General features: G+C 42.0%; 2 protein-coding genes across 10 annotated transcripts in view; one reads left to right on the forward strand and one right to left on the reverse strand.

Annotated features, from left to right (window-relative positions):
- The first annotated feature begins 31,814 nt into the window (after positions 1 to 31,814).
- On the forward strand, positions 31,815 to 40,188 carry FGF16 (fibroblast growth factor 16). Its single transcript, XM_036840378.1, has 3 exons — positions 31,815 to 32,300; positions 38,348 to 38,451; positions 39,814 to 40,188. The coding sequence occupies exons 1-3, from the start codon at positions 32,027 to 32,029 to the stop codon at positions 40,057 to 40,059; spliced, it is 624 nt and encodes a 207-aa protein (XP_036696273.1). The 5' UTR covers positions 31,815 to 32,026; the 3' UTR covers positions 40,060 to 40,188.
- Positions 40,189 to 62,128: 21,940 nt separating this feature from the next.
- Positions 62,129 to 72,089, reverse strand: part of ATRX (ATRX chromatin remodeler) — a 241,231-nt gene continuing 231,270 nt past the window's right edge. For 7 of the 9 annotated variants that reach the window (XM_036839559.1, XM_036839556.1, XM_036839558.1 and 4 more), the window contains 5 exons: positions 67,613 to 67,762; positions 66,628 to 66,753; positions 65,792 to 65,887; positions 65,149 to 65,277; positions 62,129 to 63,803 (listed from right to left, as the gene is read on the reverse strand). In XM_036839559.1, coding sequence (XP_036695454.1) covers positions 63,525 to 63,803; positions 65,149 to 65,277; positions 65,792 to 65,887; positions 66,628 to 66,753; positions 67,613 to 67,762 — 780 coding nt within the window. In that variant the 3' untranslated portion in view covers positions 62,129 to 63,524. The remainder of the gene's footprint in view (positions 63,804 to 65,148; positions 65,278 to 65,791; positions 65,888 to 66,627; positions 66,754 to 67,612; positions 67,763 to 72,089) is intronic. The other 2 variants (XM_036839565.1, XM_036839560.1) reach the window with 2 other exon arrangements.

Here is a 72,089-nt window from a genome sequence, read left to right on the forward strand (position 1 = left end):
AACAGGGTGAATAGATATCATTTATAAATGTTTCCTTTCTGTTTACAAAAGCATAGTCTACTAAATTGTCATGTGTTATAGATAACTTAAGACAAAAGAAAAGAGGGTTCCTTATATATCTGGGAAAGAGAACATTAAAACATTAGTAGTATTCCAAACAAAACCCACAATCTGGGAGTTCCCTGGTTGCCTAGTGGTTAAGATTCTGGGCTTTCACTGCCATGGCCTGGGTTCAATCCCTGGTCAGGGAACTGAGATTCCACAAGCCGCACGGCATGGCAAAAAAAAAAAAAAACAATAACCCACAATCATCCCATATCTGTTCATTCAGGTCTATGTATTTGTTCTTGTTCCATGTAATCTTGGTTAGTGATCTCATGGACCCATCTGTTTTCTGACTGGAGTTCTGGAAATTCAAACTCAGTATATTGGTATGTCTCAAAGTTGTTTAAATGGTGCCATCAGAACTCTGTACCCAGTAGTACCTGGCATAGTCCTTCTCAAAGGAACTTTGAGACAGTCCTTTGTTGAAGATGAAGCACTCTGGCCTGTAGCTGATTGCAAATGCTTTCAAGGAAGCATCAAATTAAAACATTTTTTTAAAGTATTTGTAGATTACAAAAGACTTACATTAGCTGTGGTTTACTACTGATCATTCTTGAAAGTGAAAGATCTAATGAGAGTTCATTACAAAAATAAAATAACTGTCAAGGAAATTTGGTTGTTTCTGTGGCATGCAAAACAAGACAATAAAGTCAATCCCCCAAAAAAGTTTTAAAATATCTATAAACATAATGATTAACACAATTTTCAAAGAAGAGTGAATGTTGCATCTAAGTTATAAAATAAAAATGGATTAACATAATCTTTACAAAGAAAAATTACTCAAATGTAACATAGTAATCCTAACATAACATGCATGAATATGTTAAGAATATATGGAGAATATCAAGTAAAGAGTTTCTACAAGTCTAGAGTAGGTCTTAAACAGGCTTATATTAATAAAACTCCATGGCTAAGTGACGTGAATCCCCAATTAACAATCATTGGCTTAGAAGATGCTATATTCAAATTAAATAAGCAAAGTTGCAACCAAATTAACATTTTTTAAAAACTGAAATTATGACTGATAATACTATACTGTTGATTTCTAGTATCAGGCAAAGCAACACTAGGACTCTGACAAATAGAAACATTTCATGGACAGCAAGGACATTGACGATTCTCTAGGAATTTCCCATACAGCATACAATTTCTGAAATATTTAAATTAATAACATTTACCTATACCACTTTAACCTAGAGAAGGCTGAGGATCTCCTCTGTTTTAACCACCCTTCTCATGCAACTCATCAATAGTAATATATCAAAGAAACCCAATTATTTCTAGTAATTCTAGTTTACAAGATAAAAGAACAAATTCTTTTTTTCCCCCAGGGCCAGGGACCCTCTGGGAAATCTGAAAGGCAATTGTAGGTGCAAAAGATATCATTTAGGATTAGATTTTGGGAATCCAAAATATCAAAAGTTGTCAGGATATTTGAACACTTAAAATAAGATCATGGGTTACTGAAAAACAGTACTTGGATGCCTATTTGACCAACTAGACAATAAAAGATTTGAAAAGTAAACATAGGAGGTAACATGATTGTAAAGAACCATAGCTCTTTCCTAAAAAGGGAAATACTTTGTTTTCTTAAATAATCAAGGACATCAAAAAGTCAACATAAACCATAGAAAGTTACTCTAGCAAGACACAGAATCTTTGTCTACTAGGCAGATTACACAGAAAGTAAAGAATAATCTTTTACAACCTCTTATTAAGAGCAGACCAATAGGGGCTTCCCTGGTGGCACAGTGGTTAAGAATCCGCCTGCCAATGCTGGTGACACTGGTTCCAGCCCTGGTCTGGGAAGATCCCACATGCCGCAGAGTAACTAAGCCCATGCACCACAACTACTGAGCCTGTGCTCTAGAGCCGGTGAGCCACAACTACTGAGTCCATGCACTACTACTGAAGCCCGCGTGCCTAGAGCCCGTGTTCCCCAACAAGAGAAGCCACCACAGTGAGAAGCCCGCGCACCACAACGAAGAGTAGCCTCCACTCACTGCAACTAGAGTAAGCCTGTGCGCAGCAACGAAGACCCAACACAGCCAAAAACAATTTTTAATTAAATAAATAAATATTTTTTTTAAAAAAGAGCAGACCAATAATCCAAGAAAAAAATTGATGTTTTAACAGAGAGAAAATCCAATTCTACTTTTGCCTCAGTAAGATATTTAACACTAAAGCTCTTTTTGAAAATCTTATAAACAAGCACATCAAGCCTTAGCCAGCTTTGAACTCAACAAAATAAATTCCCTTTCCACAAACCTTCTACAACTTTCTATATCCATATACAACCTTTACATTACTTTTCAAAGTAGCAAAAGCCAACACATTTATTAAATTTGCAAAGTATATATAGCCTCTCTGTAGTATGTAAAAATAAGAAACAAAGGTATATAAACTTAAAATTATGCTTAGTAATTAATATTTCAGTATTCTATCTTGGAAATGATCTAAGGTATTTAATGAATATCCATTAATCAACTCGATTTAGTATCAGTTCAAGGTTTTAAGTTACCTAAATATTTTGGAAATTATCTTCAAGCTAACATGCTACAAAACATAATTACTCTTGAAATGAGTTTGTCAGAATAATGATTTGATTTGGTTAAACACAAATTTACAGTTTTCATAATCTTAAACACTTAATAGAAGTAATACTAGCTTACTTGATCAGTAAATTTATATAAATTTAGGAAGAACATACCCAAGTAGAATAATAATGGATGTTTGTAGCATATTCAACACTGATAAATAAGAAAAAGCATAGCTCTTTTTATTAAATCAAAATATTAAACTACTCTCATTTGCTATATTTATCTAAATTATCTGAACTTGAATTCTTAAAATATTTGAATTAGTTTCTGTTAAAACACTTCTGTTTAGCATATTGAAAGTGTCTAATACAATACAATTCCTTAATTTCTGGGAATTCTAGGAACATTCAATTTATACAAGCAATTATTTATCTCTAAGCCAATCAGAATAGAGCTCCTTTAAGAGATTTTACAATCTAATTTGGTAATACCATCCAGAAGTAGAAAAATATTACATGATCACACAATGAAAGGTAAAGGCCTTTCTGAATTACATATAAACATACAGACAGACATAGATAGAAAGACAGCTCATTGCTTTAATTCTAAAATTTTAGTCATGGGTCAAGTGTAAACACAGATTACAAAACTCCCTGATCCATATTAAACAGCCATTCTCTTCCTGATGGGCACGGAATTCTTAATTGATTTGAGCTCAAAACAGAAAAGACTAACCATCATCTTTCACCCAACAGAGATAAGATCTCTATAAACCATTACAGACGGTCCCGGACTTATGATGGTTCGACTTACGTTTTTTGGTGTTATGATGGTATGAAAGCAATATGCATTCAGAAGAATCCATACTTTGAATTTTGATTTTTGATCTTTTCCTGAGTTAGCAATATGTGGTGCAATACCCCTTCATGTGCGGCACTGAGCCACAGCTCCCAGTCAGCCACACAGTCACAAGGGTAAACAACTGATACACTTATAAGCATTCTGTTGTTCATTTTCAGTACAGTATTCAATAAATTACATGAGATCTTCAACACTTTATTATAAAATAGGCTCTACAGATGTATTAGATGATTTTGCCCAAATGTAGTTTGTAAGTGTTCTGAGCATGTTTTTAAGGTAGGCTAAGCTATGATGTTTGGAAGGTTAGGTGTATTGAATGCATAATTGACTTACAATATTTTCAACTTATGATGGGTATATCAGAATGTAACCCCATCATAAGTCAAGAGCTGTAATCCACTTACAGAGATCACTGAATGGTCAGACCACGAAACCAAAAGAAGCCAGCACCAGAGATCAAGCAAACACTCAAAGATAATCAAAATCAAATCCTTAGAGTGCTAACAGTAGACAAGAGTCTGAAACCCAGGATCTGGAGCTGGACTCACTGTTGGATCCTCTGATCACCAGTCAGGAGAGGAGCACAAGCAGCTCTGAGAGGCCTTATTACCTGGGTGGAGTAAATATGGATCTGAAGGTGAGGTCCAATCCCATTCAAATCATGGCACCAAAACCATGAAAAACAAATGCAACAGACAATTAAGGAGATGATTTTATTCAGGCTATTGCAATAGGGAGAATGTTCATGAATGAGGACTATATCAAAATAAATGGAGAAAACTTGGGGTGGAGCTTATCTGAGTCATTTAGAAAGGGTTAAGGAGGGTCTTGTCTTATAATTTGTGAGGGTGGGGTGGTCCTTTGCTGTTAGTCATTTCTCCTAACACAAGAGAGTCACAAAAAGATAAGAGGTTTTCTAGAAGCATGGGGCTCAAGATAAACTTCAACATCATCAGGCCAAACCATGCAGCACCTTGCTGACCATAGTAAAGCTGTTTGTCTTTATCCTTAGAACAAAGGGAAGTCATCGAGAGTTTATGTAGGACTATGGTGGAGTCACTTGACCTCAAACAGTCTGGCTCTATCCTCCTACTTGCAGAATATTCTTTCCCTCAATGCTTCCTGCCCGGGTCTTCACAAGATGCTAGATTCTGGGCTCCCTTTTGCTGTGATCCCTCTGCCTGACAGGATGCCAAATCATGATCTCCAGCTGCCCCTTTCAGGTTTTCAGGCTTTCTCATTATTTTCCAGCCCTACTACTCATCTGGTTTCCCATCCCCTGCAGCAGAATCTCCCCCTAAGGCCTATTCCACCATGATGAGTGTTCAAAGTTCAGGGATCACAAACTGGTCTATAGGAGCCAGACAGGTAGTCTAAGTGAGAGAAGCACACAGGGTATAATGCAACCGATAAGGAAATGGGGGACTATGGCAAACTGGAAAGTACAGATCCTGCCCAAATGTGGCAGCCACTACTCAGTATAACTGAGTACTGTTAAGCAGGCAACTTGCCCAGTGTTATGTGATCCTATTATTTTCAAGTTTCTGAATTTTTAAATGGGGAAAACAATTCAAATGTTTTAAAACACTGTTCAAGTCACATGGGGTGTGAATGCTGGACTTGGCCTTCAGATTCCCACTTGGCAGCTAGTACCCTCATCAGGAGATCCTGTCCCTCTTAGCCTGCTCCCAACCCCCACCCCAGCTGCCAATAGAGCTCTGAGCTCCTGTTCTGATGCCCTTGGCCCAACAAGGAATTAACCTACAATCCCACTGCACTGAAAGCAAATCACTTGTCAATCCCCTCCTGGCCCAGTATCCACATGTATATATTAAGCCTGCCCCATTCAGAGAAAAGATCCATCTGAATCTACCACAGAGAGAGGGTACAACCTGCTGACCACTGACCCTACAAAGACTGGGAAATGAGACATTTTCCAACTGAAGGGAAGTGATGTTCACCTCTTTCCCTCTTCAGTCTTCCTCTGGAGAAGTGAGCAAGAGGCAGACAAGTAGAAATGGAAGGCAAGCCCTGCGATAACCTATCAGCCACAAGACAACCAGCCCCTGGCAAATTCAGGTCCTCTGATCCAACCTCACCTGGGTCACTTTCCCCAAATTTACCCAAGGTCCCCACATTCTGAATGGAGAACATTGATACCTAGAGTGGCAACCTATCATGCCCTGGGTATTTTCAGACCTCAACACAATCAGGAACAATGCTCTAAGAAGATTAGGCGGTGATTTTACTTACATATAAGGCAGCAAGGAAGAACCATTTCTTTTCATAGCAAACTCTTAAAGTAGAGAATCCTGACAAGAACCAAAGGGCAAATTCACAGAGCATGAATACAGCGCATGCACACTCAAAATACACACTTATGCCCACAACCCACAAAAGAACATTCCCCCACCCCTTTGCCCTGCCCGTACCTACAAACTAGCCTCAGCCAGTAACTCCCTCACCTTCACCCCCCACCCCGGTCCTCAACACACATGAGATCCTTGGCATTGATATTTCAGGCACAAAACTTATTTCTGTTCAACATTAATAGCACCAGAGGAACTTTTAACTAGGAATTACACCTCTCTCCAAAGGAGTTTAACACTAGGCCCCAGGCTATTCTGTGAGCATGTGAAAAGCCTCAGGAGCTGCTTAGGGGGATTAGCAGAAATAATCTTTCCAGACTAATGGCTTTTCTGGGCCCCAGGTCTGATCTCCAAGCCTGGAACAGAGCTCATCAGGACTCTTGAGTCAGTGTGACTCAAAACTCAGGGAAGGAGCAGGTCAATTGCTAGAAATTGGTTCTTTATGCTCTCGGAGGCCTCACACGAGAGAAGACCCCAAGGTGGTCCTAGACACCTCAGGCATTTTCTGCAAACCACAGTGTGTGCTGCAGGGCAAGTCCTATGCAGAGGAAAAGTAGGTGGCCCCCTACCAGGGCAATCTGAGAAATGCCTTAAGAGGCCCCCTAACAACAGCAACTAAACCCAGCCCTCCCCTGAATGAGCACCTGGAATCCACCATTACTCACTCCTCCTGAAGCAGGGAAAGCTCCCTGTTGAAATGTAAATATATCGTCCAATTAACAGCCGTTAACACACTAGCATGGAATCCTTTTCCAGATTTGGTGATAAAATAGCCTAGAGAACAGAAAGTAGAGTCCTAAGGCGATGGTAAATAGGTTTAGGTAAAGGTCAGCAGGGCTGGGTGGGAAGGGGCAGGTAAGAGGCCTGAAAGGCAGTAACTGTGATTCTCTTACAGGTTACAAAGTGCTTGGGCCTCACAATAACCCTGGTAAATTGTTTCTCCATCCTCCTCTTATAGGCTTAAAGAGGTTAATTAATTTGCCCAAAGCTAATCAATGGCTAAACTCCACAGTACATCAGCTCCTCACTTGAATTGAGCTCTATAAACATTTCCTGCACATCTGCTCCACTCAGGCAATATGCTGTTTGTCCAGGACACAGAGATGGTCAAGACATTGTCCTCACTCTCAAGGAGCTCAGTCTACTGTGGATGACAGTTGGGAGGTAGTGACAACAGAAGCAAATACCATGATAAGGGAAATAGTAGGCACTGTGAGAACGAAGAGACAAGGCACCTGACCCAGATAGGGAGGTGGGATACCGCGAGGTCAAGGAACGCTTCCTGCAAAAACTAAGACTTGAACCCAAATGTTCTCACTCCAAAACCCGTACTCTCTCCATATCGCTGATGGTAAACATCATGATGCTTTGACACTCCAGTTTTCCCAGCCCACGGATAAGGTACATGGATAAAGTATAGCATGTTCCAAGATCCCAGACCATCATTCCCAAGTTCTAAGTTAGGTCCTCACAGCTGTGGCTGTCAGATCAGCCAGGCTGCCAGGCCCTGCCCTCAGAGTCAGGCCTCTGTGAGCTTCCCAAAACATTGATTTTCTTCCCCTTTAACCTGTGGGCCAGTGGGAAAGGGGGAGACCTGAGGAGTCTAGGATATGGTTGAAGTTCACATTCTGCCTCATTGGAAATCAATCATTTGCTCCTCATTGGGATGACCTAATTAAAAACAAAGGTATTTTTTAAAAAAAGGTATTGTTTACTACGTGCCAGACACTGTGCTAAGCTTTTTGTAGACATTATCTCATTTCATCCTCCAACAGCCCTATACAGTAGGTACTATTAACACCTCCAATTTACAGATGAGAAAATGGAGAGTTGGAGAGATCACATGACTTGGCCGAGACTGGGATTCTAACCCAGGCCTGTAATGTGGTTCACTACACTATTGTCCCTGAATTGTCATAATGTCCCCCTCTCCTGCCTTCCAGACACTCACTCCATTCAGTCACTCATCGGCTTTTATTAAGCACCTCCTACATTTAAGGTACTACACTTGAATATGCTGTAATTAAGATTCTAAGATATGTAAGCCAAGGAATTTACCTTCCAGGATTTCATAGAATATAAACTTGCTGATTTTTAAACCTGAAAGGTCATATTGCCCAACCCTTTCATCCTACAATGAGGAAATAAAAGCCCAGAGAGGACAAGTGAGTCACCCAAAGTCACATAGCTGGTTAGTAGTGACTGAGCCAGGATGAAGATGGGTCTCTCTAAATCACTGGCACTCAAACTTTGTGCATCAGAAGGATCTTCTTTCAAATGCAGACTCCAGAGTCCCACCCCAGACTACACATTTTGAACCTTTGGAGATAGCACCTGGGAATCTGCATTTAAAGAAAGGCTGCTTGGATGTAGAGAATGGACTTGAGGACATGGGGAGGGGGAAGGGTAAGCTGGGACGAAGTGAGAGAGTGGCATTGACATATATACACTACCAAATGTAAAATAGATGGTTAGTGGGAAGCAGCCTCATAGCACAGGGACATCAGCTGGTTGCTTTGTATCCACCTAGAGGGGTGGGATAGGGAGGGTGGGAGGGAGACACAAGAAGGAGGGGATATGGGGATATATGTATACATATAGCTGATGTACTTTGTTATACAGCAGCAACTAACACAACATTGTAAAGCAATTTTACTCCAGTAAAGATGTTAAAAATAAAGAAAGAAAGAAGGGCTGCTTGTCTTCCTTGGACCGCACATAGATAAACTGTTTCCTGTGTCCTGCTGCATCATTTGTATCACTGAATAAGAGCAAACTCATTTTTACTGCAAAGTAAGACAGAAGAGCTAGACCAGATCAAAAGCACAAAGTACTGTGGACACGATCTACTTGGAGAGGTAAGACCAATGCAAAGGAAACAACTGGGAAGGAATACATGACAGTAAAGAAAGAATTAGCAAAATACATAGCAAAGACAGTCAGGGCTATAGCAGTCAGAGAAGGAAAAGCTCTCTGTGGGCTGAGGTGATCAGGGGGGCCTTTCAGGAAGAGGTGGGACTTGAGTCCAGCATTGCAGGACAAGAAGGATTGGACAAACAGGGAGGAATACATTCCAGGGATGGGAAATACTTTAAGCAAAGGTACAAAGTGGGCACATGCATGTTGTATTCAGGAGACAGAGAAGAGGCCTGCTCAATTCTGGGGACGAAGTGGGGACCAAACACAGTCAGTGCCTGCTCTCACGGGGCATACACGGGACAGGAGGATGGGGAGGGACAAAAAACAAGCAAATAACCAAATGGTGATTTGAGGTAGTAATAGGTGCTATGAAGACAATAAACAGAGTGATATGGCTATAGGTGTTGGAGGAGCTATCAAACTAGTGAAGTGACGGAAAGCCTCTGAGGAGGTGTCACTTTTGCCACAACCCAAATGAAGGTAGATGTAGGAGAGCAGTGAAGACTACGATAGGAAAAATGTTCTTTGAAACCATAACTGGAGACTCTCCACCCTAGCTTTCATCTAAGCCCAGGTGAAAGACACGTAGGGTAGCACTGAGCCTGTTTTGTTTTTTTTTTTTTAATATACAGCAGGTCCTTATTAGTTATCCATTTTATACATATTAGTGTATATATGTCAATCCCAGTCTCCCAATTCATGCCACCACCACCCCCTCCCCCGTCACTTGAGCCTGTTTTTTTTTTTGATTTGTTCAAGATAGGGTGGGGTCCAGAAAAAGGGAGAATGTGTTTCTGGGTCAGTGGATACAATCAGGCTTGGAGGGGGGTCTAGCCTGGCAGAATGGGCTACATCTAAGGGCACACTTTGCTCCAACATTCAGGTCTGTCACTCAGCCCAAGTCTTCACACACTCTCCTCCTCCCCTCAAATACCTAGAAGTTCCCAAGCTGGTTCAGCTCTCTCAACTCAGTGGGAACCAGAGGTCCTACAGCCAAAGTGTGACCCACAGAAATTGCCCAGTGCCCAGGGGCTCAGCCTAAACTGGCCCAAATGCATGAGCAAGCAGTCATCTCTCTCCTTTTTTTGAGGCCAGGGTCTGTCACTCTAGAACAAGGGCCTGAGGCCCATGCTGGGAAAATGGCTCATTAAACTTAAGTGCATCTTCTTTTTACCTCTCTCCCCTTACTGTCCCTCTACCTCCCAACCCCCGCCCCACGAACAGACCCCCTGCAGTGGTAGCCATGACCTCTGTCTACAAATAGTTTGTGGAAAAACCGTCAGGTTGGTGATTTGTTTGCAGTGCTCCAACATCCCCTTTGTATGTCTTTCTCTTCCCTTGAGGGTGATCTCTCCCTGGCCAGGTGTCCAGGACCCTCATGGTCTCTCCTTTCAGCCCATCTCCTTCTCTCAGGAAACAATAGTAAAAGCCCATTAATATTAAAAATCGAAGTAACTAATGAGGCATTTGAATTTTGACAGAGTGGAATTGTAGGTCTTAGTAAATAGATGTGGAGTTTTTTTTTTAATTAGGTACTTTACTGCATCCCTAAAAATGATATTAGAAAGACAGTGGCCTAGTCTGGCAATATGGAGTTAAACTCTGGTTCCCTGAGGCAGGAGCTAAAAGAAAGACAATGCAGGGGCAAGAAAGAGCCAAGACACAGATTTGTCATAACTGCAGGATGAGTTTATTTGTTTTTAACCATAATAATGATTAATATTATGGCAACACCCTGTATTGCGGGTATAAAAACACAATCCTCTCCCAAAATATGACTCAGCCTCTGTGCTCCCAGATACACTGAAATTCCTTGGAAGGCAGCTGCAGGCCTTTGTGGAGACTCCCATTCTTGCTTCTTTCACAGTTGGACAAACCAAAGACCCACAACCCTGCTGCTAGGTGCCCAGTCACAAGGAAAGAGGCACTGGGCCCACAGATCCCCACACAGTACAATCAAGTATGTTTTGTTCAGACTGACAGTTCCCTACCCCCAACTACCACCCCAAAACAGGCTGCTTCCAGGCCTAACTCTGGGTTTAACAGCAATCCAAACACTTCCTCCTGGACCTGTGAGTGGAGGGGCTTGGGAAAGGTCAGGGAATTAACTGTTTGCCTTTATCCACAAAATTCCTACACTTCTAGAACCCTACCCCTGCCCTCTTCTTGCTTGGTAACTCTGTGATTATATCTTTTACACTAAGAAGTGAAAAATAACTCAGTCCCTCTACTCAGACCATACCCTTGGGTGTGGCTTTTCGGTTAAGTAACTGCTTCCTGGGAGGAGGGGCGATAGGAAGGAGGGGGTGGGGCAAGGGCTAGGAAGATCTTAGAAGCCCCAGTATTCTAATTAGCATCACTTTTGAGTGTGGGCTCCAAAGGTTTTCCTTTCTGTTTATCAAATTTATTGAAAGGGAAGCTAAGGCCCCAAAGAGGGTAGGAACTTGCTCAAGGTCACACCAAAAGTATAGAGTAGAGCTTGGGAATGGGAGCCAGGTCCTCTGCCTCCAGCCAAGTGCTCCATCCAAAAAGATGTGTGATTCTCCCCAGTGAGTCAGGGAAAAATGCAGTGAAACAGGGTTATCAGAGGAGAAGGTTGCAGCTCATGTGCTTTCATTCAGCCTCACAAAATGAACAGGAAGGAGAGACACAGAAAAGGCCTGAATGGATGCACTAGAAATCCTGAACTGTAGAGGAAAAGGGCAGTGAGATGACAGTCTCCTGTTTTCAAAGATGCTGCTCCAGCATCGGGCCACTTCGACTGTCCAGATGTCCTTCACTATCCCGGAGAGAGGGAAGGAGGGGAGTGAGAAAAGGGTGGAGAGGGAGACAAGGAGAGGAAGAAGTGGGGAAGAAAAGAAAGGAAAGAAGCTGAGGGAAAGATGTGGAGGAAAAAAAGGATGACTGAAAGAATGTTTGAAAAAGAACAACATGCCATCCGAGGATGCTTTGGGACCCTAAGTTATAGGGCCCTTTCTCCTCTCTCCCTTTCTCCTCTCTCCTTTCCCGCATTCTGCACTGTCTTAGGTGCATGAACACACACACACACACACACACACACACACACATACATTCATTCTCATTGGTCTCCCTTGGGCCTGCCTCTCTTTCTTTCCCAGACGTGCTGGCCCAGGCTCTGGAGCCTCGGGCTTCAACGGTTGTGAAGGAATTGCTGGGCCAGCCCAGCCTGTATGCTGCTTGACCCATGTATTTCACAGATGTTAGTTCCCTCTGCCATTCCCCAGGGTACTTGAACAGAGACAGTTTAGCAGGAAAATATCTATACCAAATGGTCTCATTATATTCAAAAGAAAGATGCCACATTTCCTAACCTCCATCTACTACCAAAGCAAAAAGGCCTCTTCTTGATGGCCCTAGAGACTACCCCCTTGGGGCAGGTCCACATAGACAGTTGGGCTAAAACTACATCTACAGCTCTAGAACCTGACAGCTGCCTTTGACCCATAGCAGTGAGGCTTCACTGGCCCCAGAGGAGAAGGGGGTCAAAGCCAACAATAAAACTGCTGAAGCAAGGCGAGACCCACTCTCCAGAACCAAATGGACTAACACCTGACTCATCTGGAGGTCACTTCTTTGGCAACCTCATATATCTGGAACAAAGCAGAGAATAAAGAAGTGAGAAGGGAAAAAAAGCCTCGAGGAAGTCAAAATAGATGTCAGCATCCATACAGTGAAGTTTTCAGGCTTTACTCATAAGACAATCTTTCTAGGAGCCAATTTACTACTTCAGACTAAATCCTTACAAGGGTGTTTATTGTCTTCATAGCCACAACAAATGAGAGACACAGCAAATCGTGAGGAAGTAGAAATATTGATAATAGCAAAAGTGACAGTTGAATATAGATGTAGATGATGAATCAAAGTCTTCAGATTTTGTCGTCTTAATAATACACCATGACTGACTCCTGTCGTCAGATGTCAAAGAGCAACTTGCTGAGTGATGAGAAATTTGTCAAGTCTTGCTGGCCAATCTTACCCAGCTATCCACTTTAGGGATAAAGTTAGTTGTCTCTAGACTGTCCTTTCAGCCTAACCATTTGCTTGAGGGTGATGAGTTATGATGATGACAGCTCAGCTAAGTTTCCTTCTTTAAAAAAAAAAATCACTTCACCCAATAAATAAACCAATAAATCAATAAACACAATGTTGTGTTAGTTTCAGGTATACAGCAGTATACAGCAAAGTGATTCAGTTATACATATACATACATATATATTTTTTTCACATTCTTTTCCCTTATACGTTATAAAATATTGAGTGTAGCTCCCTGTGGTATACAATATGTCATTGTTTCTTATCTATTTTATATATAGATAGATATATATATACATATATATATAGAATATATAAATATATCATCCCCCCCCCTTCCCCTTTGGTAACCATAAGTTTGTTTTCTATGTCTGTGGGTTTATTTCAATAAAAAAAAATTTTAAATTTTTTTTAAACAAAAATTATAAATAAATAAATAAACTCCTTAAGCCCAACTAAGGTAAACCCAAGCTCATTGTCAGAAATTATGGAGCCCAGAGGTGTGATTGCAGGACGTTTGGGATGGGACTCAGAGCATCAGGCTCTCTTTAGAAAAGGAGCTACCACCGACAGGACACAAGTCTCTTCCCTGGAATGGTCCTGCCAAATCACTGTAGCTGATTTGTAGCTTTCCACGGAGATTTCCCCTGGAAAGAGAGGTGCTGGGCTGAAGGCTGGACCAAGCAGCTCCACCTGCTCTACACTCCTCTGTCCATGTTGCTTTTAGCATTAGAATCTCACCCAGGGCTAGTATCAACAGTTCCTGGGTGTGCTTTTTGCAGAACAAGGGCAAGATAACAAGATTACACTTTACTGTCACTTGAGTGGGTTTAGGTGTGAGACATGCAATATGGACCAGTGGGGAGGAGGAAGACATTAGAACCGGGTGAGATGAGATCTAGAAGTCACCACCCTGACTACTGAGGCTGGGCCCTGAGGGAGGAAGCAGTGGAACAGGACAACGCAACTTGGCTAAAGGGCATGTGGATATCTGGGGTCCGTTAGGGACAGAATGTGGGGTCCCAGAGGGCAGGCAGGACCAGGAGCACCTCCCTCCCAATCACAGCCAGAGAACTTAGGTAGCAGGCCGCTACCCTCCAAATTAGACAGATGGTAGCATTGAATTCATTCACAGCTGAACCTCAGCCACTGGCAGGAGAGGACAGGAAAAAGCATTCAGCCTCCAGGGGAGGAACTTGGCCAGAGCCAGGTGGGGAATCAAGGTCCCAACCAAGTGGGCCTTAGTCCAAGCAGAGAACCAAAACCCAGGCAGATGAACCGAGCCACACAGTGGGGAATAGAAAAAGGCTGTCACAAGAGGGCTGCAAGGTACTTGGGACTTTCTTGTGGCTCACTCCAGTCACCAGTGGGCTGAGGCAGCTGAGGCGTCCCCATACCCCATTCAGGGCTGGCTCGGGGTGGGGGGCACTGGGAAAGACTGGGAAGGCAGAGGCTTGTAGTTTTCTTGAACAAAATAACAATTCCACCGTCAGGGTCATCCTTTGTGGGCCAGTAATTTACCTTGGACTCCTTAGCTTCCCTGATGATCCTTGCACCCACTTTAACAGCTTTATTGAGATATACTTCACATATCATACAATTCACCCATTTAAAAGGTACAATTCAGTGTGTTTTAATATATGCCCAGGGCTGTGCAACCATTGCCACAAATCTCCTGATTTTTTAATTAAATTTTTTATTTTGAGATAATTGTGGATTCACATATAGTTGTAAGAAATAACACAAAGAGGTCTCTTGTACACTTTATCCAGTTTCCCCCAACAGTAACATCTCGTAAAACTGTAGAACCATATCACAACCAGAACACTGACATTGATACAATCTACCCATCTTTTTCAGATTTCTCCAGTTTTACTTGTATTTATTTGTGTGTGTATGTGTGTGTTTCATTCTATGCTATTTTATGACGTGTAGGTTTGTGTATCTACCACCGGAGTCCAGACACTGAATAGCTCCATCGCCACAAGGATCCCTCATGTTGCCCTCATCCCTCACACCTGCCTCACTCCCTCTTCCTTCCCTAAACCTTGGCCACCACTAATCTGTTCCCTATTTTTATAATTTGTCATTTCAAGAATGTTATATAAACAGAATCATACAACATGCAACCATTTGAGAATGACGTTTTTTACTCAGCCTAATTCCCTTGAGATTCATCCAAGTTGTTGCATGTTTCGATAGTTCATTCCTTTTTATCTTGCACTCACTTTTAAGTTAGGGAAATCCGCCAGTGGCTTAATACACTGAAGGAGAGGTCCTGGAGATGGCATTGCAGCCCAGTGAAGGAACTATAGAAGCAGAGGGCATGTGCCTCAGTGGAATTCTTCCTTCCTTGAAGACATGCCTGGAATCTTGAACTGCACATAAGCACGTGGCTCTCTCTTTTAGTTGAAAAGTACACAGCCCTGTTCTTTAGCAATCAGCCACCAGCAGTTGTCACCACAAGACATCTGGCATTTGGGGGTTCCACCCAGATCAGACTCCACTCTCTAGAGGAGAAGCCTCAGAGGTAAGAAATCTTTAATCCTAGCAGAGTCCAACTATTGAGCACTTAACATTCCAGAAACTGTCCACATACTGAGCAACAGTTGCCTTTTGGGGAAGAAAAAAACATGGCAGAAGCCAAGGAGCCTCACGAAAGCCAAAGGCAAGAGCTTGAATTCTCGTGTTATTTTGAGGAAGATATTCTCCAGCAGTCTTCATGGTACTGATTTTGTATTTCTCTTCTTTCACTTATATTGAAACCCTAAAGACTTTCTGCTTCTTCAACTTCTATTGATTCCAGGATCATCAGAATGAGGCACCTGCTATGATGTCTGTAATTTACTTTAAAATACTAAAGCAGAGACAGTGTGATGTTCTGTGTGATTAGTTTAAATATATACTCTATGTAGGGTTACCTTAATCAAGACCTCTCACTCAAAAGCCGCGCTCCAGAGATGGCTACTACAGCTATCCGCTTCAACTATCATTACTTCCTAGTAATACCAGAGGCTATGATAATTAGCACAATAAATGTTAGAAATAAGTTTTCATTGGAGAAAACAGAGGCATGTTAACTAATATTGAGTACAATGGTTGTTAAAATTGGGTTCTTATTGGTAAAATTAGTGGTATTCAAAATATGTGGACAGACTAGAATATTTTGCTTGAACAGGGTATTAACATCTAGTAGTCTCTACTTTTTAGGGAGGGTACTCTTGACCTGATTCCCAAAGGGTCCTGGGTCCTGCTGCTGTTTCCAGATAATGCTTGGTCCCCTGACCCCACTAAATGGTTAATTGAATCTGTGGCTGGAATATTATCACATTTACCTCAGGTGAACCTTTCATGCAAGAAGAACCAAAAAGGACAGAGATCTGAAGTATCATTGAGCTTCTAGAACAGGTTTTATGACTGTTTTGTACCTGCTTGCTAATAAATATTTACATGTGTGGCAGATTTGGGTGTGATGCTTGCTTTTATTCTAAACCAGCAGCAAGGTCGTGGGGAGGTAGCTAAACCCTTCACCTTCTTCCCACTATTGGTGACTACCGAGACCTACTCACAAAACCTAATAATTGTACAGGACCAAATTTGTTTACATCGGTTCACCACAGGACCTTAAGAATACAAAGAGAGACTTCCCTGGTGGCGCAGTGGTTAAGAATCTGCCTGCCAATGCAGGGGACATGGGTTCGAGCCCTGGTCCAGGAAGATCCCACATGCCGCGGAACAACTAAGCCCGTGCACCACACTACTGAGCCTGTGCTGTAGAGCCAGTGTGCCACAACTACTGAGCCCGTGCACCTAGAGCCCATACTCCACAACAGGAGAAGCCACTGCAGTGAGAAGCCCACGCACCACAACGACGAGTAGCCCCTGCTCGCCGCAACTAGAGAAAGCCCATGCACAGCAACGAAGACCCAACACAGCCATAAATAAATAAATAAATAAATAAATAAATGGGACAAAAAAAGAATACAAAGAAGGAGCCCTTATGGTAGGATCTCCAGAAAGTTCTGAAAAATCCCAAGAGACACAAAACTTCTGAAGGGAAGATACTGAACTCAGTAGCAAACAGCAGTCTTTGTCACATGAGCAACCTAGGTATCTAGATGTCAGGTGAGGAGACCTGCAACTTGTGAGTCTGCATATTTATTGGGAAGGATGTTTCTGTGGCATAATTTCTCAAAGTGGATCTTCTTGAAAAATCAATATTTCAAATCCTTGAAACCATGGAGTATTAATAAGCCTTTCACAGCCTTAGCTAACCCACACATCTTTAAAAATCTAAAATCTCTGAACAATGATTGAGAGAATAAAAACTTCTTTGTATATTTAAGTGCCAAGCATGTTACATGCATTATCTCTCTCTTTTTTTAATTAATTTATTTATTTATTTATTTTTGGCTGTGTTGGGTCTTCGTTTGTGTGTGAGGGCTTTCTCTAGTTGTGGTAAGCGGGGGCCACTCTTCATCGCGGTGCGCGGGCCTCTCACTATCGCGGCCTCTCTTGCTGCGGAGCACAGGCTCCAGACGCGCAGGCTCAGTAGTTGTGGCTCACGGACCCAGTTGCTCCGCGGCATGTGGGATCTTCCCAGACCAGGGCTCGAACCCATGTCCCCTGCATTGGCAGGCAGATTCTCAACCACTGTGCCACCAGGGAAGCCCCCGCATTATCTCTTTTGATTCTTAAAAAAAAACAAGCAAAAAACAAAAATCATTCAAGGAAAGTGAAGTTCAGAGACATTAACATGACTTATCTGGAGTTCTAATGGCCTGTAAGTGGCACAGTTGGGGTTCAAGCCCCATCCGTCTGACTCTTTCTGCTCCACACCACGCTGCTTCTCATCCTTTAAAAAGATAATGGGTGGATAGAAGGGGAAAAGTCGAACAAGGAAGAGGCATGCATTCATAAAACAGTCCTCTATTGCTTCAAAGTCACTCTAACCCACCTCTCAAAAACTTCACTATAGTCAGCAATCATGGAAATAAAAAAGAATCAAAAGACCCAATAATGTAGAACCACAGGGTCCCTGGCATACATAACCCAGTATAACTGTGTTACTAACTCACTGTCAGAGCTTCAGATAAATATGTATAGTCATATTTTAGTCTCAAAATCACCTAAGAGGTAGCTTCAGTTATTGTTTCAATTTTACAGCAAGAGGCAGAATTGGAGAGGACTCACTGCCTTGCCTAAAGCCACACAGCCAAGGATGGAACCAGGAGTCAAACTCAGATCTGATTCTACATCCAGTACACTCCACTGCTTATCAGTGCTTTACCTGATATTTCACACCTTCCACAAATTCACTCTTGGACTCAGAGAGAGCCTGAGACCCACCAGTTATCGTGTGTATCTAATTTTAAGACTGTCAGCTGGCCCAGCCCCAAACCCTTGCTGGAGGGCAAGACATCTTGCCCCATGCAAGCAGCCAGTTGGCCCCAGTTATGGTTTAGGAGGCTGAGCAATTCCTGCTAGGATTTTCTCTTTCTCTCTTACTATTTTTTTCCAGGTTGGGGTCAGTAGGTTAAGCACCCTCTGCTTTGGAAATCTTTAAGGCACTTGAAAAGACAAAGCTTTTTATATCTCCAGAAGAGGAGACCCCATCACATTAAGAGAAACCATGAGTGTTGGTCTCACTCTTGAACCATCTGGGCCTTGCTTGTCTCCCCAGCTCTCAGCTCTTCCATCCCCCACACCGCCATAACCATCCCCTAATCCACACTTGGTTCAGAAGAAAGTCAGAATTTTACAAATAGCTTCGTGGTCATTGCTTTGAATTACACAACCCCTTGGGTAAACTATGAGATTACAAAATTTAGCTTTAAAAGCAGTTGTTTTATGGCCAGCCAAGTCATGATACTGTCATTTCATCTCACACCAGGGTGACCTCATCCTCCACTGTGGGCCTGAAAAGCTAATCAAGAAAGGCCTGGTTTTGGGGAGGTCCAGACAGTCAAGAGCCAATGAAGTTAACGCCCTGAAACGACATTTCGGTGCTCCATTCTTGGGGTGGTGTCAAGGGGGACAGGGGCAGGGGGCGATGAGGAAACATATGTCTCTGGATCCTGCGGCAGAGATTTTGAGCAGTAGTATGGCTATGGGAGCTTGCCTGGGTGGCACTGTGATGACCTGTGCAGCTCCATGGCCCTTCTAAGGCCGCCTAACCCTCACTGGTAGGTTTTTCCCCCATTTCTACAAAACCTGGACTCTGGGATTCATCCTGTCCTGAACCAGGGGGAAATATAAGATATCTCCATCCATACCTTACCAGCTGAGGCTCAAATGAGTGGCATTTGGCCCTGCTCTGATCTCATAATTTCAGTTCCAGTAACAGGGGTCTTGTCCCTTCCTTTCTGTACGGGTACGTGCCTTGTACCCAGTTCCTGCGATTGGGCTGCTGTCTTATTTCCTCTATATCCGAGGCCCTGTAGTTTCCCTAGGTCTCCAAATTCTTCCAACACTGAGGGGAGAGGGGGTTTTCTTGCCAATCCTTCCAATGCCTACCCAACCTGGGTCCTTTCTGGCAATTGAAGTACTTTGGAATTTTAAAATTTTTACATTTCAATTTTAGATGTTATAAATCGGGTCCCTGGTAGGAAAGATTAAGGACTCCACACTCAGTTATGCTAGATGAATAAGTCCTAGAGAGCTACTCTACAGGGTAGCACGTATGGTTAATAAATACTATATTGTATACTTAAAATTCTGTTACGAGAGTAGATCTTATGTTAAGTGTCCTTATGACAAAAAAATAATAGCGGTAATAATAAAGAAATCAAGAGGATAGGAAGACACTTTTGCAGGCGATGGATAGGTTTATTGCATAGATTGTAGTGATGGTTTCATGGGTATATATTTATCCCCAAACACATCAAAGTTGTATATATTTACATATGTACAGGTTTTTGTATGTCAACCATGCCTCAATATTTTTAAAAAATCAGCACTTATTCATTTCTGCTTATTTTCTCTTCCTTCACCTCCTTAATTCTGTTAGTCATGTTAACATTTTTACTTTTTCTGGATTTGTAACCTATTGGTAACGTGTCCCTGACACTTGCAACTGCACTTGCTTGACACCAGCTCGCTCCCTAGACCCTTATCTGAACCCCACCACCAGGCTCCCAGGATGCTGGCTCTGCCCCCTGCAGGGCCACCTGTGACTGCCTGTTGCCTGGCTCCCTGGTCCTGTGACCACTGGCCTACAACCTTGTTCTACCTGGGCCTATTGTTGAAACCTCCCCTTGCCACCAACTCTGCTCTCCTTGGGTGTGTTTCTCCTTAGGCTCTGAGGCAGTGCTGGCATCACCATCCCCAGCCACCAGCGGGTCCTAGGTGGGTTCCTTCACTCTGGCCCTCACACTCTGCTCTGAGGTGGTGCAGACAGGGGCTGGGAGCTCCCCTGCGCCCTAGGCTGCCCTGAACCACATGCACTGTGCAGGTACTATCCAGGCTCCCTTGAAGGGAATTTTTACCAGTAAATTAAAGAAAACCAGAGGAAATGGCACGCACCCCAAAGAACAGAAATCTAATGGCTTACAGAATAAACATACATCTAATCACAGATTGGATTGGATGACAGTATATGAGGTCATGTAGATATCTTTTTATCCTCCACTCTCTCCCCCAAATCCCTTTTGGAAGGTTGTTTTGTTTTGTTCCAGGGATTTCCTACTCCCTGCAGGAGAGGGGATCAGCCCTAGTCACAACCTCCTTAAAAAGAAGACAGTGAACTGATAAGTAGCTAATAATTCATGCCCAGAGGGAGAAAGACCCCATTTCAGCTTTCTGTGTCTCCTGCCACTGAGCAAGACTCTGGCCCCGGCCTAAGCAGGCCACGATCCTGACAGCCTCCAGACCTTTACTCTCGCCCTCCTCCCAGCTGGATTGTCCCTCTCCCTCTACCCCATTTACCTGAACTATCATCCTATCACCTCCTCCAGGAAGCACATCTATGTTCTACTTCTCAAACTCTTGCTGCACTTAAAATCCACAGCCCACAGTTTACTACTTAACTCACCAAACTCTTAACCCCTATTGCTTCATGGAAGCTAGATTAAGCGCCACAGTAGTGCCATAAGAATCCCCAGGACAACTTAGCATAAGCCTGAGCCTGTACTTGGGGCTCAGCAAAGACATACTGGAGACGCTTGTTCTGGAAACAAAATCAGAGGTTTCCATTCTTTTTGCATAACTGGCTAGAAAATGGAGTGCTCAGATGGAGCCGTAAAAAAAAAAAAAAAAAAAAAAAAAAAACTCTCTAGCATCCTGGGGAGCAGTTACCAAAGACACCACAGGTATTCCCAGGTCATTGAACCAGAGTGTTAGAGCGGAAAGGAATCTTAATCATTTACTTCCAAACTTTTAAACCGGAGTATGCATACCCCTGGGGGTCCATGGCAGTGTGCCAAGGGGGTCCACAGAGTCACAGGATAAACATGGCATGTTCTTAGAGTGTCAATTTTACTTGAGTATAAGAAATTTAAAACATTTCTTTATCAAAACAAATATGGCTATATCATGGAACGGAATGCAAATCTTGAACACATTTTTAGGATAAAACATGACACTTCAAGGACACTTTGACCTTGCAGTAGGCTGCTTTGGATTACCCCCATCCACCCCTCTCCTCCACCCATGCTCCTCTGCCATTAGGGTTACTTCAGTTAAGAAATAAACAAAAGTTTGAGAAGACGGATCTAGTCCAGCTCCCTCTTTTCATAGTTAGGAAAACGGAGGCCCACAGATGAGAAATAATCTGGCCAAAGCCCCAGACAGTGAGTTGAGCGAGAGCGAGGACCACAATCCACCCCCTCGGAATGTACACTTCTCCCTAGTGACTTGCTCAGGTGACTACTGACTGAACTACACTTCCTTGCTAACTCTGTTCCACGCTTTGTACCCTTCAACATTTTTTTTAATTTGCCAAGGGTTCTGTAACCTGTGCTTGTGGCACCAGCAGCTCTGAGAGCAGGACAGAACTGTTAGTCCCTTTCTAAATCTTCAAATGCAGTGAATAATGCTCCATTTCCCAGAAATCAGAGTGTAACTGATGAGATTCAAATCCCTCGCAGAAACAAGATGAAGTCCACAGCTTTAGGGAGAAAGAGGAAAAGCAGGGAGGAGGTCCTGCTAACCAGAGGCCAGGAAGCAAAGAGCTGATCTTAAGACTCTGCTTTGTTCCTTGGTTTATGTAAGAAAGAGATTCTACAAGGCCACCTCAACAAGGCTCCAAGGAAACTGGGCCCTCAGAGGAGTCCCCCAACTGGCTTTCCTATCTCCTGATGTGAATGTGCCCTCAGTCTGTGGGACCAAAACAATCACCTTGGGTTTAAAAAAAAAAAAGGAAACGACTTTAGATTCAAATGAACTCAGCTTCACAGCCACCATATATCTTCTTCGTGCAAATTAGCAGGGGCTGCCTGTAGATTCACATACTTAAATCCACTTATTCACACCTTAAACCCACAACTCTTGCTGTTACACAGACATATGCAAACTCTTCTGCATCCCGTCACAAACACAAACATAAGCACACAATTGTATTGAGAAAACCAGTACAGTCATACTCTCTGCCCATACTTCTCCCCCAACACCCAGCCCCAGACACACACAGCCACCATTGTACCCACATTCACAGTCACATACACCAGGTTGAGAAGTGACCCAGATTGCCAGGGTTAGAGCCACATTCCACAGTGTCCCATTCTTCTCAGAGAATTAACAGATCATTTCACAAAGATGTCATCACCTGCCGACTAATGGCAAGTTACAGCCAGAATAAATGGTCCATTACCCACCCCCATTACAGGTAGGCCCAGAGAAGAATGACAGCAGAGACAAAGGAGACTTGTGGCTCAGTGTCACTGCAGGAGACTGACCGGAAAGGTAAGAAGGGGGCTCATTCAAACCAAAGAGATTGCCTTTCCTCTCTGGGCCCTAGAGTCGGGGGTGGGGAGATTGGAAGGTGGTCTGACTTTTTGCAGATTTCTCAAACTCTAGCTACAAATCACCTGGGTGGGGAGTGGGGGTGGTATTGCTCTTTTAACCTGGGTTTTCCCTGTCCAGAAGAGGATTGTGTCATGATATAATACTTTCTCTTTTGAACAAGGCCCCAACGCTCTTCAGAGTAGTGTAGTGACCAACAGCATGGTTTCTGGAGTTACTCTCCAGGTTTGAATTTCAGCCCCACCATATACAAGCTGTGTGACCTTAAGCAAGTTACTTAACCTCTCAAGCCCTCAGTTTTGTCATCTGTTAAAAATCGGAATGATAATATCTACCTTGTGGGGTGTGATGTGATTTAAATGTAAGGCAATCAGATAATGCCTGGTACTTAGGATGCTCAATAAATGAAACTCTACAGGTGAGCAATTTCCTGTTTTTCTCAGACTTCCACTCCCTGACTACCTGCTTGCCCACACAGAGGTGACAGTTTGGTGACCCCATTTCTGAGACAGGCCTTCTAAAACCCAGAGAGAACAAGACTGGCCCAATATCACACAGAAAGAGTAATAGGATTGGAATTGATTGCTTTGGGGTGACTAGGCCAGTGTTCTCATCCAGTTCATTTCTCCCTTAGGAAAAATGAGCATAGTTTGAGGGAACCTGGGGAGGAAATATGACTGGGGCCAGATAGGATGTAAATAATATTAAGAACAATGACCACTTAATATGTGCCAGGCACAGTTTTAAGTATATTCTGTGTATTATTTCACTTAAACCTCATAGCACCTCTATGAGGTTATGAGGACCATCACCATCTGCATTGTACAGAAGAGGAAACTGAGGCTCCAACAACTAGAATGGCTTTAAGCTGGGATTTGAACCCAGGTGGTCTGACACCGGAGATGGAATGTGCAACTGCTGCATTAGACTGCTGCCTACAAGGAAAGCAGGAGAGGGGAGACAGGAACAAAAGACAAAGGAGAAATACAAATTCTTTTTGAAGTAAATAGATTGAGGCAGTGTAGTGTCGTGGTTAGGTTCAAACTTGAGATCAAAGATTTATCCCTTAAGATCAGAGGTCCTACCTCTGCTACTAGTTATTGAATATCTCTGGGCCTCAGTTTCCTCGTTTGTAAAATGGGAAGAAAACTACTCCTTAGAGCAGGGGTCCCCAACTGGTACTGGTCCGTGGCCAGTTAAGAACTGGGCCGCACAGCAGGAGGTGAGCGGCGGGCGAGTGAGTGAAACTTCATCTGTATTTACAGCCGCTCCCCATCGCTCGCATTACCGCCTGAGCTCCTCCTCCTGTCAGATTAGCGGTGGCATTAGACTCTCGTAGGAGCGTGGACCCTACTGTGAACTGCACATGTGAGGGATCTAGGTTGCGTGCTCCTTATGGGAATCTAATGCCTGATGATCTGAGGTGGAGCTGAGGCGGTGATGCTAGTGCTGGGGAGCGGCTGCAAATACAGATTATCATCAGCAGAGAGGTTTGACTGCACAGAGACCATAATAAATCAGTTGCTTGCAGACATATCAAAACTCTATCAGTGAGTAGCAAGTGAGAATTAAGCTGCATCTGGTGGTAGGCTTTATAGTGGTAAGTGAGTTGATGTACTTCAATTATACAGCTGCATCTGGTGGCAGGCTTTAAGTCAGAATCCAACACTTAATTTAGTCTGTGCCAGTTAAATGTAAAAGAATGAAATTAGAACACTTCCTAACACCATACACAAAAATAAACTCAAAATGGATTAAAGACCTAAATGTAAGGTTGGATACTATAAAACTCTTAGAGGAAAACATAGGAAGAACACTCTATGACATAAATCACAGCAAGATCCTTTTTGATCCAACTCCTAGAGAAATGGAAATAAAAACAAAAATAAACAAATGGGACCTAATGAAACTTAAAAGCTTTTGCACAACAAAGGAAACCATAAACAAGACGAACAGACAACCCTCTGAATGGGAGAAAATATTTGCAAACGAAGCAACTGACAAAGGACTAATCTCCAAAATTTGCAAGCAGCTCATGCAGCTCAATATCCAAAAAACAAACAACCCAATCTAAAAATGGGCAGAAGACCTAAATAGACATTTCTCCAAAGAAGATATACAGATTGCCAACAAACACATGAAAGGATGCTCAACATCACTAATCATTAGAAAAATGCAAATCAAAATACAATGAGGTATCACCTCACACCGGTCAGAATGGCCATCATCAAAAAATCTAGAAACAATAAATGCTGGAGACGGTGTGGAGAAAAGGGAACCCTCTTGCACTGTTGGTGGGAATGTAAATTGATACAGCCACTATGGAGAACAGTACGGAGGTTCCTTAAAAAACTAAAAATAGAACGACCATATGACCCAGCAATCCCACTACTGGGCATATACCCTGAGAAAACCATAATTCAGAAAGAGTCATGTACCACAATGTTCATTGCAGCACTATTTACAATAGCCTGGACATGGGAGCAACCTAAGTGTCCATCGACAGATGAATGGATAAAGAAGATGTGGCACATATATACAATGGAATGTTACTCAGCCAGAAAAAGAAACAAAATTGAGTTATTTGTAGTGAGGTGGATGGACCTAGAGTCTGTCATACAGAGTTAAGTAAGTCAGAAAGAGAAAAATAAATACCGTATGCTAACACATATATATGGAATCTAAAAAAAAAATTGCTCTAATGAACCTAGGGGCAGGACGGGAATAAAGACACAGACATAGAGAATGGACTTGAGGACCCGGGGATGGGGAAGGGTAAGCTGGGACGAAGTGAGAGAGTGGCATGGACATATATACACTACCAAATGTAAAATAGATAGCTAGTGGGAAGCAGCTGCATAGCACAGGGAGATCAGCTCGGTGATTTGTGACCACCTCGAGGGGTGGGATAGGGAAGGTGGGAAGGAGACGCAAGAGGGACGAGATATGGGAATATATGTATACGTATAGCTGATTCACTTTGTTATAGAGCAGAAACTAACACAGCATTGTAAAGCAATTATACTCCAATAAAGCTGTTTAAAAAAAGAAATTTAGTCCGCACGTGGCCCGCCCATTATTTGATTTACCACTTCCGTTCGCGCCTCTTTCCCGCACTGCGCGCTTGTCTCAGTCAGTCTTGGTAAGCCCACAAGCTAACCCTAGCCAAAATGAGTAAAAAATAGACGTCGCTGGAGAGCTTCTTTGAAAAGGGGGAAAGACCAAATGATGAGACAGCAGAAGACTCTAAGACTGCCAACAAAAAGAAAGCTGCATTTAAAAGAAAATACCAAGAGTCCTTCTTAAATTACGGGTCCATTGCAACAGGTGATTCACATTCTCCAAGCCCACTTTGTATAATATGTGGCGACCGGCTATCCAACAAAGCCATGAAACCTTCATAACTGCTTCGCCACATGGAGACCAAGAACCCTGCATTAAAAGACAAACCTTTGGAGTTTTTCCAAAGAAAAAACACGAAGAACAGAAGCAATTATTGAAGGCCACCACTTCATCAAATGTGTCTGCACTGAGAGCATCATTCTTAGTGGCTAACCGCATTGCTAAAGCTAAGAAGCCCTTTACTACTGGTGAAGAGTTGATCCTGCCTGCTGCTAAGGACATTTGTCATGAACTTTTAGGAGAGGCTACAGTTCAAAAGGTGGCACGTGTTCCTCTTCCGGCTAGCACCATAACTAGACGAATTGATGAAATAGCAGAGGATATTGAGGCACAATTGTTAGAGAGGATTAATGACTCACCGTGGTACGCAATCCAGGTTGACTAGTCTACTGATGTTGACAACAAGGTAAGAATGCTTGTTTTAGTGTGACATATTTTTCAGGAGGACGTGCATGAGGATATGTTATGGGCACTTTTGTTGCCAGCCAGCACCACAGCTGGAGAACTATTCAAGTCTTTGAATGATTACATATCAGGAAAACTGAATTTGTCATTTTGTGTTGGTATATGCACGGATGGAGCGGCTGCCATGACTGGACAGCTTTCTGTTTTCACTACTCGGGTCAAAGAGGTCTCTTCTGAATGTGAGTCTACGCACTGTGTCATCCATAGAGAAATGCTGGCTAGCCGAAAAATGTCACCTGAACTTAACAACGTTTTGCAGGATGTGATTAAAATTATCAACCACATTAAAGTACGGGCCCTTAACTCACATCTGTTCATGCAGTTCTGTGAGGAGATGGACGCAGAGCACACACGTCTTCTCTTATACACGGAAGTGAGATGGCTTTCTAAAGGTAGATCACTGGCCAGAGTTTCTGAGTTATGAGAGCCGCTCCAGAGATTTCTTTTAGAAAAACAGTCACCACTGGCAGCACATTTCAGTGACACAGAATGGGTCGCAAAATTTGCTTACTTGTGCGACATATTCAATCTGCTCAACGAACTCAATCTGTCACTTCAGGGGAGAACGACAACTGCGTTCAAGCGGGCAGATAAAGTGGCTGCATTCAGAGCCAAACTGGAATTATGGGGACGATGAGGGAACACTGGGATTTCTGACATGTTTCAAACATGAGCAGAGATTTTGAAAGAGACTGAGCCAGGGCCTTCTTTCTCCCAGCTGGTACATGATCACCTATCTCAGCTTTCAAAAGAGTTTGAGCATTACTTCCCAACCACAAAAGACCCCCGAACTGGGAAGGAATGGGTCCGCGACCCATTTGTGAATTAGCCAGGTGAATCGACTTTGTCCGTGCTAGAAGAGGATCAACTGCTTGAGATCGCAAATGACGGTGGCCTTAAAAGTATGTTTGAGACAACTTCAATTCTCCATACGTTACGGATTAAAGTCAAGGCGGAATATCATGAGATTGCCGCAAAAGCAGTGAAAAGCCTGCTTCTATTTCCAGCATCCTTTCTTTGTGAAGCAGGGTTTTCTGCAGTGACAGAAGCCAAAACGAGGTCACGGAGTAGACTGGACATAAGCAACACACTTCGGGTGTCACTGTCTCCCATCACCCCCAGATGGGACCATCTAGTTGCAGGAAAACAAGCTCAGGGCTCCCACTGATTCTGCATTATGGTGAGTTGTATAATTATTTCAGTATATATTACAGTGTAATAATAATAGAAATAAAGTGCACAGTAAATGTAATGCGCTTGAACCATCCCAAAACCACCTCTCCCCACCCCCACCCGGTCCGTGGAAAAATTGTCTTCCACGAAACCGGTTCCTGGTGCCGAAAAGGTTGGGGACCGCTGCCTTAGAGAATTCCCTGGTGGTCCAGTGGTTAGGACTCCACGCTTTCACTGCCGAGGGCCCAGGTTCAATCCCTTGGGGAACTAAGGTCCCACAAGCCGCATGGTGTGGCCAAAAAACAAAAAACAAAACTCTTCCTTAGAGTTTTGATAAGGCTTAGGGAGATAATGCATGTAAAGCGCCCAGGGCAATGCTTAACCCAAAGTAAGTACTAAATAAACTGGAGCAAGTGATGGAGTTAACTGCACTCCCTGCTGGATTTGCCAAGCAGTACAGCTCCTGCTGCCCGTTATCAGGGAAAATGTACTAGGAAGGAAAAAACATTTATAAGCTGTCGGGAAAATGAAGAACTGGGCAGAGCAACAATTCCAGACATCTTTTCCCCTCTCCGAGGTGTGTGTTGGGGCAGGGGGAGGGGGAGGTGAGCATCAGAAGTATTAGCTTCACCATCTCCTTCCTCAAGGAACAGATCCCAACAGGCTGCCCTCAGCCTCTGGTCACTTACAGCCTGAGTCAGAACTCCCATTTTTTTTATGGAGTTTTATTTTTCCATGTCCTTTCCACATAGGTTGCTTAATTTTTCACATTAGCCCTGTGAGATATTGGGAAAGGAGGACGGAACCTCAGATGTGTTGAGCTATCTTCCGTGTGCTGGACAGAATGCTGGGCACTTTCCATCAGTTATTTTATTTCATCTTCATAATACCACTGTGAAAGGGTACAGTTATCTTCACTTTACAAGTGACATCCTGAATCCAGAGAGGGTCGCTTCTTTTTTTATGTACATTTTCCTCTCATCCCATACATCCAGCACAATGCTGCCCTGAGGTTGTGTCCTGCTGAGGATATTCGATAAACAAAAATATTCTGAAATCTCACTGTCCTTCACATGCCAATCTTTGCATAATCCCAAGGCCCATAAATTGAGAGTAAATTGTCCCCAGTGGATCTGAGATTAAATGATGACTCTGCTCCTTATTAGCTATATGATTCTGTGCTAGTCACTTAACTTCACCTCTAAAATAGGGATAATGGTACCGCCTACTCCACAAGGTTGTGAAAATTAAATAACTAACTTTCATGAAAGTGCTCTGTCAATTGGGATACTTCATGGAAACATTACTTAAACAGAATTATCAGTCAGCTGAATCTCAAAAGAGGGAGACGCAAGAGGGAGGAGATATGGGAACATATGTATATGTATAGCTGATTCACTTTGTTATAAAGCAGAAACTGACACACCATTGTAAAGCAATTGTACTCCAATAAACATGTTTAAAAAAATGAAAAAAAAAAGAACCCAAGAAGGGCAATGGAATGCTTATATCTCTGACATTTGGACAAGTAGGACTCCAGATATGCAACTGCAATTGGTGACCTTGGGAATATTGGGGGACAAAGAATGTAGAAATTCCCTGAAGTGACTGTTGAAGAAATGGGCTTTGACCATTATCAATGTGTGATTTATATAATCATAGAGACATCTAACTCCTTTACATCACATACTTCTCAAAGCAGTTTCATCAACATTATTTCATTTGACATTCACCAAAACCCCCAGGAATTAGTCTTTACCAATTAAAATTTGTCCACTTGCTTCGTTACTATTTTCCCCTTCCTGGAAGTGGCCCATCTGAATTTGCAAGATCTTCCCCATCTTCCCTTCAAGGCCCATCCATCACACAGGCCACTTTGGTCCAGAACCCGGCTCTAAACCCCGAGATCAACCTTCTCTCTGCTTTCTGAATCCACACAGTACTGTGCACCTTAAACTGCCTGCATTCTAGTCATTTATATACTTAGCTTAACCTCTGCGCCACCTTCCCCACCTCCTCACTAAATCCACAAACTCTTTGAAGGGAAGAATGAAGAAGGAAAGAAGGATTTCTTTGTTGTTTCATGTCGGTCCCATTTTTTAAAGCTTTTATTACGGAAATTTCACGTTTGTGTGTTTATAGAGAGATTAGAGGAAATATATAATGAACACCCATGTACCCATCACCCAGCTTCAATAATTAGTAACATGAACAATGTTATTATCTCATCTAAACCCCCATTCCTCCTGCTTTCTCACTCTAGATTATTTTAAAGCAAATCGTTGATAGCCTGCCATTTCATCCATAAATACTCCAATGCAGACGCCATCTTTTGCATTTCTGTGTCCTGTAGAGTCGGAAGATTACTTGCATCTGTGTTCCCCACTGCTGGGTGCACACCAGAAGATGATTTCTGAGCACCTACCACGTGCCAGACCTTGTGCTTGGCTCTGGAGGTTCTGTCTGAGCTAGGGAGGCACACCAGAACCAAGCCACGATGTTCCAAACCAAGAATTGCTACAGTTCTGGAGACTGAGCACAGGGTGCCCGTGTGAGCCGAGGAGCAGGACCTCAAATTGCACTAACTGAATTGAGCTGAGTCGGTTTTATCCTCTCCTGGAGACTGAATTCCAACTCGCCGCGAGACACGGGTTCTCCAGCAGGAGGCGCTGCAAAGGAGTGGCGGGGATGGGGTGCTCGCTCTTTCAGTTTCTCCTGCGGGACCCGGAGCCAGGGAAGGTAGCCAGAGCCCCCATGCGGGTGCAAACTGCAGACAACGCAGTTTAATAGGCAGGCGAGCAGGACGCTGAGCGCGAGGCCCTGAGAGGGGCCCCAGGGTTCTGGTGCCGGGTAGGGGCGCGGGGCGCGGGGCAGGCCGGGCACCTGCTCCCCAGGTCTTCTCAACGCTGCCCGTTGCCCTGGCTGCCTCCAGTTCCCGCCCCAACTGCCGCTCCTCCTGATAGAATATCTCCGAGGAGGGCACAGGACAGAGCGAGGAAACACCTGTTTCCAACAAGAAAAGAGGTGGGGGAAAACCCCCACCAGACTTCCAATGGTCTCTCATCAAGCTTGCTCTCGAGAGCCTTGTAAAAGCGCGCCCAGAAAGCCAGAGGAGATCATTTTTCAAAAAGATCGCTTTCTATTTCTTACTTCCCCCTCCTTTTCCTAAGCTGTAACGTCCCTTTAAAAAAAAAAAAAGCCTTCTTTCCTCCGTGGGGCTTCCCGCTCCTCCCAGACCCCTTAAGGCCCCCAGCCTGGGTGCCTACAGGAACCGCCAACACCCCCAATCCCACATTTTGCAACTGCATGCGTTTCCGGATTCTTCACTTCCTCAGCCCCCCTGCCGACCTACAGGTGGGGAGTGGGACTAGGGGGCCACAGAACAAAGAAACCAGGGAGCCACTGACCCAGGCCAGGCGCCCCTTCTGCAGCCTCCGACCGGCCGGGGAACAAGAGAGGCTCACGAACGCGTGAACCCCCCAGCCCGGGTCTCACGCCACTTTCCAAAGGCGAGCAGCCGGAGGCCGCGTGGGAGGTGGGTGCTGCCCCAGCGCAACAGGCAGACCTCCACGCAACAGGCCTGAGTGGCAGTGGACGCCAACAGCCTCCACGCACTGGGCTCCGTTATTTCATCAGCAGTTTCAGAAAAACCTGCCAAAAGCAGTTATGCCTCACTGCAATGTGTAGCTTTTTCCTGCCATTTTTTCATAATAAAAGAGGGAGTGAAGCTCGCTTGCTCTCTCTCCCACTCCACCCCCCTCTCCCAAAAAGAGCCAAAAGGATACGAGGAGGAAAAAAAAAAAAAGAACCCACACACCAATCTCCGAGGGGATGCCATTGAGGTGTGGCTTGTATTTAAATATCCAATATGTCAATGTAAGGGGAGTGGGTATGTATATAAAGTGCCGTTTGCATCTGATAGCTCGACGAAGCCAGCTATGAGAGGCCTGGGGAGATGGATGCGGAGGGGAAGCGGCACTTTGACTGAGCGCAAGGTCAGGAGCGCGCTGCCCCACGCTCCCCGCCGCTGAGAAGTTCCTTGGACAAGAACAGACGTCGACTGCAGCTCGGCAGAGCGCGGAGCGAGCTAGCAAGCGAGCGCCGCCGAGTCGCCCGCGCCCGCGGCGGGGAGAGGCAGTTCGCGCCCCGCGGCCCCGACTCGGCCCCGCGCGCCCCGCCATGGCTGAGGTGGGGGGGGTCTTCGCTTCCTTGGACTGGGATCTGCACGGCTTCTCCTCGTCTCTGGGGAACGTGCCTTTAGCTGACTCCCCAGGTTTCCTGAACGAGCGCCTGGGCCAGATCGAGGGGAAGCTGCAGCGCGGCTCGCCCACCGACTTCGCCCACTTGAAGGGGATCCTGCGACGCCGCCAGCTCTACTGCCGCACCGGCTTCCACCTGGAGATCTTCCCCAACGGCACGGTGCACGGCACCCGCCACGACCACAGCCGCTTCGGTGAGGACGCGGCCGGGAGGGACGGGAGGCGAGCAGACGGCGCGCTGGGGAGCCGACGGCTCGAGGCTCCGGCTTGGGGCCCGCGGACCGCCCCCCCCCCCGCCCCTCGGCTCGGCGCCGCCTGAGCCCTTCGAGGCGGGAGGCCGCCGGGGACGCGGGGCAGGCGGGACGCGACGGTGCGGACTTGAGCCGCGCAGCGGCGTCGGGGCGCCTGACACCCTCAGACACTCTCGGGAGGAGGCGGGGGCGCCTTGAGGTGCGGCTTCTCCTTTCCCCACTCCACCCTCCCTCCCCCGGGAGCTAGGGGATTGTTCTGGGACCTGGACGCTGCGCTTCCGAGGAAAGCAGGTGGAGCTGGGAGAGGGATAGGAGCATCCGCCGAGGAGGTCGGGGACCGTGGCTACAGCGTGAGGCTGAGCCTCCAGGGCAGCTGGGTTGTCGCGGCAGATTACCTGAAGCTGGAGCCTTCGTGGGCCGTGGATACGGCTTGTGGACGGCCCGCGCCCAAGTCGATTTTGGCCCGCGGGGACGCGGCAGCCGTGGTACCTGCCTGCCTCTGTGTTGCTCTGCCCGTGTTGAGGGCCAACCCAGACAGCACGGCGGGAGCTGGGTATTAGAGAAACTAGGAAAGCCTCCCGGTGGCCACTGTGTAAGGGCACAAGCCCTGGGGCAGCTTTTGCCGGAGCTACCTCTGGACTCCTTGCCTCAGTGAGGAAACCGTTCTGGGCCCACTCCCAGCCCCCAAGACAGGTGTCTCCTGGGCCCAGGGCAGAAGACACCCAGCCTCCATCCAGGATTTTCTCTGCCTGCTACTCTGCAGATTGTTCAAAGGGCACAGCTGCCTGTCTCACATACAGAACACAGTTAATATAAACCTTGACCTGGGACAGAGATCATTGGGTTTCTAAGCAAATGTGTTCACTCCTCAATAATTTGGCCATTTTCATTTTCAGTTTCCTATCCTCTACTAAACTGTTATTCCGGTGCTCTGACAGCTACCTTTCCTTGGGTCCCCGCATCTCCCAATGCCCTCTACTTCCTCCCAAGGACCCTATGGGCCAAAGACACCATCTAAGCCAGTGAGAGGCTTTGCCTACCGTCAGGCGTGATACTCTTCCCATCTATTTCCCATCCTCCTTCACTTCCCCCAAACCTCCCTATCTTCCTATTCCCCGTGCCTTGCTAGAGCTGCACCCCAGTGCACCATAAAAAGTCTAGGGTGGACGGGGAGCAGGGCAGAGGCCTGTTCCTGGGCAAGGCTAAGTCTAGCAAACAACTTAGGGCCAGGGCTGGTCTTCCTTGCTGGGAGCAAGCAGGAACCCTAATGAGGTCTATGTCATCTTGGAAAAATGCACTTGGAGAGCTGGAGTACAGTAGGTTGTGTGTGGGGTGGGGGTAATGGAGGGGTGCAGGTGTCTGTATAAACTTGCAGCAGGTCCTCAAAAGGGTGACAGGGTGGGGTGGGGTGAGGGGAGAGGGAGGGTTAACTTAGCTCCTTTCCCTTCCATCACTAGTGACTTTGCAGTCCCCTTTTGTTCCTCTTCAGAAGGAATGGGACTCCCACCCTGGCCTCAGAGCCCCCCAAAGCTCCCAGAAATGGCCTAAAGATATTGGGGTAGCTCATTCCTGAGATGTAGAATAAAAATTCTGAAATGATGGAGAACTGTGAGGTGGGGGCTGCAGAGGTGGAGAAACTGTGAGCTTGACTCCCAGCAGCTACAAGTGTTCGTCTGACTCTGTGCCTAAACTGAGCCCAGTAACCTACAAGGTCAACATAAAGCAGTAATAGGCTCTTGGGATATGGTCTTTAATTACCTCCCTAAGGACACATCTTGATTTCTTTTCATCTCCCAGGTCTGCTAAGGGTGTTAAGTTTAAGGAGAAACCAAAGGAAATAAAACTGGCGGGAGGAAGGGGTGTTTTCATTGCTGCTTAACTGTTTCATTTTGGGTTTTGCCTTCAGCGCGCACACACACACACATACTGACTGAGACCACCTCTGCATCACCTTTTCCCTTTCCTCCTTCCCTGGCTTCCTGGCAGTTCCGTGTATTTCCTGTAAAGGAAATGATAACTGGTCAAAGCTGTGTCTTTGTAACGTCCCCTGCCAACTTGCAAGCACACATTTACTCTTTCTCAGTTTAGCTTTTGGCAAAGAAAGAGGTGGCGTTTGAGTTTGCTAACTCTCTCCTCCCTCCACATTTGAGTTAATCAGCCAGGGTATTCAATAAATCGAAACTTTAACATTCCATAAGTGCTTTAGCAGTCAACATTCCAGCAGGGTAAAGTAGGCCAGACTTAAGATATAAAATATTATAGATTTCTGCTTGGGGGGAGGAGGTAGTCTCCAAAGGCCATGTAAAGTAAATAGCTATTTGTTGTAATTGGAGAGCAGGGCCCCCAAGGATTACCCTGGAATCCATGTGTTCAGAATGAGTCAGGCTGAGCCCAAGAGCAGCCTCGACTCCAAATAATAACCTGTTGGCACAGCCTATGCTCCCCCTCCCCTCCCCTCCTCCACCCCCACCCCACCCCCCCATTCTGCAATCAGTAGCCAGGAGTATTTCAATCCCCGCCTGGCTGGCTGGTGGCATTTACATGAGGTTCACAGGGATCCTGACATTCCTGAGGGGCACCTGTGGGCTGGCAGAGCGGAGCTTGGGAGCCAGGCTGGAGGAGAGGCCTCCCGCCAGGTGGGATGGAACAGGCTCGTGCAGCTGCTTTGGTTTGTGAGCGATATGGTTCTTATTTGGCAAGGCGCCAAAACAGCACTGTCTTGGCCCTGAAGGGCTGAAAGGATGGCTGAGGGCATTCGGGCGAGTTATGGAGCCAGATTAAATGACATACTAGGCCAGTCATCTAGCTAGGTTCTGAAGCAGTGGGACCCAGAACAGATCTGTTTTCACTGAAGCCATGGGGCAAAAGGTGTAAGAAGAGAAGAGTCTGGAAACTGTCGAACACAGGCCAGAACCTGAGGTGGACAGGTCAAATGAGGCAGGGGAGAGGGAGGTCCTGGGCCTTGAAGGGGGTGAAAGTACTGAGGACAAACTTTGTCTACTTAATACTTTGCTTCAACGTTTTGCTGTTAACACCCCTCTCCAGCTGTAGTTGGGAAAATGTGAAAATGGCTTGTTTTCTGTCTCCCTTCATGCTGGCTGGAATTCAGGAGAAGGTTTAGGAATATCTGTTCCATCATCATGTGCCACTGGGTTCCCACAGTTTGAATCCAGCTAATAGGAAAGTTGGCAAAGGGAAATGATGCCCAAAGACAGCTGGGCAGGGATGATTCCAGCTGTTGGAGACCCCTGTTACTGGACACAACCCAAGTGACTTCCTCTATGATCTGTCCTTTGGCATCAGGGTTAACAGAGAGCTGGAGAAAAACGGTGGTGACTCAAATGGCCCCACCTCTTGGGTTTCATGATTTGTTCTCATACCAGGTTTTGGATGGTGAGATCACAAGCTGCCCTCTGCTACTTAATGAGCTCAGGGTGGTCAGAGACATGAGATAGCGAATGAGGGAACTAAGACTCAGAAGCTCAGAAGTAAGCTGCCTAAGCAAAGAACCGAAGGCTTCAGCGGGTTGGTATCCCTCAAAGTTTAGCACCCAGAACTGAATCATGACCTGGCTTCTCGTTTCCTGGCCATACTGGCCACTCTCCTTTGAACACCCTCCTGTGTTTCCATAGCCCTCTTTAAACACAGTAGAACTAAAAACGGCACTCTCATTGTGAACTGAGGCAGAGCAGAATGGGGCAATCCCCTCCCTTATGCCAGTTACTAGATCTTGATCAATACAGCCTTAGATCACATTAGTTTTTTTTTCTTTTTTTTTCTATTTTTTTTACGTTAGCTTTTAGCAATTTTTAATTTTTACATGACTAGCTTCACATTAGCTTTTTAATAATCTCATGAATCAGCCATACTGAGGTTACCTTGTTCAATCAAATTCTGTACGCCATTGTTGTGCATGTTTTGCTAAGCCACGTCTCCCCATTCCAAAGCTGAGCAGACTTGCATTTAGTAAAAATGCATGAAAACACAAAAGAACAGTCCATGTTTTCAAGAAAATATACGTGGTTGCCTGAAGGGGGGAGGCGAGGGGGAGAAGCGTATGGAAATAAAAAGAAAGAGATAGATAAATAAAAAAGCCTTTACGCAGACCAATTATGATAATAGGCCATGAAATAAGGAGTATGATTGACTCACACTGTATTTGAGGCTCACCCTCCCCCAACAAAACCCCCAACACAAAACATCTTGGGTAACTGGTTTGGGGACCAAAGTGCAGGACTTTACATTTATTCTAATTAAAGCTTATTTTGTTGGAGTCAGCCCATTTTTCCATTCTCTTGGAATCTCTTTGGATTTTTATTGTCGCCCTCTCAGCTGTATGTCTTCTGCAACTAGGGTAAACAGTCCCCCTATGTCCTCCTATAAGTCATTTATTAAAATGTTAAACAGGGCAGAACCAAAATCAGAACCCTGTGCAGTGTAACTAAAGGTTTTGGTCCACTAAAATCAGTATCTGCTTAAGCCCTACTTGGCACCAGGTATTTTCCCTTCCCCTGCTACCATCTTGTGTCAATATCCTTTCCCAAAACTCTTTTTTTGTACTGCAAGAGTTAGTAACAACCAGACTGAGACTAAAACTTGGAGGATGTCAATGCTAGAGGCCAAAGGCCACGTTCTGAGTGTTCTCTACAATGGCAGCAGAAGAGCGTTACATTCTCCAAATAGGTCCGAGTGTGCCCTAAAAGCTTCCATACCTGAATGCCCACCCACCAGCCCAAGTCACTGGGGCTCTTCAGGAGACTTCCCACTGGAGTTCTGAACCTGATTTCACAATTGCCCACTTAATTTTTTAAAGCGATCTTTAAGGAATCAGTCGCACTCCCTGTGTAGATTACATAGACTATTATTACCCTTAAGAATTACATTTTTGGATGAGAAAGACAGCCAGATATGAGCTCATTTCATACCTTTGGATGCCTGTGTGAGTCAATAGTATCACGTTTTGGTCTGTATGTTGAAAAACATGGTTAGAGAACAGCAAAGAGAAATCTAGTTGACCATTACATCTGTATCCAAATAATAGATGTGCTATCTTAGAACAAAACTGTGAAGTCTTCAGTATCACCAGGATTTCAGCTCTGGTTCTTTTTTCCCTCTTAGTAGTCGATTTCTTTTCTCCCCCCTACTGCGGCTGGGTAAATGAAAACGTTTTCAAATCCTCACCTCTAACTTTGTCAGCTAGAGGGACATTTCTGAATCTCTTCCCTTTTCCCTTAAAGCTGCAACATCTCACATCAGTATCAAGTCTAATACTACCTGCCAACTCTTTGCCATAGATAAATTTAAAATCCTCAAGAGGGAAGGGGAGAATGACAGGCTTGTCAGCCTGAGGCTGCACTGGCCAAGAGTACTTCTGAGGAGAAAGCTCTCACCAGGCCAAATTTTGCTTCCTGCCATAGGCTGGAGGAACAAACTTGGTGAGTGGCCTGTGTGGCCTTTGTTAGAGTCAGTTACAGGCAGTTGACAGCCTCATGTGGCTTTAAGGACATGAGAGCTAAGAGGCTGCAAAACAAGTTCAGCCTAGAGGACAGCAAGGTAATGCTGTGTGCTCTGGGGAGGAGGGAAGTGACTTTGGGAAGATACAGAAACCTGGCCACGTTCTTTCATTTTGAAAGCTGCCCTCCCAGTTCTTGAAATGGTGGTATTTAACAGCAATAGTACCTTGTAATTATGGAGCTTCTGTAGCCAAAGCCTTCTCATGGTCTTTTCCTTATAATATGCCTAAGAGTGTTGAATAGAGGCAGAGATTGTGTCCCCCATTTTACCTATGGACAAGCCGAGGCCCAGAGAGACTCAGTGCCTTCTCTGAGGTTCCATTCTTACTGCAAAAGATGGTTTCATCAGGTAATTCACCAAAGGCACACAGAGCTGGCCTCCAGTTGGGCATAAAGGACTAGTAGCTCATGTCACCTGAACAGTTTCCTCTTAGCTTGATATCAGTGATGGAAATGGCATTCACTTTTTTGCTCTAGGAATTCTGGAGTTTATCAGCCTGGCTGTGGGGCTGATCAGCATCCGGGGAGTGGACTCTGGCCTGTATTTAGGAATGAACGAGCGAGGAGAACTCTATGGGTCGGTAAGTTTAAGGTTTTTTTGTCCTCGGAAGCTGTTACCACAAGTGTTTGGACAATGTAAGGCAAAACGTTCATCTAGCACTTGAAAGCACTTTTGGCAACTTTAAAGGATTAGTGTCTTCTAGTCAGTTCTTGACTGCCCAGGAACTTGCTACATAACACTTTCACTCATTCAGCCTCCATCAAAACAGAAGCTTTTCTGTAGTACATTTGCTTTCGCCTTCTCCATTAGAGGGCCAGCTCATCTGATAATAATAGGAAGCTGTACTGGTTTGTCAGTAGATGGTAAGGGTTTGGGGCATTAACTCGCCCAAGGAGCACATCTGATTTGTGATGGGTACCCAGAGGAGTAGCCAACTGGCTGGCACAAAAATAGGCAGTGGGAGAGCTGGCCTTCAGATTGAGGATTCTGAGATTAACGACACAGTCCTCGATGTCCAGATTGCTTCAGCTGAATCCCAAAGGCCAAACAAAATAAACAAACAAATGAAGAGTGAGGGTTCCAGGGTCTGGTGACAGCCCTAAAGTCCCCAGCTAGGACTGGGTTGGCTGCAGTGCATGTTCACTATTTTGGAAGCCAGCCCAGAGCTGGGGAATGGTGACTTTGCTGATCTTAACCCTTTCAGAGGATGATCCCAACTCCTGGCTTTGGCTTTTGAGTCACAGAGCATACTTTCTGGCTGCCTGCACCCCATGAAATCAGAGCACATTCTTCCCTGACACCTAAGAGATAGGCCTGTCCCCAGCACTCAGTATCGGCAAAACCCCAGCAAGTAGTATGGTGGTTGGATCAAGTGTGAGAAGGGACAGAGGCAAGAGACCCAGGAGCTGCCAGCTTGAAGTAGCCAGATTGGAGGAACTTTTCAAGGAGATCTTTTCTGAGCTTTCCAACTGACAGGCCTGAGACCCTTCATTAGGAGAGATCACAGCTCACCTCCCATGGAGCTTTATATAGATCCGAGGCCTTTGCCTGTCAGTTGACATGGTTGACTGCAATCTCAGTGGATTTGAACATCATTAGCCCTAAGTAGGGAGAAAACTCAAGGGTGCCAGCGGGGCACTGGGAGGCCATAGCAGAAATTCTCAGGCTCAAAGTGCCAGGTGAGCCCATCTCTTTCAGTCTCCTGCCTTCAGAAAAAAATATCACCGGAAACATTTTTGCGTGGCTCACAAAAGAGGGTGGACGTGATACCGACAGGGCTGTTTTGTGCTGTTTGGAAAGAAGATGCCTCAGGAATACCGGGAGATAGGACTGAAATATTCTAATATCGATGTGCTGTTACTATTTTAGTTTCTCCACCAGCAAGCTGGGATGGGAGAAATAGTCATATAATGGGCTCTGCTTTATTTTCTCACCCTCACAGAAGAAACTCACACGTGAATGTGTTTTCCGGGAACAGTTTGAAGAAAATTGGTACAACACCTATGCCTCCACCTTGTACAAACACTCGGACTCGGAGAGACAGTATTATGTGGCCCTGAATAAAGACGGCTCACCCCGGGAGGGATACAGGACTAAACGACACCAGAAATTCACTCACTTTTTACCCAGGCCAGTAGATCCTTCTAAGTTGCCCTCCATGTCCAGAGACCTTTTCCGCTATAGGTAACGGACCCCTAGTGTGACCTCTGTGACCTGTATACTCTGGGGCCACAGTTGTCTCTGGAAGCACTATACTCATAGCTTTTCAATCTTCTTTCCTATCAATTTAGATAACAGAGAAGCACTTACTGTTCAACTCGACCCAGCTGTTCCCTTGTTGTTCAAAGTGTATATCAAGGTTGGGTTATTTTGGGGAGGGATGTGGGGGGAGGGGGAGGTCTAGAGGGAATCTTGTATATACTTTTTTCTTTACTCATGTTCTTTCCCCTGAGGTGGCACAAGAAAGAATGGGGGCCCCCACCAAGGGCCAGAGGTGTCTTGCCCCACAATCTACCCAAATACCTTGACAGTGGGTAAATGAAAGACCAAGGAATCTGCCATAGATGCTACCTACAGAGCTTTGGAGAAGTCTCATTAAGAAAATCCTTGGGGCTACAGCCCTGCTGCAAGCCATCCCTGCACTGGCTCTGCAGATTTCTCATCTGTCCTGACATGCAGTTTCCCTGCCATTGGAAGTGGGAGATGGGGTAGGCTGTAAGAAAATGATATTAAAATGTAAGCATGGATACTGTGCATAAGGACAAACTATTTATGAAATGTATATGCTATTTATTTTATATATTTATTTATTTCAAAATAATTTTATTTTTAATGAGAGATGCTATGACTGGATTTTCATCAGAAAGAATAAGGTCCTACTGAAACAGGATAAATGAGTTAGTAAAGGCTTTTATTGGCAATAAAATTGTCTTTATATTGTAACCACTGTCTAATTCTATTCATTTGTACACTTAGGATTAGAAGGTTGGTTAGCTTCTTTCGCTACTCATTAGAATCTCTTGGTGTTGGCATCACACTGCCTAGGCTAGGTGACCCACTATCTACAATATTAGCATTATCATCTAGGGGCCCTATCTGAAGTTCCTTCTAGTTCTATGACTTTAAATTTAGTGGTGAATCAAAGCTTCAGGAAGGCCCGGACCAACAGCCCTTATGGAAGCACCCATTTGTGCTTAGGACTAAGTATAGAGAAACCCTCCTTTGGGATTTGGTTAGGGCCCAAAGCCTGAAGGTCAGAAACCCTAATTGGTGGCTTCTTACTTAACATATGAAGATGACGGGATTCAAAAAAAACAACAATCAATAGGGAGAATGATTCTTTTTGAACCAGTCAACTTCCCTTCTGGAGGTGTTCTCCCACTCCCTCTCCAAACCCCCAGCCCCCTCCTCTGCCAGTGTTTCTCCTAGAGAGCAACAGTTCTTAGAGTATATGGTCTCTTCACCGGCAGCAGCATCTGGGCACTTGTTAGAAATGTAAGAGATCAGGTCGTACCCCAGACCTGCCAAATCAGAATCACTGGGTGTGGGGCCCAACAATCCGCATGTTAACAAGCCTTCCAGAGGATTCCTATGCACAATAAAGTTTGAAATCTAGTGCCCTAAAAGAATGGTTTTCAAGAAGAATTCTTTTTGCATCTGAATGGTCTATAAGGAAAGTTTTAGGATAAATTCAGTCCATAAAATAAGAGTGGCTCTAGTTGAAGTGGGGAAGGCGTTCTTGGAGCTTCCTCTTCTCCAGAGCAGCCTCGGAGATATCTTGCTTTGAAATCCCTGGCCTCTTGACTGATATTTCCTGAGGTGGGAGTATAGGGTTTTTTGCATTTTCAAAGCAAATGCTGTCCGGAAACAAGAACCAAAGGAATAAAAGTCTCATTGCGTACTCAGGCACCATGAAGTACTGGTGGGAGAAGGTTTTGGGTTTAGGATCATTCCTCCTGGTGCTCCTCAGTCACATCCACTACTTCCCCAACTGATTGGTAAAACAAATAGCTTAGGTAGCGGCTCACTTAAAAATCAAAACCAAAAACTCTATAAAAGTTCGTCCAAATCTAAGTACCCAACAGAGAAACCACACATATGAGCATACACACATGAAAGAGCAAATACGACTGTATGATTGATAGAAAGTGCTAAGTTGCACAGTGTATGTGATCACAGACTAGAATGCTTGCCCACGGAACCACCAAGGCAGAGATCACACAGGCCTGGGGTGAGCAGGGAAAGTTTCCTGAAAGGGGTAATGCCCACTGCGGTGAACCAACAGGAGGATTTAGAGAGCCAAGAGGCTGATGGCAATGTCTGTGTTGGGCTACAGGGAAGAAACACCACCTCTAGAGGTCTCTGGGAGGAGGGTAAAAATCAGCTGTGTGACATTTTTTATCACATTTTGAATGTGCATCACACCTTTATTTTAAAACCAAAATTTTACCTATATTCTCTATGGTCAGCTACCTAGAACTTCTGATACACAGCCCCAACTTCTGAGGGCTTGTGAGATAAGTGAGATCTGTTTTAACCAATAGGAAGCTGGCACTTCCCTGTGAGTAGGGCCAGTGTTACTCTAGTGAGGCAGTTGACATGGGCCTGGCAATGCCACAAGCACCATACTACACAGGGTAGGATTTACAATGAAAATGCCAATGTAATGAAAAGGGAAAGATTCCATATCCTAGGGTCAGGCCTTACCCTTTTCCCCTGGGTAGAAGTAGAGGGAAAAAGAACAGAAGAAGGGTTCCAAGATGCAGAAGGGGTTCATAGGGGAGGCACTCTCGTACTGAGCTTTAGGAATAACAATGAATGGGGCACATTGCCAGCAAATGTCAGTGGGCATCTGTTGTCACGGTCAACAAGAGGGAAAAGATAAATTCTGGAAATTAAAATGTAAGATGGATGACCTACTACCACTAGAGCAATCAGCAGCTGATTGACACCATATCCCCAAAGTGCTAAAGTAATGGATTTTGTGCCAACCAAGAGGAAATTGTAGAGTAGTAAGCTCTGGACCTCTGGTTTTGAATGAAAACATGCACAGAGACTGTTTACTATTCATCTTTTCATCCCCTCCCAGTGTTTAGGGTGTTGCTGGAACAAAACAAACACTTAGGAAATGGTTGCTGAATAAATGAATGGTTGGTTGAAAGAATGAATGAGTAAATGAATGAATGGACAAAGACATAGACACCTTTAGCAAATATGTATATGATGCAAATGCCGGGCTAGAGAAAGCAAATGCATTACATATGAGAATCATCTGAACTATTAAGTTCCCAGTACATTTAAATATGCACAATGACAAACTAGGCTGTATCTTAAGAAAGATACTCAGTACCCTGTCACTGGAAGTGTTTAAGCAGAGGCTAGACAAAGCCTTGAGAAGGATATTGCATCATTTGGATGGAACAGGGTGAATGCTAAATAAAAGTGACCGAATGTGGTGGCATTATTTACTAATTACATACTCCACGGGGCCCCCAGATTTCTCCTGGGCACCTATAGTGTCCTAGGAGAAAGAGGATATAAGACCTAGGAATGCTCCACAACTGCTATTCCAGGCCAAGAAAAACACTGTACACCAGAGTTTCCAAACTTGGGGTTCACGAGGTCCTTAATGGTCCATGGAAGGCCCTTTGGGCCTGAACTCCCAAAACAGTATGCAAATTTTTATGTGTGTGTACATTTGGTCTTCCATTGGTTCTCAGAGGATCTCCCAAAATGTTAGGAACCACTACCCTAGGAGTTTCCGCAGCCTCAAAACATCTGGCATAAGAACTGGTGGCCACTGCGATCCTATGTGAAACCTTGACAGAGTTTTAGTTTAGTTTTGTTTTTCTCAAAGACATAGATTTTATGTGTGAAACCTTTGACTCCTATCATCTAAGAGATAGCTCTAAGTTTGGCAACAGGGAGGTGGGAGTGAGGGGAGGGAAGAGCTGGGGTGGCTTCACTGCTCTGTGGTTCTGAACAAAGCTCAACCCAGGGCCAACCCTGACAGCAGTTCTGATGGCAACAAGACTCCCCTTCCCCTCCCTACCAGCCACAGCCGAATGTTGTTCATGCTGAAAAAACAATCAGAGGCTGAACCCACCAGGCCCAGACACAAGGAGCTTATCAGAGCCATCAGAGCAGACTCCCTCCCCAGAGGACTTTAATGAAAGACTTAAGATAATAAAAGAACCCAAGTTTATCTTACCTTCAAGTCACTGTGGTGCTCAGCCACTGAATCCCTAGCTACATAGTCAGAAATCCATCAGGCTCAGGGCTCTAGTGGGGCCACAAGTCACACAGGCTTCGTCCAAGTTGCCTAGAGCACAGGTTTAGCCTTCCTCTCCCTGACTCTTCAGCTGACCTTTGGGGACTGCTGCTTTCCTTCTCTCTGGAGTAGTTGGAGCTGCATTGCCTTTTCCCAGCACTTCAACAGGGAGCTGCTGAGGAGGAATGTGGGATGTTAGGGAGAAAGGGATCAGTGAGGAAGCACACTTTTTCTTTTGGAAAGACACGTTCACGGTCAGCCATCTAACTAACTTCCTTGCTCAGCAGGAGGAACAGAACATAATTTAGTTTGTCATTCCTAGAGCTCCCTCTGTTCTCAAAAGAGAAAATGGAAGACCTTTCTAATAGGCCTCTACACCAGGGCTCTGGTGTCAACTGCAGAGATACCCAACTCTTGCAACCCAGCACAGGCTGTTGCTCCTCTAAATCTCTTTCCAATTCCCAGACGAAGTATGGAATCAGCTCTGTTCCTTATCGTTGCAATGTAGCACAAGACATGCAGATAACATGTTCTTCAGGTCCTGAAGTCAGACCAACCTTGTTTTATATGCAGAATCCTTTACTTCCTCTTTGACCCTGAACAAATTCATTAATTCATTCATTAATTCAACGAGTATTTGTTGAGCACTTTTTCATCTTTAGAGACATAACAGTAAATAAGACAGGTGTAGTTCCTCTCCTCCTGATATGGTCTAGTCAGGAAGACAGACATAAACAAGTAAACCTACAAATTGTAACACGTGCTGTAAAGAAAGAGTGCAAGGTGCTATGAGAGTACATAGCAAAGCAGGCATAACCTTTTTAAGGGGATTAGGGGAAGGCTTCCTGAAAAAATGATTCTTACGGTGAGACCTGAAGGGTGACTAGGAGGGTAGGAATAGCTTTCCAGGGATAGAGAACAGGAATATGTAAAAGTCCAGAGGCAGGAAGGAGTTAGGCATGATCAAAAAACTACGAGAATGTGATGTGGCTCAGTTGTAGTAAGCCACAGGGTCTTCACCTGTAAGATGAAAATAAACACAGAACCTACCTCAAGGGCAATTGCTGTGAAGACTAAATAAGATAATGTATTGAAAGTGTAAAGTGCTTAGCACAGTTCCTGGTGCATAGTAAGCGCTCAATAAATGTTTGCTATTGCTATTACATTTAGTTCATTATTTATTAGTAGCAGTATTAATTTGAAGACATATCTCTGAATGAACATATGCATCACTCCACCCCCTCTCCATACGTATGATTCTGCTGGGGTTTTACAAAGGACAGGTACCAGAAGGTAAGGTGGTACATGAGACAGCCATGCCATACAAATGCCAACCTCTTACTAAGAACACATAATGAGAGTACCCACTTGGAAACTCCACTGTCTAATGTACCTAATGAAGCAAACCAACAGAATCTGTCAGCCCTCATCCAACTTCTATTTTAGTTATATTTTAGCAGTGCATCCTAGGGTCACAGGAGCCTCCCTTCTGCAGGCTCCCATGACCACACCATGAATAGACAGCCCCACCCGGGTCCCACATATCCAGAACCCTCTTTCTTCATTTCTCTTCCTTATAGTCATGCACTCTGAGCCCCATCCGAGTCCTCTTTAACATGCCACACACTAGACTCCTAGTAAACTCGTCGTGGCAGATGCATGCTTGCCCTGTCTGTTTCCAACTTCCCTGTGTCCCACCAGTTGTAAATGCTCCAAGTTTCCAAAACCCATCATACCATCCTAACCTCACCTAACACTATATCCTATAGGTTTCTCCATGCTTGCCCCTTAAGCTATTATACCCACACCCAATAGATCCCACAACTCTCCTCCAATATAAACCCAGGGCACAGCCTCCTCAATGTACAATCTGAATGTCATGTATATATACAGGACAGAATAACTTGGAGAACCCACACCCAAAGCTCCATCCAACTCAGTTTAAAGTGCCCACTTTCTCTGCTTCTGCTCCTGGATTGCCAACATTGCTAGGTAAAGCTATGAAAATTGGGTCATCAAATGACTCCACTACAAATACAGTCACATCAACCTCAAACAGACCAGCCTTTTCCCACTTAACAGGCCTTTTATTCATTTAGTTTTGATTCTGTCTGGCATTCACCGTAGCCTATCATAAAAATCCCTAACATCTAAACAGCTTTATATTGGCTTAGTGTTAACCAAACTTTTCTGCTAAGCACCTGGTAAAATTGTCTAAAAATAGACTCTGGGCTCTGTTGGGACTTCCTAAATCAGAATTTCCAGCTGAAAGGCTTGTTTATCTATATCAATGTTTCTCAAACTTTTTGATCTGAGGAGCCCTTACAAACTTAAAAACTATGTAGGACCTCAGAGAGCTTTTATTTATTTGGATTATAGCTATTGGTATTTAACATATTAGAAATTAAAATTCAGCAATTTTAATTATCTAATAATTCATTTAAAATAACAACAAACCCATTAACATTAACATAAATTACATTTTTATGAAAAAAGTAACTCTAGTCTCAAAAATTTAATGAGTGGTATTATTTTCCATTTTTCCAAACCTCTTTGATGTCTGCCTTAATAGCAGACAGCTGAATTCTTATATCTGCTTCTGCATTCAATTTGTTGCTATATGTTCTTTTGGCTGAAATATGGGGAGAAAATCTGGCCTCTCCTAGATCTGTAATTAGGAAAGAAAGGACCTCATGGACCCCCAAGAATCCTTAGACTACTCTTTGAGAATCACTGATCTGTATATTTAAGTCCCCAAGGAATTCTTATCAAGAAACTAGGTGGCAAACACTGCATTAGTTCATGTGAGATATTACAAATCTCCATTTGTCTCTAGCTCTCAGCTCCAGACTGTTCCAGATCAGGCATTCTCTGGTCTCTCTCTGTAGATGAAACCTCCCTCATGTTTTACTAAGACCTAAGCCATCTAGTAGTGGCTTCCTAGCATTCATTTTTTGGTATTGTTTAGTTTGGCCTCTTTCTTTCTTTCTTTCTTTCTTTCTTTCTTTCTTTCTTTCTTTTATTGGCCATTTGTATATTTTCTTTTTTTTTTTAATTTTCTTAATTCTTTTGGCCGCATTGGGCCTTAGTTGTGGCACACAGGATATTTCGCTGTGGCACACGGGCTTCTCTCTAGTTGTGGCATGCGGGTTTTCTCTCTCTAGTTGTGGTGCAGGGCTCCAGAGCGCGTGGGCTCTGTAGTTTGCGGCATGCAGGCTCTCTTGTTGAGGTGCGTGAGCTCAGTAGTTGTGGCGTGCAGGCTTAGTTGTCCACGGCATGTGGAATCTTAGTTCCCTGACCAGGGATTGAACCCACGTCCCCTGCATTGGAAGGTGGATTCTTAACCACTGGACCACCAGGGAAGTCCCAGCCTTTTTCTTTTAAAGAAAACAGTTTTTTGAATTTTTTATGGTGGTAAAATATATATAACAAAATTTGCCATTTTAACCATTTTTAAGTGTACAATTCAGGGCCATTAATTACATTCACAGTGTTATGTAACCATCATCACTTTCTATTTCCAAAATTTTTCATCACCCCAAACAAAAACTCTGAAACCTCATTACTTCCTCCTCCCAGCCTCTGGTGACCCCCTAATCTACTTTGTCTCTATGGATTTTCCTATTTTGAACATTTCATATAAATGGAATCATAGAATATGTGGTGTTTTGTGACTGGCTTCTTTCACGTAACATAATGTTTTGAAGGTTCATCCATATTGCAGCATGTGTTAATACTGCATTTCTTTTTATAGGAATAGAATTGCTAGGAATAGAATTGCTGAGTTATATGGTACCTCTATGGTCAACCATTTGAGAAACTGCCAAACACTTTTTCAAAGAGGCTGTGCCATTTTACATTCCCACCAACAATGTAAGAGGGTTCCAATTTCTTCATATCTTCACTATCACTTGTTGTTTTCCATCTTTTTTTATTGTAGCAATCCTAGTGGATGTGAAATGGCATCCCACTGTCGTTTTGATTTGCATTTTCCTATGACTAATGATGTTGAGCATCTTTTCATGTGCTTATTGGCCATTCGTATATCTTTCTTGGAGAAATGTCTATTCAGATTATCTGTCCATCTATAAAAGAGTTTTATGTCTTTTTATTATTGAATTATAAAATTTCTTTATACGTGGGGAACCTGGTGCTAAACCATTCGTAGACAACCTGCTTCTGGGTCAGGGTTTCGTATGTAGCAGAGCAGCTCCCTTGCCGCAATCTATTGAAAGTCAGCCCTCAACACAAGGGTTTGTAAAATAAATTTTTAAAAAGAGTATAAGATGAAATAGAAACAAATAAAAGACTTAAAAAGAAAAAAAAGATTTCTTTATATATTCTGGACACAGGTATATGGTATGAGATAGAGACCCAACTTCATTCTTTTGCATGTGTAAACTAAATGTCATGGCACCGTATGTTGAAAAGACTATTCTTTCCCCACTGAACAGTCTTGGCACTCTTGTGGATGATCAATTGACCATAGATGTATGGGTTTACTTCTCCATTCTCAATTCTATCCATTGATGTATGTGTCTATCCTTATGCTAGTACCACACAATCAAAATTACTGTAGATTTGTTGTAAGTTTTGAAATCATGATGTAGGAGTCCTCCACTTTGCTCTTCTTTTTCAAGACTGTTTTGGCTATTCTGGGTCCCTTGCAATTCCATACGAATTTTAGGATCAGCTTGTAAATTTTTTACAAAGAAACCATCTGGGATTTTGATAGAGATTGTGCTGAATCTGTAGATCCATTTGGGGGGTGTTGCCATCTTAACAATATTAAGTCTTCCAGTCCCTGACCATGGGATGTCTTTCCATTTATTTAGGTCTCCTTTAATCTTTTTCAAGCAGGCTTTAGACTCATTTTTCCTTTCTTCCTCTTTCAGATAGTGTTCCTCCATCTCTGAAAGTTATGTCCTTCCTCTGCACGCTTGATCCCAACTCCTCCACATAGCCTTTCCCTTTCAATATGTCCAAATTTCTCTAGTTCTTAAAGAACTGCCTAAACATACAAGTAAAGGATGGAATCATTAAGGAAAAAATCAAGAAGTTTTTAAACTGCTAAATATTAAAAAAATTAATAAAATTAAAAGGTTAAAAAAACTGGGGAAACATTTACCACAAAATTTTAAAAAGTTATTATCATTAACATACTGACTATAGGACCCATACAAATATATAACAAAAACACTAAGCTTCCAATAGAATATGGGCAAAGAAAATATATAGACAATTCACAAAAGAAGATATACAACTTGTAAAAAACATAAGCAACATACTTCAACCTCACAAGTAATTAATGAAATGCAAAACAATGAAATATATTTTTCTTATGAAACTAAGAAAGTTTTTAAAAATATAATAATACTTAAAACCAACAAGGGTGCAGAGAACTAGTTTCAATCATATACTGCTGTTGAGAAAACACTGATGATGCAACTTGATAATATAAATCCAGAACTTTACATTTCTCATGTTTTTTGACCCAGTAATTCTACTTCTAAAATGCAATCGATGTTCTTTGCAACATTATTTATAAAAGAAAAAGAAAACTAACTTTTCAACAATAGAAGAATGGCTATAAATTACAGTACATTATTGTGATCAATCATTCTGCAGTCCATTTAAAGCTACATTGATAAATATTTTAATGACATAGAGACATTCTCTCAGGATAATTTAAAGGGAAAAGCAGAATATGGAATTGTATTACACTATGATCTCAATTATGTAAATATACCATACATACATAATATGAATAGAAAAAATAATAGAGGTAAAGGAGCCAAAATGTTGAGCGCTTGTCTCCGAGCAGTACGTTTTTATGATCTTTATCTTCTATATTTTTCTAACTTTTCTACAGTGGGCATGTATAATTATCTATAGTGCCTTGAGGCCATTACAGTATTTAATCAGTCCCCCATCAATGGGCATTTAGGTTGTTTCTAGTCTTCTGTCACTATGACCAACATTCAAGTGAATATACTTAAACATATATCTTTGTGCACATATGTGAGTATATCTGTAAGATAAGTTTCTAAAAGTGAAATGTTCTGGGACAAATGTGATGAGCATTTTAAATTTCAGTAGATAGTGCCAAATTATCCTTCAGCGAGGTTGTACCAATTTATACGACCACCAATAATTTATGAGGGTGCCTGTTTCCCCATGATCTTGTCAACAAAATAAACAATTGTTTTATCTTTGCCAATGAAATATAGATGAAAATTGTATTTGTTTTAGCTCATTTGCATTTTATGACTGAGATTAAGCATCTTTCTATTTGTTTAAAAACCATTTGCATTTCTTCAAATGGGGAGACTGACACCCAAAGAGGGTAATATATTTAAGGGCACATACCTAATTAGTGACAGAATCAAAACTGGCTCCATAGTTTACTGAACATCAATCCTAGACTCTTTGTATCACATCATTTTGTTTTTACCTGTACCACACATTACCACCCGATCGTATACTGCTCCAGTGTGCTGTCTTCATATCAAGATCATCAGCTCTATCTTTCCAAGCAGGTTGCAAGAAGTGCCATAAAAGAAAAAGAAGGGGCTTTGCAGGTGGCAGACTTGGATTTGAAACCCGTGTGTTCCACGTTCTTCTTCTGTGACCTTTGGCAAGGCTCCGTTTCCTCATCTATAAAAAGGTGGCAATAATACAGGACTAAATGACATTATGGGTGTAAATAACCTAGGATAGTGCCTGGCACAAAGATACTTCATAAACGGGGCATAAACACACACATACATAGGCTTCTTAATGCCAGGATCCAGACCAGCAAGTTCTCTATAACTTTTTATCATATCCAACACAGTGCAGGGTACTGAGTAGGTGCTAACAAATTTTCTTTGACTTGACTTGACGGGGTGGGGGCTTACAGTGTAATAGTGTAGTGTAATACGGTGATTGACTGCACAGTAATAACTCAAAACCCTGAAGCTAACTGACAGAGAAAACAATCACGAGTCCCCCCACCCCCGCCCCACACCCCCGACCCCGCGCCCACACTGCTCCTCAAGGCAAATCTGGATGGGGAAGGCAGAACTCCTAGGCTAATGAGGCCGAGCCCTCTAGCAGTTGTTTTGATAACTTTTAGGAGTTTAGTGGCGAATGTACTATATGAGCTATATGGTGGGACGCAACCTAAGGAAATGCAACATGGTCAGGTTTGTGTTTTAATAAGATCATTCTGACTGCAGTGTGGAAGATGGATTGTATGGGTGGGGAGACCAACTAAGAGGCTACTGCAGTTATCGCATCAGGAAGAGATCAGGGTTGGGGAGCTGGAGGTTGAAGGAAGGTATAGGAGAAAGAGGGGATGATGGATGGAGCCAAATCTCTAAGGAGGAGGGAGGAACTTGGCTCCATAGCACAGGTGGAAGAATTCATTTATTGACAGAAGGGAGACACTGAAACACGAGAGAAGGGAAAAGGAAAGGTAAGTTTTTGAAGGAGACTGGGTGGAAAGGTGGTCGAGAAGTTCTGACTTGATGCTCTTGTCATTCAAAGTGAACTAGGAGGCAACGCCATCTCCTGAGCATGGAGAGGAAGGTAGTAGGCAGCTGATTAGGGACACTTAGAAGGGTTTCTAGAATTTAGAGATCATGACTTTGTTGTGGCTCCAGTCCATAGGGTTGTGGGCTTTTCTTTTTGAGAAAAAGTTATATGGCTATGGTGATTAGGATATCATGGGTTCCTGTCAAGAAAGTATTGATATCTTCTGTGGAGGAGTAGGAGTAGAAGGCATATTGCTGGACCTGAGGAATGATGAGAAGGGTGAGGGGAACTGTAGGCAGCAAGTACAGACCACGCTTTCGAGAGGTTTAGCAGAAAAGAGAAGAAGGGAGATAGGGCCATGGCTTGAGGAAGAAGTAAATAAAGAACACTTTGTGTTTATTTTTAGGGTAGCAGAGACTGCGAGGTCTAAAAAAGATGCTATGTATGTACTCTAATGGAGGTCATATAAAGTAGTGTTTAAGAGCACAGACTCTGTAGCCATCAGTGCCTGGGTTCAAATTCTGGCTTTGCCATTTTTACTTAAAATTAATTAAAGTCACTTAACCTCTCTGTGCCTCAATTTTCTCAATGGAAAAATGGGGAAAATTACGGTACCTACCTCAGGATTCTTGCAAGTAATAAATGAGATAATATTTCTAAAACTCTTAGAACAGTAACTAGAGTATAGTAAGTACTTGATAAGTATTAGATTATTATTATTATTTAAGCAAAAGGCACATGCAGGATATGATTGGGTTTGTTTTGCTTTTGGCAAACCTTTTTCCTTGTTGTAAAAGTGATATATGTGCCCTTTTTTAAAAGTAGCTTTTGAAAATTTATACAAGTTTTTTTTGCTACAGAAAAATCAGAAAATAAAGATTAGCAAAAAATAAGAAAACAAAATTCCCTATCATCTTTAACATTCTGGTGTATATCATTCCGGACATTTTTCTATTCATCCAATAATGGTTTTCAAATTGTCTTTCAGTATGTGTGCCCGCATACAGCAAGGGGTCAGGCAAGTACTTTGGCTGAGCTTTTGAGCTTTGTCTCTGTGGCAGCTAGGGTTAATTACCCAAATACACGTGCTTGCCTCACTTTCCTTAACCTCCTACACACACACAGGGAAGGCCAGACTCGCTGTACTCTGCCCCAGCCCCTGGTTCTGGGGGCCCAGCACATGAGAGACCTAGGCCCTCCATCTGCTTGAAAGGAGAGGGGCGCTCAGACACCTTCTATGAGGCTCTGGTTCTAGAAATGACCACCTTCCGGTTCCCCTGTGAAGAATGCAGATACTCTAGCTCTGATTGTCCTAGATCCGCTGTCCTCTTGCTCCTCAAAGTGTGGTCCCTGGACCAGAAGAATCAACATCACCTGATAGCTTGTTAGAAATGCAAATTCTTGGACCCTACCTCAGACCTACTCTATCAGAATCTAAAGTTTAATGAGCTCCCTGGGTGATTTGCACATACATTAAAATTTGAGAAGCACTGGACTAGCACACGTCCTTTCTGTTCTAGGAATGAAGATTTCCCTAAATGTTCTTGAACACTAGAAATTTCAAGAACTTTCCCACCAAAAGTTTTACCTTTCCTTAGGCCATTCTACTTCGTGGAACAGGCTGAGCTTTGTGGATTAACAATAGGCCCAATGCTTTCCTCAGGATTCCAAGTGCATACCATTCAAACATTAAACATCTTTATGATCAAACTCAGTAGCCAGCAGATGGAACCAGGGAAAAGACTAAATAATTCTGATCCTAAGGGGGGATCCAATTTCTTCTAAGTAGACAAGGTCAAACAATTTCCTCTCAGAAGAGAGGAAATTACGTTATCTGGCTAATGTGGGCCATGCAATCAGGGAACGAGTTCCCACCATCAGGTACAAAGGCATAGCTTCTGTGGAATGTTTCTGCCCCTGGTTTCTATACACCCTCCTAAGTCAGAAATGAGAAACTTCTATCAAGGGTCACTCGCCCACTGATGTCGATTAAATAGGTAATAAATGAAGGAGCCCTTGAGTAGAAAGCAATTTTTTCAGTGCAATGAACTATATAACTTATTTCTTTTTAAAAACCATGAACAGAAAATATGACCTTATTCCATAAACATAATAGAGAATTACAAGATGTACTTCAGTTCTTTGTTATGGCCAATTAAGAAATAGGGACAGGGCTTCCCTGGTGGCGCAGTGGTTGAGAATCTGCCTGCCAATGCAGAGGATACGGGTTCGAGCCCTGGTCTGGGAGGATCCCACATGCCGCGGAGCAACTGGGCCCGTGAGCCACAATTACTGAGCCTGCGCGTCTGGAGCCTGTGCTCCGCAACAAGAGAGGCCACGATAATGAGAGGCCCGCGCACTGCGATGAAGAATGGCCCCCACTTGCCGCAACTAGAGAAAGCCCTCGCACAGAAACGAAGACCCAACACAGCCATAAAAATAAATAAATAAATAAACCCAAAGTTTAAAAAAAATTTTATAAAAAAAAAAAAAGAAATAGGGACAGAAGTCAGGAAGAGGGGCTTCCCTGGTGGCACAGCGGTTAAGAATCCGCCTGCCAACGCAGGGGACACGGGTTCGAGCCCTGGCCCGGGAAGATCCCACATGCCGCGGAGCAACTAAGCCCGTGCGCCACAACTACTGAGCCTGCGCTCTAGAGCCCGTGAGCCACAAGTACTGAGCCCACGCACCACAACTACTGAAGCCCGTGTGCCTAGAGCCCGGGCTCCGCAACAAGAGAAGCCCAAGCACCGCAACGGAGAGTAGCCCCCGCTCTCCGCAACTAGAGAAAGCCCGCGCACAGCAACAAAGACCCAACGCAGCCAAAAATAAATAAATAAATTTATAAAAAAAAAAAAAAGAAGTCAGGAAGAGAGAAGGGCGACTAAAGAAGGGGAAGGAGAAAGACAAAGAGACCCAAAGAAAAAGGCAGAGAAACAGACATACATATACATTTAGGGACACAGAAACAGACGTTGATGGTATTGACATTGCCATAATTTTCTCAGGTAATGTATGACCACCAAGACATTCACACATCAATTCATCAAACTATCTCATACTTTTTCTGTGTCAGGTGCTGAGGATATTAAAGTGAGCAAAATAGACATGGTTCTGCCCTTAAAGAGCTCACATATCTAGCAGGGGAGCAAGACATTAATCAAGTAATCACACAAATAACCATTTGATTAGTTTCTTGTTTCTGTTGTAACAAATCACCACTAATTTAGTGGCTTACAACAACACCTGTTTATTATCTTACAGTTCGGCAGGTAGGATAGAAGTCTGATGCAGGTCTCACTGGGCTAAAATCAAGGTGTTGGCAGAGCTGCGTTCCCTTTTGGAAATTCTAGGTGAGAATTCTTCTCCTTGCCCTTTCTGAGCACCACCAGGGAAAAGGCCACCCACATTCCTTGCCTCGTGACCCTTTCCAACCACCTTCAAAGCCAGCAGCATTGCATCTCTTTGGACCTCCTGTTCCTAGTCACACCTGCCTGTAACTCTACCTCTGCCTCCCTCTTCCACTTTTAAGGACCCTTGTGATTACATTGGGCCCACCAGATAATCCAGGAGACGCTCCCATTTCAAGATCAGTTGATTAGCAACCTTAATTCCTGTAATCTTAATTCTCCTTTGCCAAGTAACTTAACATATTCACAGGTTCTGTGATTAGGAGATGGATATCTTTGGGGGATCATTATTCAGCCTACCACACCATTTAATTACAATTTGTGTATTCCAGAAACTATTGGCTTAAATGGGGCTTTGACCTTCTGTGCACAAGTACAGAAGCATGGCATTTCCTAGAACTATCCGGAGTTCTGTTCTTTGCTGCCTACATGTGTTTGTGTTTGTGTTTGCTGTTTCCTCTGAGATGCCCTTCTCCTCAGTCTCTGCATGTCCATATTCTAGCTCTTTTAAGGCCTTGCTTGAATGGTACCTAGACTTTACCAGGTGGAAAAATGAAAAATAAACTTAGTTCAGAATAGTTCTATCTTTAGGATTCTCAATTGGTGCCTAATTGAACTTGTGAGGAAGGCACTGTATTAAAAATGAGTTCTGATATCTTAAAACAAGTATTTCAAAGTACTCACACTGGATTTTTCAGACACTTCTATTTGGATCACAGAAGGAAATGAAAGGATAAAGCCAAACCCTCTAGGCACCACTGAAGAGAAAGAAGGAAGTGCCCTGAAAACAAGCTTGCTCAATGGCAAAAACAGAATCCTGCCTCTTCCAGTTAGTCATGTGACACTGAGTGAATAATTTAATTATTTTAAACCTATTTCCTCATCTGTAAAACAGGAATTATAAAAGTGACTAGTCATAGTGCCTGACACATAATAGGCATTCAATAAATATTGCCATGCGAGAGAAGATTCAGAGAGGTGAAGTAACTTGTCCAAGTTTATAAAAATAGAACCTGGCTTCCAAATTCTAGCATATTAAGATCATTTTGCTGTTTCTTAGTTCTTTGGAAATATGACTATTCATGATCCTTCTGGCACATCTCTATAACTCAAGAATAGTTAGTTGCCCCTATCCTGACAGATGTCACTACACTAACACAGAACTTTCTGTTTTGTTTCCTTGTGAATACAGCAGCATTTCTCATTTGAAATAGAGGATTTTGAAGTACTTGGTACATCAATCTACCTCATCTGAGGAAGGCTGAATTATTCCATCCTTGGCTCTGAAGGATACTGAGATCCAGAAAGCAGAAAAATGCTTCCAGATCCTATTGGTCTAAACTGTGCTGAGTGTGGTGAAAGAAGAAACAAATAAATATCCCATTGTACAGTTATCACACAGGAATTTGTTTCCGTCATCTTGGTTCACATACCCCTCTACTTCCCACAAACAGTTCTCATTTTAAAGTTTAGTTCAGTACCAATTATTCTGAAATTTTGCTTAACGTTGTCTGACAGATTGAAAAAAAATGAATTGGAATACAAGTGTTATAAGAGGCATCTGAACAGAGTGGAATGAGAAGTGGAATAGAGGCTAGAAGACATGGGTGCCCTTGGGCGTCTCTTCCCCTCTCTGGACCTCTGTTTTTCCCAACTATAAAGGGAGAGGGATAGGCTACAGGGTCTCTAAGACCCCTACCATCTTTAGCACTGTATGATTCTATAATTATAGAATTATAAATTATAATTCTAATGTATAATTTATTATAATAAAGTATAATTTATTATAATAAAGTATAATTTATAATTCTATAGTTATAGAATAATTATCCCATAGTTATTCTACAATTATAGAATATTCTATAATTACAATTATAAATTATAATTCTAAATGATAATTTATAAATTATAATTCTATAATTCCCCTACACACACACACACACAGAGACACTGAGGTATTAGAATATAAAGGGATGTGTGTGTGGTGAGGTGTGGGGAGATGATAGTTTGGAGAAAGGGAAAAAAATTGCAGGCAGGTACTTCATTTGAGCTTAGCACATACAGTAGAGTGTGCAAGATATGGGAAGAGAGGACGGAAACACTTGCTAATAGAAAAAGAGGTTTACTTTGCTAAGGATAGGGTCCAAGCAAGCCTGTATCACTAAAGCCTTTGAAGGCCAACCTCCATGCTGTATTATTGAAAACCTACCAAGAGCTGGTAATGAACGAACAATACCTCAAATGATTATATTAACCACGATTCTTTTTCTTGTTTGTTTGGTTTTGTTTTCATTGAAATGTATTCAGCGGGCCAGACACAAGCTTCTACCTGCTTTGCTACTGGCAGGTGGGGACAAGCAGCTACAGAAAAAAAAGATCACTATTTCACTCTTCTATTAGCTTTTGTAGTTTTCTTCACAAGATTTGACTATTATAAAACCTACATCTCAAAAAGTATGCCATATGCGTTGTTACGTAAGAGTCAATATAAACAAATATTGCCTCCTACTCACTATAAACTTTGTCCAGACCAGACAATTTAAATATCGGCCTAATTTGGGCTTTACAGTTAGGAACAATCAAATGGGAAGTTACCAATTATTTGCTGAAAAGCTGACTTTACAAAAGCGGATTTATATTTACCTTGATGTTTTGTCATGTATAATATATAACCCAATCAGGTGACCAAGCTATAAGAATCAGATCCTTAAACATGTTTTTTCATTTTCTGCAGAGTTCCAGAAGCAGTAAGAAACACAGCTCTGAGAGTGCCCCTGGGCAAAAGATAAAGGAGGTTACAGCTTGTGGAAGTGGTAATTAGAGCCAATTACAACTTGACTTACCTGCTTTGTCATTAAAATGCCTGTCAGACCTCTCATTTTTCTAAGCAGAGGAAAAGAAAAGGTATAGCTTAGTAGGGGAGAGGGTTAGCTAAAGGGAAGGGATTTCTAATTGTTCACAAACTTACTGTGTAACTTTAGACAAACATTGCCTTTTGGCTTCAAACTGTGCTTTGCTCACAGCTAAACCCTAACTCTTGGAGCTGAAAAGGACCTCAAGAAATCACCTGGTCCAGCCTCCTGCCTTCAAGAAAGTAAGGTATTATTATAGTCCCATTTTCCAAATGAGATATGAAAGGCTCAGATAATTTGACTAGAATATGTCTTCTGCCTCCTAAGTGCCAATAGATTTGATTTTGGTCTTTTAGCTTAACTGTCACGAGGAAAATGTAACTATTCTCCTCACTTTTCTCACAGATATGTTGTACACAGGCTAACACGTAATAAGCACAAAGCACTTTGAAAATAACAAGGGAAGCTTGTAAATATAACATTACCAACTGAGATACTAGCCCTTGGAATGGATGGGTCTCAAGGAAAAGTAACAGGAATGGATTTAGCCCTTTGAAGAGTTACCTTGAAGAAAGATGTAGAATTACACTCGACTTAGTTAAACGGACTAAACTCACTTTCTGCAAATAATGTATACGGGTTAATTAGGAGTAATGAAAAATTGTGAAAGAACAGGAATGCCATTAATGCATTTATCACTATGTTTGAGAGGGTAAACAAAGCGTAAGTGAAGTTTCACATGTAAAATCAGAAATCCTGAACAAAGTGGGCTCCTTGGGGAAGGGTAAAAGGAAATAAGGTTTTTCTTACAATTTAAGAAGTTCACTATCCTATACAAGCTCTGATGACTGTGCCTTTTGTCCTTAAAATTGTCAGTAGTCTGGTCACTGAATGCCTAATTATCCATCTTCCTGTCTGCAATCTTTCTTCACCTAACCATTCAAATTACCCCTGCCCAAATCACTACCTTTACCTGCTACTTTGAACACATCTGCTCCCTCACAAACCCTTGTAATCCTCCGTATTGAGTTACTCATTCAGGATTTCAAGGTCCTCCATCAATCCACTCCTATCTAGTCTGTCTTTCCCGATCCTTCTCTACCTTTGTTCTTTTTCTTTCAATACTACACTTTCTCCTCATTTACCTGAAACAAATCCCATCCTTGCATCTGATAAGTCATCTCTCGTCACCTTTCTTGAAAAGCAGCACATATTTGATGTGAGAACTATAGGCAGGGGGCTGAGTCTACTTAATAGGTAGAAGTCTCTCAGTAGTCATCTGATATGATTACCCAAAGGAGATTGGAGCCAAGCTCCCCCTCCCTTAACGTGTTTCTATCAGGGAGAAGTGAGGGCATAATGTTCAGGAGCAGAATGCGGAAGAGTGCTGCTGGGTAGAGACTGCTTGGAAAATGTGGCAGTTCTGAGTATTAAAAGAGGAGCTGCTGTAGTTTAGGATTTGTCTCACCCTTTCATTCCTTTAAAGCTTTATCTTTATTGTTTTTAATAAAGGTGTCAATTTATATGCTGCCTTCCTTGTCACACCTCCCTTGGTGAAGGTATGCAGTGGTCGCTATCAGAAAGACAGATCCGTAGAGTTGGGGGAGGAAGAGTGATTTCCATAGTCAGCCAAGTAGGCACAATGGTGTCAGGAAGGTTATTCCAAAGAGAGGGTGGCAGTATATATTGTAAAGAAATTTTATGGTAGTACATACTCTGGGGAGTAAAACTAGGGGCCGCAAGGGCCATTCTCTTACTAGATCCAACATGAGTGATGTGGGCAGTTTGGTTACCTGGCAGATATTGAGCTTAGAAACAGTATGTATTTTGGATTTTAAATTTTTATTCACTTCCATATAACAGCATATATAAAATGTTGCACACACAAAAAGCATTTCTGAAACTTGGTCACTCCTTTGAGATTGGCAAAGATTACATACTTTTGAAAAAAAAAAATCAACGGTGGAAGAATTTTCATCTCTAAGGGTAGATTTGATTTGGAGATAGCCAAAAGTCACTTGAGATTAAGTCTGGTGAATTAAGGTGGGGAATAACCTGAACATAATTTTTAGTGAAATAAGCATGTAAAAGGATGACCTATTTTACTGCTAAAATATCTCACAACATGCCACCCTCAAAGGAAACAATTTTTACTGGGGTATGTAAATAATTGTCTTTAAAGTTTTGTTTAGGGCACAGAAATATGTATCTGATTTTATGATACTAGAGGGAGAATGGGCATAGCTAAAGGAAGACTACAAAATATTCACCTTCTTTGGAGGTCAGGTAACAAGGTTTCCATCAACCTGCTATTGCTCCGGGATAGTAAGCAGCTTTTGTATCAAGTGTGGAGTTGTAGCCCTGCTTGACTTAAATGAGTGACGCAGCAGTTAGGAAGCAGGAAATGGTACTGGATTACACACAGACAACCAAAACTAACACAAACACACATAGACTTCCTGGGATGTAAATTATTTTTGAGGTTTGAGATCTCCTTTTACAGAATTTAGTATATAACAGATTTAAAAACCAAACTTCTTGACCTCCCAATATTAAATAACTAAATGTGCAAAAGAACCACCATTAAATAGCACATAAAAAGCTATACATTTTCTATGAAACAATATGTGCACAGATTTTCAAAGCTGTAAAAATGCAATAAAGAGCACAACACATTTTGGTCACTTTATTAAATGACATTAAATAGTTTAAGTTTCAACTACTAAACAGCACTTTGAATGGTGAAAACACAGATAGTATTATTGTCATACTTGAATGCTTTTCTTTAAAAACACAATTCCAGTCCTTATATATATTACAAAACAGCCTTAAAGGAAGAAGTGACATCTTTTCTACAGTACTTAAGATACTCAATACGGAACTGAAAAGCAGTCTAACAGAAACAAAGGCAAGTCTTCACAGCTGTATGATTTCAGCAGCCAAAGCTGGATGATGGACTGAAACATTACTATACAACTGGGACAAAACATATACAATATCACAATACTAAGCAAAAACGCTTTACACCCAAAGAAATAAAACAGGTTACAAAATGTGGAGAATTTAGCAGGCAAAACTGTATTACAAGCAACATTTTAAATCGTCATTTTTTTAAGCCATTGCAACTATTTAAAACATCTAAAACAAATATAAAAATGAGCCTTTTAGTATCTTATTGATGTGATTTTGTCTTTAAATATTTGTTAAAGCTTGATGTTATACTCAAAGTACATAATATGTGGCTAAAATGTCAAGTGAAGAAGAGTATGCAAAGTGGTCCAAGTTTTATCTCAAACTCTCTTATTTCCCATTCATTCTTCTATGTATTATTCTTTAAACCATAGTTTCATTCATGATGAAAAAGGTTTAGAAGGTTGCCTAAAATTCTGACACCTGTGTCTTTGAGCAAGCAATCAGACCATGATGAATGTTCACAGGTACAGGTCTAGTAAATCAGGTTTAAAGTATTCTGGACTTGTAGAAATACCAACTGATAACAGTTGGCCAAAGTATACTGTCTTCAAATATTTATCTCGTAAATCTTGTCTCTTTCATTTCTTCTAAAGTAAAAACACCCCCCCAAATCAACTGAATAAACTTGATTATATGGCTGGCATAATATCCAAATACATGGAATTCGTTAGTGATAACTCACCACGGGAAGGTGGAGGGTGGATCCACCAAACCTCAAAATTCTATATGACAAACTAAGTACTCCTGGATGTTTACCACTAGTTTTTCATGATCAAAGTGGAAATCTCTTAATCATCCTAACAATTCAAAACAGTTTTAGCTAATGTTAAACTCATTCCTCATTCTAATCCAGTGATACCTAGAGCAAATCCTCCACCCAGCTTTCTCTTTTTTGGAATTCGCTGGCTATTTCCACTACATGTTACGTCACCATCTCAAAAATGGTTTCGCCATGTTGAGTTGACTCTCATAGTCTAACAATCTTTTTCTTTAAGAAACTCAAGCAACCAAATTGTACATGAATAAGCTTATAAGTAATTTTTTTTAAACTTATTTATTTATTTTTAGCTGTGTTGGGTGTTCATTTCTGTGCGAGGGCTTTCTCTAGTTGTGGCAATTGGGGGCCACTCTTCATCGCGGTGCGCGGGCCTCTCACTATCGCGGCCTCTCCTGCTGCGGAGCACAGGCTCCAGACGCGCAGGCCCAGCAGTTGTGGCGCACGGGCCCAGCCGCTCCGTGGCATGTGGGATCTTCCCAGACCAGGGCTCGAACCCGTGTCCCCTGCACTGGCAGGCAGACTCTCAACCACTGCGCCACCAGGGAAGCCCTATAAGTCATTTTGACAGGCCTGGATTAAGAAAAACGACAATGTAATGACTTTCTAGTAAAACCTTAAAAAAGGGCATTAGAGATGATTAATTTTGATCAGAAAATTGCCTCACAGATCTAAACTAAAAAAAAAAAAGAAAATCGAGCTTTGAAACATAATTTACGTAAGAAAACGTAGTTGGGAAAAAAGAACATACTGATGAGAGAAAAGAAGAAGAGCATAGAAGCCAGTGAACCTTATCTTTAGGAGGAATTACTTCACAATACTGACAGTACTGGGAATTGTTTTAAAGCACATTCCTCATGTGAACTTAAAGTCAGCAATGGTTCTGCCATTTTGATGTTGTTTATAAAACAGGGTGTGAAGCTAACAACCACAACATCATCCTTAACCTCCTAAAATGCTAGAACTTGATTTTGTTAGTCCACATCCCACTGCCAGCAACAGGATGAAGCACTAGCACTGACACCAAGCAGTTAAGAGATGTGCTTTATATTAGTGCCAGGAGAGAGAAAATTCTTGTGTGGAAGATAATCCACAACCCTGAAATTTTACCAGTAATTATTTCAGCACATATAACTGAAAAAAAAAATGGCAGAAAGACTACAGAAGAAAAAGGAATTCTCTTCTTAAGCTGTACTTAAGGCTGTTTATACAATGCTAAGATAACTGCAAGACTCCTCCAAGTTTTAGAGCAGTAGTATTTAAGAATATTGCACACAATTCTGTGTCAAAGATAACCCTTAGTTTCTAATTTTCAGTCACAGACATGATAAAGCAGGAGCCCAGTTTCAGACTTCAGTCCAAAGAACATTAAAACCATTTCAATCACTTTAATCAAGAAATGGATTAATACATACAAAAGTATTTTATAACTTGAGGAATCAACTCTAAGAACTCAGCTGTGTGTTTTTATATGTAAAGAATGAATATATAAATCTGTATTCTTTCATAAATTCATTCATTTTATGACAATTTTATGGTCACTAAAAGCAGGCATAAAAATTTAGAGAGGAAATCTGTGGAGTTGTTACTGTTATGGAAGGACTTGTTTTCACTGAAAACAATTTGAAAGATCTTCTGTACTCAGTGTGTGTAAGAAGATTCTAGGCAACATCACTGACAAATGTCAGGAAGAAATGGTATGCCCTATTAAAAAAAATTTAAAACTAATATGGAAAATTGCCATTTAAGGGGACCAAACTATTTATACAGTTGAGTTCTGTTAAGTCATTGATTCCTAAAAAAATAAAAGATCTTTCTATGATTTTAGCAATCTTTTAAGCTTTTAGTGCAAAATCACATTGATTTCCCTTGGGAAGGTCCTGGATTTTTGCTTCTCATTGGGGGTGGTGCACGCTGTAATGGTGGTGGCTGCATACCACCAGCCACTGACTGATACATTCCTCTCATATCAATCTGCTGGTAGTTAGAAGGATTCATGATTAAATTTGGAGGCTTTGGCATCATGAGGTGACCCAGTGTTGCTTGTTGATAAGTCATTTGCTGCTGTTGCTGCTGATTGTACTGCTGCTGGAGCCTTCGGTTCATAAGTATTCGCTGAACACAGCTGATTAACTAAAGAGAGAAAAGAGAGCTGTTACAAGTGCATGACCTGTCTCAAAGAGGCAGTATCAAGTTTTGAGTTAAAATCAATTTGTTAAGGGGGTACCATACCAAAAGGAAAACACATTATTGTTATCACCATTACTAATTTGATGGCATTCACAGGACCATTACTGTAGAAACCGGTTAGTAACACCATTTAGGGCTAAATTCTCTTAATGACTTGACTATTGTAGTGCAAGCAGCATTTAGGTTAGTTGCCATAGTAACCCATCCTGCACTGTGATTAGTCTCAAGTATTAGTTACAGCACTTTTTTGTCAAGTCTCCTTTCTTTGTCATTCTTTTGAATATTTCACCTGATGACAGACAAACATTTTTAGTGACAAACACCCAAGGGAAAAGGCACTTGCAGTGGGAATAATTCCTACTTGGAATGGCTCAAATTTCCTAAGATAATTTAAAACCACATAATTCTACAGTGCTTTCTAAGTAAAATTCATGCCACAGAAATTGATTCCCTGGTGTCAAGAGTTGAAATTTCCCAGTGCAAGGCAGATGGCTGGCAAAGACCATGCTAGGAAAGATGATCAAGGATCCTGGAATATGCTAGTCTTTTAAAGAATTACATAATTTAGTAGGAACCTGTGTCATGTATCATATATAGCTCCACTTTTTATCTCAAATTAAATATATTAAAAAGTATAGGGCTTCCCTGGTGGCGCAGTGGTTGAGAATCTGCCTGCCAATGCAGGGGACACGGGTTCGAGCCCTGGTCTGGGAAGATCCCACATGCCACGGAGCAACTGGGCCCGTGAGCCACAATTACTGAGCCTGCGCGTCTGGAGCCTGTGCTCCGCAACAAGAGAGGCCGCGATGGTGAGAGGCCCGCGCACCGCGATGAAGAGTGGTCCCCACTTGCCGCAACTAGAGAAAGCCCTCACACAGAAACGAAGACTCAACACAGTCATAAATAAATAAATAAAAGAACGTGAATTTCTTTAAAAAAAAAAAAAAAGTATACATATTTGTGGAAGTTGTTTAAAAATAGTAAATGTGGTAAAAAGTCTGGCAAAAATTCCTTTTTAGATGTCCAGAATATACAAAAATAAAATTATATGGAAGAGAGTCTATGTAAACTTCAAGGAGACCCATTTGGGAAGTTGTTGCTCCTTTGCAACAAAAGACATTACCTTTATTTGACATTACTAGGTTTTTGGATAAAGTTTCTCTGGGAATAACCAATGACCATCCATCCGTCCATATGAGGGAATGGTTATTGACACAGATGTCACGCAAACCGATTATTATAAATTCAAGGAAGTTAAACATAACCTAGAGATAGTCCAAATTCTTACCATCTGTTGTTTTGTCAATACGTCATTGTAGATTGCTTCTCTTCGTTTAACATCAAGCTCCTGGCTGGCTTGTCTACTTAATGCTAACGCCTGTACCTGGGCGTCCGAGAGATTCATGTTTTCCTTCCACTAAAAGAAAAGTTTCTATTTACTCCTTATTGCAGTAGAATTGAGAAAAAATAATTAAGGTACTTAAAGATATTGAGGATTTTTAAAGTTTTTTTTTTTCCTTTTCCTTTACTCTTTTCTAAAGAAGACAATGATGTAAAAGCAGGGTACTAAGTTGACCACTGTTGCACAAGGGTTACCTATGTCTGGAATAAACCTATTTGGATTTAATTCATGCAACTGGTAATTAAAGTACATTTATGTAAACAATGCATACATTTCTATGATTAACTGATTTCCCAATTCTTAGATTTTACATTTCTCTTTTGTGCCAACATCCAGGTAAAACTGAATTATATATAGCTTGGCACTATTATCCAGTTTATTAGTATTTTACTGTTGCAAATCAAGTTATAAGGATTACGCTCTTTTCCCCACGGAAGTAGTGAATCAAACAACAATTAAAAATTAAAACAAATGGTGGGGGGAAGAACACAAACTGCAAGTTGGAATAAACAATTGCCAATTAACTTACTACAGCTGAAATTATATCGTCAAGAGGCTGAATCCTCACTGCTGTCACACTGTTTGTTGCTTCCACAACTTTTTCTCTTCCTTGATTAATGAGGTCCTAGAAGAATGCAAGAAATAACTTTATAAGGGCATGTAAAAGTCAGCATAGTTTTAAAGTATAGGGATCCTTTCTCTTGCCAAATTATAGCACTTGGTCTTAAAACTCTTTAAATAATCGAAAAGAACAGCAAAATTCAGCATCAATAAAATGGAGTAAAACTCATCAGTGAGGGTCTTGTTAGGAAGATAAAAGTTTGGGTTCTATTGCACCAATATTTTAATAATTTAAATGACTCCATAAGCACATTTTAAAAAGAAAACCACAGATTAAATTATTAAATTATTGGTATATTAAAACCTAGTCCTTCTTATTTAAATCATAACTGATTCTAGTTTTAAATTACTTATTTCATAATACTGTGCATTATCGTATACTTAATGTTGCATCTACACTGCATCAGAATATAAATCAATGTGTGTATTTATCCTGTTTATTCAAAATATTTTATAACTGAAGAAAATGCTATTTCCCTAGCCAGTCAGATGCCCTATTGTTCCTTAATTAAAATTATTCAAACTACATTCATTCAAGGCCTGATGCCCTTGTGCTCTGAACAAACCACATTTTATTATACTATGCTGGTTCAAAAAGGTCAACAAATAAAAGAAAAATTTCTTGGTCTATTCAGAGGTAATCTTTTGGAGAATGTGATATTCCAGCATAGGGAACCTTCAACAACAGGGCACTTGAAATTGCCTTTAATTCAAGTTAAACTACTTTTGTACTTCACAACTTACCTCCAGCTGTTGATTACTCATTGCTGACAGGGCTCCCAAATTGAAAGGAATATAAGGAGTTTGAGAGTTGAAACTGACAGGGGGTAAATTGGTCCCAGTTGGTATGTTGAAACGCATGGTCAGTCCCTAAAAACAAAAAATTATGCACTTTCCACATTGTGATTTAAAACTTGAAATTCTACATCACCTACTGGTTTAGAAAAAAATCCACATTCTCAGATCTAGGAAATTATTAACACTCTTTCACACACAAACAAAACACCCTTTTCACCCGAAACCAAGATCTTCTTACATAGAAAGCTTTAACCCCTAAAGGTGTACCCTTTTTCTGATAATTCCCTCAGAATGGGGCAACTCAGAGAATTCTGATGAGACTACTAAAATCACAACGTTAAAGAAGTTTGGTACAATGAGTTAGGAGTTTAAAAAGGATTCAGGCATTAGGATAAGGTTTCCCATATGCTCAGGCATATTGTTGCTCAAGTGGGGGTGGTGTTTAAAACAGATGTGGAACTATTTTAAATAAAGTTGCTGCTGGAGATTGACACTAATATCTAATAATGGAGTATTTTTGTGTTCTGATAATCAGTCAAAACTTAGATTTCATGGTACACATGCTAAAGCAACATTTACTCCTACCTCCAAACTCTAAGCTCCTATATGTCTGTTACTACTGTGAGGGTGTTGATGGAAGTTAAGTGATGCTAAATATATAGCTTCCCACTAATCTCTCAATTTAGCAAGTGCTAATCAGAAATGAGGTTACTACTCTTTAAGGGGAAAATATTTTCTTCTCTCATCTCCTCCCACTCTATCACCAAAGGTACCGAAAAGCCCATAAACAGACTCTCATACTTCGAGACTCTGTTCCTGAAGATTCACTACATTACTACCTGTTCCAAATGTGACGCTTTTCTTCCCCCATTGTTCTTTTAAATGACTAACATAAAAAAAAAAGAAAAAAAAAGCATTTCAAATGAACTACCTTCTTCTCTGCTTCATACTCAGCCCAAGCTGCTTTTCTTTCTTCTTCAGTCAACTCTTCTTCTTCTTTGTGGTCCAAAAGAGAATCATGTTCATGATATCCTACAATGTGTTCTTTATGTATTTGAAGAAGCTCTGCAAGTATGGTGTCCTGTTTAGAGGGGTTGAAATAATAATTATTTTCTCCCTCTGGATCGTATCTCCATAGTTCTTTGGTCCACTGTTAGACTAGAAGCTAGAAACTGGCTGCTATACATTTTTCTGATATATATGATAAATTACCTAGAAAACATTCACAATACATGCAACACCAGCCTCTTACGTAAGAATGTTATGTTTATATAGCATGTTTTAGGGGCTCAATTTTTTAATGACTACTTTTCATCTTTCAAGGTTTTTTCCTCCAACTTTTTCTAATTTTTTCATATCATTTTGTTTTGTGCTTTGTTCTGAGTTGATAAAAAAATGCTAACAGAAGTCTGCTTAACTCAGAGATTACACTGAATGAATGACTGTGCTAAAAATCATGGCTACTCCTGTTCATACATGTTTAACAACTTTATTTTCATAATCACTTTAGCTACCAACCACTATACTAACAAAAACCAAATCTAAATTAATCAAAACAGCTACAGAACAGTTTAACTGGAACACACAATCCTTATATTTCAATTGTAAGAAGGTCAAATATAAATTACACTGTAAGGACCCATGGTTCAAATTTAAACTGATATACACCGTTTATCAATTTATTATCACAGTGTCTTTTTTTAAAGTCATAATGTCTTAAGCCAGTCTTTTAAGGTTAAAAAAACTAAAAGCTTAAAAATTGGGATCATTTATATACTCAGTAAGAACACCAAACTCCTGCTCCGTGTGATTATGATTATGAGAGAGACACACACAAATGGAGATTTGGGGGGCAGGGGGTTAAAGTGAACCATGGGTATGTTACTTGCTAATAAAAAATTAAAATATTCACAAGTTGTTTATTAAGAAATAAAAGATGAAAACCTGGATATATAAAAGGCAAATTAATTCACTTTACAAAAGGATTTTCCATAGCTTCTAACAGCAAGTTTCCTTAGAACACACTTTCTAAATTGAGTGTGAACTTAGTGAAAGAACGTAAATAATATTTGACTGGCCAAAGGAAGGTACAGCGAGGTATATAGCACATTAAATTTAAATTTAATCTGCGTCTAATAATGCTTAATGCCTCCATAAGTTTAGCATAGACAAAGTCCACACTTGAAAAGAATTTTGTCTTTACATCTTCAACCATACCTAGAGTATAGCGTCCAACACAGGGCAGGGGCTCAAATATTTGTTAAATAACTCAAGATGAAAAATTCAGCTCATGAGGCCCTAAGTTTTTTTCTGTAAAACAGCAAATGCTGACACCAATTCCAAACATTCTGATATTTGGTATCATGTTAACAAACTTTTTATCTTGCTACCTCAATAAATAATCACTTCATAATTTCACGAAAGAAAAGGAACTGATTTTCTTAATGGATACAGCTGTAATTGAGATTTTATAATTCATTTTGAAGGCATGTGCTATTTCTTTTGTTGAAAACATTAAAAGACCATACAAGCAAGAGGGCTCAAGAAAGTCTACTGGTGGAACACATATATGTTAATAAGTTTAGCTCTTTTAAAATGTTAAGTAAACATTTCTCTCCTGCACCAGTGTAGAAGTCTGCCATCAAAGCTGACTTCTCTGGCCTACGACATATAGAACAGGTTTATCATCACTAGATAGATCTCCAAAGTTCAGAGTTACTGACCAGGCAGGCAGGGAGATAGGGCAGTCTGAATTAAATTCTGTTAAAAGATAATGCTTCCTTAGATGTGTGTCTCCCATGCTTACCCCCCAAGCATGACTCAGGAGAGAGGTATGTAATAAAACCAGATAACACTGACTAATATTTTTAGCAAGTGACCATGCCAAGTACAATTAGGAAAGTCAGCTGTTCTACAAAATACCAAATAAATTACAAGGTAGAAATGTTCTATAGATAGTCCCTAATTTTACTTCTGTCTGACAATAGGTGATGTTCTTAACCATAGTCAAAAATCACTTCATTTCTCTAAGACAGCAACCTAAGGGAAAGACCAGGAGAACTGTGTGCTAGGAACTGAATTTATTTTTCAGCTGTGTGGTTTCTCCGTAATACTGGATAATAACTTAATCTAGTTGTGACTATAAGTTAAACATGGATGAAATATTCTACCATCACATATGTAACAGGACGAGATAAGAATAGCAGGAATAAATGAAATACCCAATTCTTTGGAAATAAACACTATGTCAATCAAGTGTAACGTTTATTTCTCAATTATAAATACCACAATCCATACATTAACTACTTTTTATGGTTAGAGAAAAAGCCTTTCCAGAAATGCATGTATGCAATGTGCATACATGCACACACATACACACAAACACACCCATATACACCCTTTTAAAAAGTGTCTGTGATTTCAGGGAGCTTTATCAAGTTAGTCCTTAGCATCCTGTAATTTCAAAGTCCAAACTTATCATCTTGAAATTGGTAGAAACTGATGTCCAGAGAGGCAAAGTAACCTTTTTCCAATCACAGAGCTAAGGACTAGCTGGGACTAGAAGATAAATTTCCTGACTCCTATCCAGTGATCATTCTATCACACTGTAAAGAATGACTGTTTTCTTGAGGTATAGTGCCTCCATTTCCCAGATCTATTCTCTTAAAAAAAGAAAATTCCCTAAAGGATTCCAGGGGAAGGAAAAACTTAAGTAGGTCTATTTTTTCTCACTTTTTAACACTTTTGTTCTTTCTGAAGTTTTTAAAAACAAGTATGTGTTAATTTTTTAATAAAAGAAAATATAAAAACTGAAACAAACACAATTCTTAGACAAAAACTTGTGAAAGGCCAGTTCATGCTTAGCCTGAACCTGACATGAACTATTTTTGCCATTTTCATCTTCAGGAGATATTCATTTCAGGAAATCCCATTCTAAAACCTTTAAATATCTTCTCCCCACCAATTCCAGATTTAAGATCTATGCTATCAAGTCAAACATGATGGCGTAATTTTAAGGTCAGATTATGATAGAGGTTCAGTTTCTGCCCGTGCAATAACTTTCATTTTTACCCACAGTCAACTAAAATGTCAACAAGTCAGAGGAAAAGTGCATGTGACTTAGTTTTTTATCATTAAAAAATTTTGGACCCTTTTCCTAAAACATTACCTCCCTGCTAACATCAAGCCAAAAAATCAATCATATTGCTTCTACTGGCTACAGCACTCCCTTCTTTTCAAAGAATTTTTAAAAATTTTAATGGAAACGATGTTAATATCTATTATAAAAACTAGAGATAACTACTGGTAACATTTGTTGTATATCTCTCCACACATTTACACTTAACACACGTGTGTGCACATATTTTCACATAAAAATGGGATTGTACTATATTTAAAACCTACTTTTCTGCCTTAATATCTTTCCATGAACATTATTTTACATTAAATACAAACTTTCATTGTTTTTAATGGCTGCAAGGTGTGTACATTATATAGATACACTTTATCATCTATTTAATTATTCTCTTCAGAGTTTATCAAGACATTTATGCCACTTCTAGTTTTTAATTATTACCAAATCTTCAATGAAATAGGTTAATGGATAAATTTTAGGGACTTCCCTGGTGGCACAGTGGTTAAGAATCTGCCTGCCAATGCAGGGGACACAGGTTCAAGCCCTGGTCCAGGAAGATCCCACATGCCGTGGAGCAACTAAGCCTGTGCGCCACAACTACTGACCCTACGCTCTAGAGCCCACGAACCACAACTACTGAAGCCCGCGCGCCTAGAGCCCGTGCTCCACGACAAGAGAAGCCACCACAGAAAGAAGCCCGTGCATTGCAACGAAGAGTAGCCTCCGCTCACCGCAACTAGAGAAAATCCCGCCACAGCAGCAAAGACCCAATGCAGCCAAAAATAAATTAATTAATTAATTTAAAAAACTTTAATGTATTATTATACGTTCATACAATAATATGCCGACAATACTCAAGGACTCAGACGAGTATGTTTACCACTATCTTCATTTTAACAAAGAAAAGACATTACATAAAAGTTAACTGACTTTTATAGGAACAAGATTCATTTATACATTTCAGAAGCATGAAAGCAGAAATCTTTCTTTCTTCCAGAGTGTTGTGTAAGACACAAATAACAGAAAGAAGATACAGGATTTCTGATACAAACTGTTTCTACATCTTTCCCATTTAAATTAATTGCAGCATACTGTCAATACAAGAAACATGATGAGATTAAGAGGGCAAAAAAGTATTTGTAACAAGATCTTCAGAATATTTCTTTGGGAAAAAGTTTTGCAAAGTCTAGAGCAAGTTATAAAAGTTATTAAAGAAAAATTTCATCCCAATATACAATATAATCGTGGAGAGGTTTTTTGTTTTATCCCCTTG

The sequence above is a fragment of the Balaenoptera musculus genome, chromosome X (genome assembly GCF_009873245.2).
Source record: "Balaenoptera musculus isolate JJ_BM4_2016_0621 chromosome X, mBalMus1.pri.v3, whole genome shotgun sequence".
Taxonomy (NCBI): domain Eukaryota; kingdom Metazoa; phylum Chordata; class Mammalia; order Artiodactyla; family Balaenopteridae; genus Balaenoptera; species Balaenoptera musculus.

Coding starts and splice junctions, on each gene's coding strand:
- FGF16 (XM_036840378.1), top strand. CDS start 32,027: ATGGCTGAGGTGGGGGGGGTCTTCGCTTCCTTGGACTGGGATCTGCAC. Junction 32,301..38,347: donor CCACGACCACAGCCGCTTCG/GTGAGGACGCGG, acceptor TTTTTGCTCTAG/GAATTCTGGAGTTTATCAGC. Junction 38,452..39,813: donor GAGGAGAACTCTATGGGTCG/GTAAGTTTAAGG, acceptor TCACCCTCACAG/AAGAAACTCACACGTGAATG.